We start from the raw sequence: 72089 nt of genomic DNA, 5'->3' as shown, positions 1-72089 counted from the left end.
TTGGAACAAAATATACAATACTGAAAAGGCTGGAAAATGTATGAGAGATTATTCACCCCTTGTGAAGAAGACGAATATAAAAAATGGTTTAAATCAGGTGTAGAGCCGGTAATTGGTCAAGAAGTTTTACATATCTACGAGATGGATTTTGCCGCAACGGGTAGAGCATATTACTGAAAATGCGTTGTCCAACACATCCACCCCGGTAATATCTTGTTTCTCCAGTTACCCTTCAACATGAGCTTCATCTTCATCGGCGCCTTCAAGGGGACCTTATATGGTTTCATCTTCATTGTCTGGGTCTGATTTGCCAGCATTGAGGTGGGAGCTAGACTCTTTTACTATTACCAGATAGCGTTGATACTTCCAACTGTCTCACAATGTCTAGACCATCCTAATTCGTATACAGGAACATCATCCAGTTGCAAACAATTGAATTAAATGTAGTTAAGAGACATGGAAACTAGGCGTCTCTACCAACAGGACATACACAGAATGAGAGAGAACATGAAATTAGGTCCTAATTTTTAATTCGTACTTGAAATCGAACATCCAAAGATATAGTGGCTGATTCACTAGCCAACATTATGCTAAGAGAAGACTATTGTCCAGTGAAACAATCTCCATATCGTCAAATCACTCAACAAAATCCTTAAGGTTATCAAGATTATATAAGATCATTAAACTTCGAAAGCTCTCCAGCTCAAGGATTAAATCAATAGTTTGGAAATCACATGAAGGATCTCAATGTGCATGAACTCAAGTTGGAGGATCATATGAAGAGTTTGGAAGTATGATGGAAGGCGCACGTATAACAGGAACTGAAATGGGACCGAGTAGTTATGCTTATGTAAACTTAATAATGTTTAATTAAATTTATAACTAATCTATTTACAAAGTAATCACATTAAATTAAAAATCCAACTAAAATTTATAACAACATATTGACCGAGTAATGTATGTACTTTTTAACATGAGATACGAGTGATCAAAAACTCCTCAAGGGTTGCGTAATGAGCTTCATAAGCAAAATTTATTCTTTTTCATGTTCACCGTTCCTCTCGAGCTCGCCATACAACTTCAACATTGGTTTCACCCCTAAGTCGATATCGGTTGACTACCCGAAATAAAATAATAAATTCTTCAACTTGTTTTCTTATAGTATGATATCGACAAAACAACCCGGCTGCATTACAGTTATCCGGAATACCAGTGTTAGTGCAGAAATTTTCATAAATTTTGCTCCTATAACTCACACTCACTTAATCATTTTTCGTCGTTCCGCACCCATAACCGGATAACATACAATAAAGTTTCTAAATAGAGATAAATTTTCATCTACGGTAAACTCTGCAGGATTAATGTACGTTTGAACCTTTCCTCGAAAATTATTGGTGTAAAAGGTAGAAAAGATGTGATTTTGTAATTAAAAATAGTTGAGTTTATAGAAGATGCTATCAGAGTCGTTGGATGAACTCATCGAAGGACGATTGACTTAACTTGAGATGATGGTCGTCTTAACCAGAGACGAGCCTCAACCTTTCCTTGGTCGATCGAATATGTTTGACTCAACTCACCTTGAGACGAGATGGGAAAACTCTCAGACTTGAACTTTGCCAATCCATTTTGCCCATTTTCCAGTTCCACTATGTGGAGGGAATGAAGTTAATTTTTCCATCCCAGTGGAGTTGCTCCCACTCTTGAATAATTAAAGTTTCCTGTATATTTTGTTATACTCTCCAACTAAGCTCTTTTAGTCTTATCACCCTATAATACACATGAAGATTTTAAAATTCACGGGTATTCATAAACTAACTAAACGACGTCAAGTTCAAGTTCAAGTAACTATCTATATAATTATAAACAATAAATTGGTTAAAAAGACCAAAATCAATAATTCTTGGGTGAAAAAGACTTGTACATTTTGATACTGTTTAAATGGACAAAAATTAAAAAGATACTGTTCAAATGGACAAAAATATAAAAATAGCCAGGATGTAACCAGTTTCATCCTACCCATTTTCAAATATTTTTTCTTATTTTTAATTTATATCAGGATACATCCAGTTTCATCCTTGCTATTTTTTAAGTTTAAGCCGCGATGAATCCAGTTTCATCCTTGTTATTTTTTTTTTTGTCCATTTCACCCATACTAATTTTTACTCGTCCATTTGAACCATGTTTTAAAATTTTTTGGACAAATGACCCATTTTCCGATAATTAAAACCAAGTTTAACTCTTCTAGGTCAACTCTAAACTATAATCCACATGAACCTGTATTAAATATCAAGTGATCATGTGACATCCATAGATTATCACAAAAACCTTCATTAGATTAGAGTATGGATGCCCATGAATTATCATATGATCAAGTGACATCCTGAGTTCTACTCATTTAGGTCAACTTCCATTCTGCACGAGATTATCATGTAATTCATGAGTACACATATATTCACCTAAAATCATTTAACCCATGGTACATGATATCATCCTATAATTTACGGGTACCTATAAACTAACTCGATGAAGTTAAGTTTAAGTATCTTCTAATAGCACATGGGTAATCAACTCTTATCCTACAATACCTTGATCATCATACAATTCATGGGATAAGCATATACTCAAAATCATTCACGTTATAGGGCATGTAATCGTCCTATAATTCACGTTACCTATAAACTAATTCAATGAAATTAAGTTTAACGGGTACCCAAATCTCAACCTCTGACACTCAAGATCAGCTGATAAGAAGAAATTCAACCATGACCAAAATATGTATCTGATTGATCAAGAGAGTTTAAAGTAGATAAAAATTTAGATTAACAAATGAAAGTTGATATGTGTCGTCAAATGTATGGATTAAATGAATAGAGAAACATAAACCATCGATTTGAAGTTTGGTTTTAGATCAGTCTATCACATTAACGATTTTTACAGACTTTCCATTAGCTTAACATGGATGGTTTTGCTCTTTATTTGGATACGAGTTTATTTGATTTATAACATAATCATTATCTTCTATTCATTCTTTTTTTTGAATCCTCGCCTTAAGACTTTAGGTAACATAATCTTTTAAGAGCTAGTGTATGTGTATTTGCTCATCCATACTCTTGGTTATCATAATAATTCTCATGATGTATATGTGATATTATGTTTAGATGAAACTTCAAAAATATATAATATATAGATGGGTTTAAGGGTGTAAAGGGATGTCCGAAAACTCCGAATTTCGTTTGACTTCATATTCGAACTGTCAAATATTATTCGATATGAACTTTCAGATTCGGATACCCGAATATTTTTTCCGAAAATATAACTAACCGGATATGAATTCGGATATGAAAGCATCCACTTTCGAAATATTCGTATCCAAAATTTTAAACATATATATATATATATATATATTTTAAACCTAAAAAGTTATATATCATATTTTAATTTTTTATTTACTTTTATTAAAAGATCATTTACAAATATCTTCATCATAATTAGTAATTGTTTACAAAAATATGAAAATTTATTATTTCTTTTCTTATGATTTCAGATCGGATTATTGTCTGATATCCGGATAAAAGTTCGGATGCGAATTCGAAGTGAAAAATCCTATAACCGTTCGGATTTTGGATCGAATTCGGATAATATGTATGTATATTTCGGATTCGAATATGGGTTATGCGCTTTTCACATTCGTATGCACCCGTTTACACCCTTAGATGGTGTTAGAGCATTGCTCGGTTGAACCTACAAGTTTTGCTATCTCAAACTTTTTATCAATGTTAGATGATCAAAATTATATCTTAATTTCTAGCATACTAAGTCAAGTCTCGGACCAGGTTAGAATTTGGTAGTTGAGTATCAGACATCACCCTCGAATACTGAAGATCGACGAAGACATTTGGAGAACTTCTGTATCAGGTATGTGAAGACTGAACCATTCTATTTTACTCATTATCTTATCATTCTATCTATTGAGACGATGTCTTATGACTTTTACTAGATTTACAAAGAAGAAGTTTCGGGTCAAGCTTGTCTTGTTAACAATCTAGAAATATGATTTTGGAAAAGATGTTCAACGGTCCTTAACAATATTAGTTCTAAGCAATTTATTGTTTAAATTAATTTATGGATCAATTTAAAATTTCCCATGCAAATGATTTTGTCACGTGGGAATGTTTCAAACATCAGAGAGAAATATTGAACTATCTGATATTTCTGCTCAGGATAGGTTGGCGAACCAGTTCGCAAACCATAGGTATCTGTTGTGGACTGATTTCTTGAAGTTGGGAACAGTTCAGGAACCTGGTTCACGAACTGTTGTCGACTGATTTCTTAAAGTTGGTATTATAGGTTAACAGTTGGTGAACCCGGTTCACGAGTCGTGGTCAACTGAGTTAGGTAGTCTTGTATGGTCGGCGAGCCCAGTTCACGAACCGTTGCACCCTGACTCGTGAACAAGCCTAACGGTTCACGAACCGTTATACCAATTGTCCCAGCAGATTTTAGCAGATGCTCAAACACTTATTGTTTTAAAATATGTTTAGCATTTCTAGAACTCTATCAAACACTTCTAAGACTTTATTGATCACTCAAACACTTATATGTGTGCATCATGATTAAATTCTTATGTGTTTAAATGAACATCAAATTGCTTTAGTTTTTTGGCATGCTTGTCAAACTGAACAATCATTATACACGGTTCCAGAACCGGTTCCTAGTGTATATTCTTCTATTGTATTTTCAAGACCTAAAAGTGTTTGTTTGATTCCCTAGTTATCTTAGCTTGAATTCTAAGCAACCCCTGGTCTTTGAAAACTATAAATAAAGATGCTCTTTCAACAGAGAAAATCAATCCCCGACACATTGTGTTCTAGTTGATTCTAGAGTTGTCCTCTGTATACCTAGGTTTCATCTGAGAAACATAATTAGGTCTACGACTAAAAGATTTCACTTTGGGGATTCATGAATCCAGGTCCGACAATCTTTACCTTGATAATTCGTGTATCCTGATCTCGCTTTTCTGTTATCAAGGTTTTCGTAATCTCTTTCAGGCAAGATAGATAGTGTTGATACATGAAATAACCAATCATAGATAGATGGCCCCTTAGCCCATAAAGGGTTCCCTTTATGTGAGGATGAACTAAGGGACTAGGCCTAACCCACTAAGGTGAGATAGTTCTAGTCCATTCAAGGTTGCATAAAGGTTGGTTGGGCTTTGGTCCAAGAAGAAATCCCTTTAGGGTTTAGTATTAACTTAAGGAAAGGGAAATAATAGTTTAATAATATGTTAATATTATGGGCATTTATCCATAAGAGGGTCATTATAAAAGGAAAAGAAGGCACACTTCTTGAGATCATCATTAATTCTCTATTACTTCCCATAAACCCTTCTTCTCCTTGGGAGTACTTTCTGTGATTATCGCTAGTTCCTCCTTCCCACGTTTTACCCATCAACATTGCGACCACAGTGGGAGGTTCTTAGCCTCTTTTCCAGCATGATACTCCCAGGTGCGAGTCAGGAAGTACCAGCAGGCGGAGCTCTTCCCCACCCGGACCACGTTTATGTACAAAACGTACAAGGGGAAAGTGATGATGAGATACGTTTTCAAGTGGTAGTCACAACACCCATTGTACAAGGAGCAGGAGCGTCCCAAGGTGCAGAAGAGCCCCATAAGAAAGGAGAAATACTCAAAGAGAATTCCATAGCTGAGACGAGCAAGCAAGAGATGTCTGAAATACAAGAAGAGCTGGATGCATCCATTAAGAAACAACAGGAGTTGCGCGGACGTCTGAAGCGAGCAAGAGAACAAAAGGTAACAACTACTAAAACAATTAACACAAAGAACACCATTCCGGGTATGACAGAAGACGCGATCGCAAAATACTTGGAGGCGAATTACCGAGTGACAAAGCACGATGCTTATGATTCGCTGGAACTATCGTATTCTGTAGAAGTCGCTGATTACTTATACCCCAAAGATCATACATCACCGAAATTCAAAACATATGGGGGAAAAGGAAACGCGCGAGAGCATGTGAGCCGCTTTATATCAGCAATGAATGCATACGCTCAGGATGAATGTCTTTGCATGCGAGAATTCCCAAAGTCACTCACGGACAACGCTTTCACCTGGTATGATTACTTGAAACCCGAAAGTATCATTTCATGGTCCGCCATGGTGCAACTTTTTCTGAAGAAATTCTATCCTGCACAAAGAAGAGTCACAACAATAGATTTAGGAAGATGCACCCAACGGGTAGGAGAAGAGATCGGGAAGTATATCATTCGCTTCTGAGATTTCATGCTAGAATGACATGAAGACATCCCAGAGGAGCGCTTGGTGGAGATTTGTATCTGAGGAATGGATGCCATTTTTCGACTAAACCTGAAGAATTTCAAATTCCAAACTTTTGTGGACATAAGCATTGTTGTGGAAACACATTTATGTATAAGTCATATTCCTTGAACCAAAGTTTTCGAACTTTGTTGATCAAGAGAACCGGAAGAATGGCAAGTGCCAAGTACGCGAACTGCCGAAGTTCTCAAACCCGAGAATTTCTGCTGGATTTGACAAACTACTTGCATGAGCTAAGTCTGCGAACCCAGTCCGCGAAGCGACGAAGTTCTCATCACGATATTGGTTATGAATAGACTCTTTAAATGTTTCCATCTAATTAGATTGGTTCCTCAACTCCTACAACCAAGATGTTTCCATCCACTTAGATAGGTTAGTGCTATCCTTAATTGTAGGATCAGAATCTCGCAACAATAATATTTCAGCGAAATTATCAATAACACAACACAACAGCGTTGCAGAATAATTTCAGAAATGATATAATAAACGACATTAGCTAAAATCATGAGAAAGATGTGATGATCCTGCGAAAATTAGAGAGTTTGCGAGATTAACATTTGTAAGGTTGCGAGAATGTCGCAAGCTATATCCGAAAATAAAGGACAAATTAGCTGTCATTCACTATGTATTTCCCTATAAATAGTCATTCAACTGAGAAGAAGAGGGAGATCTTTCTTTGAGGAAAAAACAAGTAAATAGGAAAGAGAAATTCTAAAGCAGAGGTTATTCTTGATTCCTTTATCTTTTCTTGTAATAATATTCAAAGATTCATCAATAAAATTAAGATTGTAAATCTAAAAATGAGTTGAGTATTAATGAAATCATATTAGGGGTGTAGTGTAGGATTTCCTGCAACTACATAATGGCGCTAGAAACAGGGACGTATTGAAGATTATTCTAGAAAAAATTGAAGATTAATATTGAGATTTGTGAAGATTTAGAGTGATTGATTAAGAATTTTACATAATTTCTTGCAATTTGTTAACATTGAAGAAATGGATAGAAGAAGAAATACATCTGAACAACCGACTACTGTTAGAAGAAGCAAGAGAATTGTTGGGAGAGAAAGAAGTGAAATGGGAGAATCTACTAGAATGAGAAGTAATAGAGAAAATCAGATTCAGCCAACAATTCAACAAACACTAGTACAAGGGAGGAACACAGATTATGATAGGGTGAGTATACACACTTGGCAATCAAATTCAGCAGAAGAAGTAGAAGAAGAGCAACAAACCAAAAACCATAGACAGTTAGAGAGAAATCAAGAAGAAGATGAAGGAATAATTCATGGAGATGAGGAAATTGGAGCGTTAGAAACGTTGAGACGAAGAATACATGAAGAAAGAAGAGCTGAGGCAGAAGAACATGCAAATCTAACAAGGCAAAATCACGAATTGAGGATGGAAAATAGAAGACTACAGAGTAGAAGATCGAGAAGTATTACAAAATCATATTCAAGATCGACTAGAAGAGAAATGAGGCGAAACTCACCCACAGTTAATGCTGGAAACAATATTCAAGAAAAATATCAAATCCTAATGAAGAATATCGCGAAAATAAAGAAAGAGCTGATGATCGTTACGTTCCACAAAATGAAACTTTTGATGATGGGCAAAATGGTGGAAATCAAGAGAACGGACAACGTCAGGGACGAAATGACCAAGATGGCGAAGGAAATCGAGAGGAAGGAAGAAGAATTTTACATGAAAGAGAAACTCAAAGAAATCAACAGAAGATTGAAGAAGAAATTGAAAAACATTATGCTGAACAAGCACGTTTAATTTGCGAACGTGAAAGATTGAGAGCGAAAATGGAAGAACAAGAGCTTCAGGAGACAATTCGCCAGAACAATCACGACAATCGAGAAATAAGGCATGCACAGAACCGGAATAACGGTAATATCAATGAAGAGTACGATAGAATAAAGAGGATGGCTGAAAGGCAGCGAATAGAATTAATAAGAAATGAACAAAATCATGAAGGGGAAAATGAGAGACATAATCATTTGAGAATTCAAGATAGAGATGAAGAAGAAACTCGCAGAAGAAGACAAGATGAGGATAATGAAGAAGAAATGCAAAATTTCGCGAGAGAAGAAAGACATGAACGCAAAAGAAGAGAGGCGAAATTAAAAAGACCAATGGATCAAAATTCAGGTGTAAATAAACAAATCTTGAAAGAATTAGAAGAAATGAGAGGAATGCTAAATAATAGAGGAGAAGTAGGCAGAAGACAATTGGATGAAGCTATAGAAGAAGCTGCAAAAACTCCATTTACAAGGGAAGTACCATTAGGAGGAATACCACCGAAATGCAATTTACCCGCATTAACCAGCATTTTTGATGGAACAACTTGTGCAATTCAACACATTAAATCCTACGTGAGGTGCATGTTGCAATGGGAAAATCATGATGCTGTATTATGCAAATATTTCGCATCCAGCTTAACAGGGGAGGCGTTAAAATGGTTCGAAGGTATACCAAAGAATATAATAACATCCTTCAATCATTTGCAGACTACAATCCTAGGGGCATATATAAGTAATAATTCTTCGCGTCCTGGTATAGAAGACGTGTTTGGATTAAAACAGGGGATTGGAGAAAGTTTGAAGCACCTGACTAAAAGATGGAGAACTATGTGTAGCGAAATGGCTGGCCGTGTAGATGAGAGATATCTTATATTATCATTTATCAATGCTATGTTTGCAACAAACCTATTGTATGTCCAAATTTTCAGAGTCAAGAATACGATCACAATGACTGAATTGCGAGAACTTCAAGAAGAATACATTGCTCTAGAGGAAAGGCAAAATGAAATGGAATCATATCCAGTTGCGAACACCAGCTCACAAACAGCGAATGCAAGCTTATTAACCAAGCTAATAAACACAGTAGCGAATACTTTGCAAGTACAACAAGAGAAGGTGACGGGTAACAATCAACAGAAACTAGTGGCTATGGGAAGCTGAGATCAAGAGGAGTATGAAAGAGAAAGAAATTTCTACAATCGTGGTGGAAATAACAAGATTCAAAGACTCGATCAACCACAAGAAACTTATGGAGGTCAAAGACAAAACTATAATAGAGGACAAGGAGGTCACAAGGTAGTATGGGAAGAAATCAAGATGCCACCTCTAAATGCAAGTGTGGAGAAAATATGGGAAGCTATAATTTTGATGAAGAATATACCAACACCATGGAACATGGGAACGGAACCACCTCCAAACCACAGAAGTCATGAGTTTTGTTCTTATCATCATTTTCATGGACATAAAACAAATGATTGCAGAAATGTAAAAAGAATTATTCTGAGAATGATAGATCAAGGAAAACTAAACCACTTTTTGGTAGGGCATCCAAAATCTCAACCATTGCCACCACCACCAGAGCATCACAAAGTAAACACGATGAAAAAGAAGGAAACATTCTTCATAGAAGTTGGTGCAAAAGCAAAGAATATATTCTGTCACTCTATCGTAATTCATATAAGACAATCAAAGATTTTCATGACAATGTTTTGAGTAGAGTTTTCGCAAGAGATAACGATGGAAGAGAAATTATGAATATTGCGAAAATCTCGCCACTAGAGGAATGGCAGAAACATATCATTTCTTTTAACGCAGAAGAAATTCCCAAAGGGGAAGAGGTGCATGATAATCCATTGGTAGTAAAATTAGAAATTAATCCAAAACCGAAAGAAGATGAGGATGATGAAGCTGAAGATTCATGGGCAATTAATAGAATTCTAATCGATACTGGAAGCTCTGTGAACATCTTATTTTATCATACTTATAAAACTATGGGAGGAAGAGATGATGATCTTATACCATCAACATATAAGATATATGATTTTAATGGTACTGCTAAGAAGCCTAAAGGGGAGGTTACTATGCGAATTCCATCGAAGGGAATATCTTCTGAAATCTTATTCTGTGTCATTGATGTATAATCACCCTACAATGCATTAATTGGTCGACCTTGGATACATGGGATTCTAGGTGTAGCTTCAACTTTCCACCAGTACATCAAATTCCCTCACCCCAGCGGTGTAGGAATCATAAAGGGAGATTGGGTTGAAGGAAAAAGGTGTTACGAAACTGAGATAGAATCTTGCGAAGGAAGAGCAAACAAGAAGGAAAATTGGCGACACAAAATCAAAGAGACACAAAAAAGTGAGAGGTTGATGGTGGATGCAATCGAAAGAAAATAAGAAGAAATGTTGTGAAACTAATGATAGCTCAGAATAAAAATGATGAACATACCACTACCAAGGAAGCAGTAGCAGAAAATAATAAAGAATCAGAGGATGGCAAAGGTAATAAAATAAGAAATGTATGAATGATTAAGTTGTTGCGACACTCTCACAATAATTAAAATTCTCAAGAATACATTTTATTGAATGACAAAATCGAGATTGTAGAATGCAAATACAATATGATGATATGCGAGACTCTCGCAGGGATAATGAATTTTACAGAAGACAATCAGAGAAAAATGAGAAAAAAGAAAGGGGCGAACCTTTATGGCGTACACCCTTGTTCGCGAATACAATTTCGCAAGAGGCAAATGTAAGACCTAAAGTACGTCATATAAGGGGGTACCTGTTGCATGACTCAAGGAAAGGCTACACCGCCACCAGAACCTGAGTCATGGAGATTTGGGGTCAATAAAGCCCATCCGGGAGAGGCACCTTGGATTCTCAGCTTAAGCGTATGACTTAGGTTGGGCGACTAAGGTAATAAGGACTCTCCCAAGGAGTGCAGATCTGATCAAGGCGCCGAGGTACACGGTTGAGTCAAGAGTGCCAGGGACGTTTGAAGCGTACTTTGCCATTCTTGACAAGTCTTGGCTTATACTGCACTCGGCTTGAAGAAAACCCCACTTAGGGTGCAGTCTCATAACCATAATCCCTATAGGTAAAAGGGATAAGAGGCTGCGAAAACAACTGGTTGTTGTTAAGACTGGATGGGAGGAGCTAACCTTGTATGGTAGAAGTACGCCTCCTTTAAGGGGCAACCAGGGGGGATAAGGGCAGCACCCTCCATTAGGGAGATGATAAGTGTCTTAAGACGCAAATGTCATGAGGATTTTTATTCGCAAGGGTATTAAGGCTTGTCATATTTGTGCAACAATCCTAAAGAGGCAATAATATAAAAGAAAAAGATAAGACAAGATCAATGGGTTTTCGCATGAAAGTGCGAAGACGTCCTGCGATTTCGTTGCAAGATGGCAATGTCATGGGGCTTTATTTTCGCAAGAATATTTAGGCCTGTCATATTGTCGCAACATTCCTGAAGAGGCCACAATACAAAAGAAAGAGTTAAGGCAAGATCAATGGGTTTTTGCATGAAAGTGCAAGGACGTCCTGCGATTTTGTCGCAATGACAAGAGGTGGCATAATAAGACCTTTAATTAGGAAGGCAAAATAAGACAACACAGGAACGAGATTTTGAAAAGAATCAAAATTCACTTCGCATAAGATTGCGAAATTATACATAATTAACTGCGAAATTGAGGCATAAAATAAGACAAATTTATAAAATCTCTCATTTGGATACAAATAACAGAGGCAAGTATGGGAATGAATGAAATTAGAAAATGTTATTTGGCTCCATATGATAGATTTACACAAAAATTCAAAAATTTATGATTATATTGATTAACTGTATTGCAAGGAAGAATTGTTTTGATGAATGCAGGTCAAAATGAAAGAAACACAAATGTACAGAAAGAAGGAATAAATGTACAAGTATTACAGAGAATCAAAGAAAGAAACAAAGACTACTTCTTAGGTGATCCTTCATTATCTTCATCAGACTTGTTCCCTTCTTCGTCTACGTCAGAATCTTCATCACCATCAGAACATTCATCATCAGCTTCGCTATCAGAAATAATCAGACTGGGAGTATTCTGTGGGATCTCTTCCAAGAGACAAGGATAATCAGAGTGAGGGATACTATGATCGTCACAAACCATTTGGATAGTTTGATTGTGAAAATGCATAACATCATTCTTAAAATTCGCAACAGTGATCTTGATTTGATTCTTTAATCTAGAATACTTGCCATTGCGAGAAGAAAGAGTCTTTGCGAGTTCCTCCTTTTCAGCTTCAAGTTCCTCAATCATTTCACGATATCTACTTTCAGAATCTGCGAGCAAAAGACAATCAATTCATAAGAAACAAAAGATTAGTAAAGAAGGGCAGTTAATAACCTTCTCTGTCAGAAATCATATCTCTAATCAAGGTTGTATGCTCAGCTTCGAGACTAACATTTACACCTAAATCTTTTCTGGCATTATCTAAGATTTTCGCAGCCCAAACAAATTCATCCTCATTACTTATAAGAAAACGAGAACGAATTTGGTTTTCCCTTTCGCAGAGCTCGATGTTCTTGCGGTTTGCCTCATCTCGTTCAAGTTGAACTTCAAGAAGAGTCTCTTGGAATTTCGCCAAAGCCTTAGCACCTTGATCAGAGATACGATCCTTATCATCTATAAGACCGCTAATTTTGGTTCTCAACTCATTGATTTTCTCTTTAGAATTAAGGAGGAGACGTTTAAATCGGTTGGCCAAGCCTAAACTAGATCTATGGTCAATTTCTAAGAGGCGAAATTTGGATCTAAGTTCATTCAGAGAAAGAGATGAAATTCTATCATTTGAGAAACTATTTAAAATTATTAAGACGCTCAAGAAGGGTATCATTATCCAAGGCATTAGGAAATGAACGAAGAAGGGTAGCTTCATCAGAAAGACCATAAATGTCTGCAAAAAGGATCATTTAAATAAGATAAAACAACAGGATGAATGAATGAAGGGAAAGGAGAAAAGTAACATACCATAAGCTGATTATTAGCTTGCTGAAGACTAGAGATTTTGTTTTATATAGAAGAAGAATCAATTTCTAGTTGTCTATTTTTCTCGCGAAGACATTTGACTTCAGCTTCCAATTCTTCATTCTTTGTGCGAAATTGAAGATTCTTCTTTTCAAGATTTTCGCGTCTCCTCTCTAGATCTGAGGCAACAGCGAAAGAAGCTTTTCCAGCCTGCGAGAAAATAAAAAAATATTATAGAAAGAATTTTGAGTTAACAATGAAGAAGTAAAAGGATGAAAGTATACCAGACTATTAAGAGAATGCAAGAAGTCGGGAGTCACTGATCTAGAAACTCCACGAAGAGAACTATCACCATCCAGTAAAGGGACATCGCAAATTGTAGCGAGAGCTTTGCAGGTATTAGCGAATTGGCTATCTCCCATTCCTTGCAAGAATCAGAAAAGAGGCCAGAGAGCTTAGCCATAGAAGATTCAGGTGGAAATCTTCACTTGCGGCAAGGTCATCATTATCCTCATCATCCTTGTCACTTTCGGAATTTTCATGAGAAGGAATATTTGAAGGAGAAGAAGAACGGACTTTCTTTTCTTTGAAGGAGGAGCAGTTGATTTTTCCCTGCGAAGAGCACCTTTGCCTTTATCACCAGTCTTCGCAACATCGGCAGGTTCTTCTATTTCAGCAATAATCTTCACACACAGATAGAAATAAGAAATGGAAGCAATAGTATGTTTAAAATCATAAGAGAAATTTCTTACCTCATCTGTGTATGAGCGAAGAGCTAACAAGGTACTACTCCCAGTCCTGTTATAACTATCTTTCAGTTTTTGGATCTGTAGAATATCGCAAGGTCAGCGAACAAAAGAATAAAGACAAATAAAGAAATATAAAGTGAGCAAACTGGAAGAAACATACCTCTTTCTCCTTCTCGGGCCAAGAGAATACCCAAGGTTGATAGGTAGCGAGATTCTCAGGAAGAACATTTGATCCAGCAATATAAGGTCCTTTAGCATCAAGGGAAAAACACACCATTTATCATCTTTGGATTGGCGAGGAGTTGTGTTCTTACCAGAATGCCAATCAATATCTTGCATAAGTATTTTCGCTTCATCAATGTTATTCCTTTTCAAACGAATACCCCAGCGAGTATTCTCTTTCTTCATGGAGATCAATTCATAATTTTCAAAGAACTCGCTACTGTTCAGCAATTATTTCTAAGTCTGCGAATTTAGGATCCCTAAGTTCTTTGGAGTACAGAGATCCTTTACCAGCACCACGGTTAGCGAACTCTAGCATCAGACGGATGCAATCCCCACTCAACTGGAAGATAGCTCGCGAAAATCCCGATGAGCGAGAATTTCATAGAACAGGGATATCTCGTAAAGAGGAATGGGGAGACCTGCGAGAATTTGACCTAGCGAAATTATGATTGATTGATCATCAATATTGATCAGAAAAAGTTTGATAGAAAGAATTGATTTGGCACTTTCACCAGGAATGGTAGAAAGTGTGAAACCTTTCTCAGCAAGATCTTTTTGGACGTCTTTTAAGTTTTCTCATGTTATGGCCACTTGGAGGCATATTTGAATATAGAGTATGGGAATGAATAAAAAGTAAGAAGATTGAAGAAGAAGAACAGTACGTAGGAACTTACGGAAGAACAATAGAGTTGCAGAGATGAGAGAATAAAAGAGAAGAGAAAGTAAAAAGAAAGTGAAAGAAGAGTAAGAAGATATATAAGGAAGATTTTTTACTCGAAGAAATAAACACCATTAAGACGAAAAGACATGAGCGGTTGAAAAGCAGCGGTTACAGAAGACGTGTCAAGAAACAGATGGAAGAAAGAATACGTGTGATAAATGCAGAATATGAAGAGATGAACACTGCGGCATTTCTCACATCATTCTCTACTTTGCAGAGAAGATATGAGAAGAGGCAAGATGTAGGATCAGAATCTCGCAGCAATAATTTCAGCGAAATTATCAAAACAAACACAACAGCGTCGCAGAACAATTTCAGAAATGATAATAAACGATCAGCTAAAATCATGAGAAAGATGTGATGATCCTGCGAAAATTAGAGAGTTTGCGAGATTAACATTTGTAAGGTTGCGAGAATGTCGCAAGCATATCCGAAAATAAAGGACAATTAGCTGTCATCCACTATGTATTTCCCTATAAATAGTCGTTCAACTGAGAAGAGAGGGAGATCTTTTTGAAGAAACAAGTAAATAGGAGAGAGAAAGTCTAGAGCAGAGGTTCTTGATTCCTTTATCTTTTCTTGTAAGAATATTCAAAGATTCATCAATAAAATTAAGATTGTAAATCTAAAAATGAGTTGAGTATTAATGAAATATATAGGGGTGTAGTGTAGGATTTCCTGCAACACATTAATAGGATTCTAGGCCTGCAACTACAAAGTTTCTCCCATACCCCAAACTTAAATCTAACATTGTCCTCAATGTTTCTAATGAAAGAGCATACCAAAAAGTAAAGTAACATGAGGATCAGTAAACAGAGAAGTCGGAAAGATAGTACCTGGGTGAAAAGAGAAATCAAAGACTAATATAAACATACAATCGCCTCGATGTCAATCAGGGTAAAAGGGTCTCCAGAGGGACCTCCTCACATCACCTGTAGGAAAGGGCTCTAAAAAGGGTTTCAATATCTAGCCGTTAACCTTCGAAGAACTACTACCATACGGTGTCTCAATTTCAACAGCTCCATGAGGAAAGACAGTGCGAAAAATAAAAGGACTCGTCCACCGAGAACGTAACTTCCCAGGGAAAAGATGCAAGCGGGTATCATACAGAAGAACTTTTTGATCTGGAGAAAACGACTTCCGTAAAATATTTCTATCATGCACAAGTTTCATTTTGTTCTTATACTCCTTCGCACTATCGTAAGCATCTATACGAATCTCGTCCAACTCATTGAGTTGGAGTTTCCTATGGGCTCCTGCCTTGTCAAGTGAAAAATTTAGCTGCTTAACAGCCCAATAAGCTCTATTTTCTAACTCAACAGGTAAATGACATGCCTTGCCATACACAAGCCGATAAGGCGACATTCCAATGGGGGTCTTAAACGCAGTACGGTAAGCCCATAAGGCATCAGTAAGCCTAGACGACCAGTCTTTCCGATTAGGATTAATTGTTTTCTCTAATATACGTTTTATATCCCTATTGGAAACCTCAACCTGACCACTAGTCTGAGGATGATACGAGGTATCTACCTTATGTGTAATACCATATTTCTTCATCAGAAGCCTAAAAGGCCCATTAAAAAAGTGCGACCCTCCATCACTAATTATAGCTCGCGGTGTACCAAAACGTGTAAGTATATTATTTTTCAAGAACTCAATCACAACCCTATGGTCGTTGGTTTTACACGCAACCGCCTCAATCCACTTAGAGACATAGTCTACAACGACAAGGATGTATAGGTTACCAAAATAATTAGGAAACGGACCCATAAAGTCAATACCCCACACATCAAAGACCTCAACAATTATAATCTGGTTCAAGGGCATCATGTTCCTACGAGAAATGGTTCCTAATTTCTGGCAACATTCACAAGTAACACAATAACTGTGGGAGTCTTTAAACAACGAAGGCCAATAGAATCCACACTGCAATATCTTAGCAGCAGTCTTCTTAGCACTAAAGTGACCCCCACAAGCATGATCATGACAAAAGGAAATAATACTGGACTGGTCACTCTCAGGTATACATATCCTAATAATCTGGTCTGGACAATACTTAAACAAATAAGGATTATCCCTAAAGAAGTGCTTAACCTCGGCTAAAAACCTAGAACGATCTTGTTTACCCCAATGTTGGGGCATTCGACCAGTAACAAGATAATTCACTATATTCGCATACCAAGGTGCTTGGGTAACAAAGAAAAGTTGTTCATCAGGAAAACTATCCCTTATAGGAAGGGAATCATCAGGGGAATCAACAACTAGCCTAGACAAGTGGTCTGCTACTACATTTTCTGCACCCTTTTTGTCTCTAATGTCTGGAGAAAACTCTTGCAACAGAAGTATCCATCTAATCAATCTAGGTTTTGTATCCTTCTTAGACAAAAGATATTTCAAAGCAGCATGATCAGTATATATTACGATCTTAGAACCTAAGAGATAGGGTCTAAACTTGTCTAAGGCGAACACAATGGCTAACAACTCCTTCTACGTAGTGGTATAGTTCAACTGGGCACCATTCAGAGTTTTGCTAGCATAGTAAATTACATGAAGTAACTTGTTTTCTCGCTGACCTATCACAACACCAATAGCATAATCTGAAGCATCGCACATGATCTCAAAGGGTAGGTTCCAGTTGGGTGCCTGGACTATTGGGGCGGTAGTGAGTAAAGTCTTAAGCTTCTCAAAAGCCTCTAACCAAGCATCATCAAAGACAAACTTAACATCTTTTGCAAGCAAATTGCAAAGAGGTCTAGAAATCAAGCTAAAATCCTTAATGAATCGACGATAAAAACCAGCATTCCCTAAGAATGACCTAATATCTTTTACGGTTTTTGGGACCGGTAAAGTTTTAATAAGGTCAACTTTGGCTCTAACTACCTCTATACCCTTCGAAGATACGATATGCCCTAGAACAATTCCTGAACGAACCATGAAGTGACATTTCTCCCAATTAAGCACTAAATTCTTTTCCTTACACCTAGTCAAAACTAATGACAAATGATGCAAGCACTCATCGAACGACGAACCAAACACTGAAAAATCATCCATAAAGACCTCTAAGAACCGTTCTACCATGTCAGAAAATATGTTCAACATACAACGCTGAAAGGTTTCAGGGGCATTACATAGCCCGAAAGACATGCGTCTATACGCAAAGGTACCAAAGGGACAGGTAAAAGTAGTTTTTTCTTGGTCTTCTGGGGCAATAACGATCTGATTGTAGCCTGAGTAGCCATCTAGAAAACAGTAATGACTATGTCCAACTAATCTCTCTAGCATTTGGTCGATAAAGGGAAGGGGAAAGTGGTCCTTCCTAGTGACCTTGTTCAATTTCCTATAGTCAATACAAACACGCCAACCCGTGGTCACTCGGGTCGGGATTAAGTCATTGTTATCATTCTGGACTACAGTAATACCGGATTTCTTGGGAACAACCTGAACGGGCTGACCCACTTACTGTCTGAAATGGGGTAGATAATGCCTGCATCTAACAGCTTAAGAACCTCGGTTCCTAGTGACCTTGTTCAATTTCCTATAGTCAATACAAACACGCCAACCCGTGGTCACTCGGGTCGGGATTAAGTCATTGTTATCATTCTGGACTACAGTAATACCGGATTTCTTGGGAACAACCTGAACGGGCTGACCCACTTACTGTCTGAAATGGGGTAGATAATGCCTGTATCTAACAGCTTAAGAACCTCGGTTCGAACTAATTCTTTCATATTAGGGTTTAGTCTTCGTTGCATCTCTCTGGAAGGTTTGGTATCTTCCTCTAAATAGATCTGATGCATACAAACAGTAGGACTTATACCCTTCATGTCTGCTATGGTCCACCCTAAAGCTTCCTTATTGTTTTGAAGGACGATCACTAGCCTATTTTCCTGATCACTATCCAAGTCGGAAGCAACAATCACAGGTAAAGTCTCAGACAGGCCTAAAAACACATACTTCAGGGTATCTGGCAATGGTTTTAGGTCCAACTTAGGAGGCTCTTCTAACGAAGGAACTAGGGTAGACTTAGAAACTGGTACTGGTTCGAACTTAGGTTTCCATCCGTTACTAGTGTCTAACAAAGGGGTTGAATCTAACAAAGCATTCATCTCATTGATCACATTATCATCATCGAAATCAATCCCAAAGTGATCTAGGCATTTCTCTAATGGATCTTCTAACAAAGTGTTTGGTAATGACTCCTCGACTAATGTTCCTATCATGTTTACCTCTTCTATGCTCGAGTCATCTAGTTCAGAGGGTAGCTTACTAATATGAAAGACGTTCAGCTCAATAGTCATATTACCAAAAGACAAATTCATAATACCAGTTCGACAATTAATGATCGCATTGGATGTTGCTAAAAATGGGCGACCTAAAATCATTGGTATCTGGTTCTCTGGGTCAGGGACAGGTTGGGTATCTAGGATAACAAAATCCACTGGATAAATAAACTTGTCGACCTCAATAAGAACATCCTCGATCACACCACGAGAAATTTTAACGGACCTATCAGCTAACTAAAGTGTCATCTGGGTAGGTTTCATATCACCAAATCCTAGCTTGAGGTACACATGGTATGGAAGTAAATTCACACTGGCTCCTAAGTCAATCAAAGCTTTCTCAACACGGTATTTACCTATTGTGCAAGAAATGGTAGGGGACCCTGGGTCTTTATACTTAGGAGTAGTGGTATTTTGAATAATGGAACTCACGTTGCTAGATAGGAAGGCTTTGTTTTGGACACTAAGATTACGCTTTCATGTACACAAGTCCTTAAGAAACTTGGCATAAGCGGGAATCTGCTTAATCGCATCCAACAATGGTAGGTTGATAGTTACCTCCTTAAAAACCTCCAATATATCATTAAAGTTTGACTCCCTCTTAGTTGGAACTAGAAGCTGGGGGAACGGGTCTCTGAGAACAAAGCCAGGCTCAACAGGACCCTCATTGGTCTCTTTAGAGACTCTATCAGTCTCCTCATTTTCTGGCTCAGAAGGGTGAACTACAGCATGTTCACTTTCAGGCATGGTGACCTTATTGTCAACTTTCTTCCCACTCCTAAGGGTTGTAACATAATTCACATGATTGTACGACTTCTGTCCTTTTGGATTAGGATCAGTATGACTATGGAACCTTCCATCTTCTCTCTCAGTGAGAAACTTAGCTATTTGGCCAACTTGAAGTTCTAATTTAGCAAGAGACTGGGAAATTTTAACGGACCTATCAGCTAACTAAAGTGTCATCTGGGTAGGTTTCATATCACCAAATCCTAGCTTGAGGTACACATGGTATGGAAGTAAATTCACACTGGCTCCTAAGTCAATCAAAGCTTTCTCAACACGGTATTTATCTATTGTGCAAGAAATGGTAGGGGACCCTGGGTCTTTATACTTAGGAGTAGTGGTATTTTGAATAATGGAACTCACGTTGCTAGATAGGAAGGCTTTGTTTTGGACACTAAGATTACGCTTTCATGTACACAAGTCCTTAAGAAACTTGGCATAAGCGGGAATCTGCTTAATCGCATCCAACAATGGTAGGTTGATAGTTACCTCCTTAAAAACCTCCAATATATCATTAAAGTTGGACTCCCTCTTAGTTGGAACTAGAAGCTGGGGGAACGGGTCTCTGAGAACAAAGCCAGGCTCAACAGGACCCTCATTGGTCTCTTTAGAGACTCTATCAGTCTCCTCATTTTCTGGCTCAGAAGGGTGAACTACAGCATGTTCACTTTCAGGCATGGTGACCTTATTGTCAACTTTCTTCCCACTCCTAAGGGTTGTAACATAATTCACATGATTGTACGACTTCTGTCCTTTTGGATTAGGATCAGTATGACTATGGAACCTTCCATCTTCTCTCTCAGTGAGAAACTTAGCTATTTGGCCAACTTGAAGTTCTAATTTAGCAAGAGACTGGGAATTATTCTTAAAATTCTGCTTGGTTTCCTCTTGAAAACTAACCTGGCTCTTTATTAACATTTCTTGGCTTTGTGATAGCATATCCTGGCTCTTTTTTAATATACTAAGAGATTCATCTAAGCTAGTCATTTTATTCTCAGAAGGGTTCTGGAACTGGGCTTGACCTGAAGAGTTCTTAGCATAACCAAAACCTGGGGGAGGCTGAGAATTACTAGACTGACCTTTATTCTGGCCCTTAGACCAAGAAAAATTAGGATGGTTTCTCCAACCAGGATTGTAGGTCTCTGAGTATGGGTCAAACTTCTGACGGTTCTCAAACCTAGCATTGTTATAGACAACATGGGCTTGCTCTTCACTGACCTGACCTTCCCAAAATGAGTTATCGGGCTCTATTCCACAACTAGAGACTTGAGAGGCTTTATTGGGTTCAACAAGAGACCTATGTTTAGGCTGATTTAATTCCAAATATTCTAACCTTCTAGACAAAGCAGCAAACTTAGCATCTGACCCGATGCTTGTATCTACTACATTGGTGCTACTTTTATTGACCAAGAGTCTTTTAGGAGGTTCAACACAAGACTCCCACTATTGGGAATTTTCAGCAATAGCTCCTAAGAAGGTAAAAGCATCATCATCATTTTTACTGGTGAACTCACCAGCGCACAAAGACTCGACCATGGATTTGGTCGAATAGTCTAAACCATTATAAGTAATCTCAACAAGTTTCATCTTATCAAATCCATGGTGAGGACACTGGGATAGGAGATCGTTGAATATCTCTAAAAACCTATAAAGAAACTCTCCCTCTTGTTGCACACTAGCACTAATTTTATCTCGAAATTAGCCGTATTGGCTGGAAATTTAATGCACGAAGCTCGGTTGGTCCTAGTTGGGAACATGTAATCTTTCAAAGTTGTCATTGCTGGCACAGCTGAAGTACTAGGGGTACCTTCCTCACGAAGAGACAGATTTTCAAAACTGAAGTTTCCAAAAACGGGGCTCTCAAAAGAAGAGTCTTCGAGCTCCCCGCCTTCACAAGAAGAACTACTAGGTTTATCACTAATCAAACGACCTAGAGTGTTTCTTTTCCAAGCCCGCTCTCTAATAACTTCGGGCATACACTATACAAACAAAAGAAAAAGAAAAGTCCTAAAATGAAGGGAAGTTCTATGCAAACACAAACAAGGCTGACTTCACCACAACAAACCTACTGATTTCTACCAAATAAAAAGCATGATGGCTCCACTTAGATTGTTTCTAGAACAGCTTCTAATCCTTCGAAAGGGAATTCGTTACAATTTAAGCAAACCCCTCTGAAATCAATCCGAGTCAAAGTAAGTTGAATAGAGGCGAGGGAAGCTGCGTGGAGCTTTGATACCCAAGGCCTCACTGCATTACAAGGCGGTGCAGTCACGCATTCAACTCACATAAACCATTATGAACTTCGAAGTATGCTTAAAAGAGTAACCAATATTTTTCGAACGACTTTCCTATTAAGCTCGTTACCCTGTAGGTCTCGTTCTAGTCAGTATTTTAAGCTTAGGTTCGCGTTTGGTATCGTTTTCCTAAGGCGGGCAAGAAGAGAACGGTGATGAAATATGAACCCTTATCTTGTATGGCCAGTCCTTGCCCTTTACTAGGAAATTAAAGCAGCCGTTTTCAGTTCCTCGACATATATTCAGACGAAGGAAGACATTAACTCGCTGACAGGGGATTCGCGAGTGTTTCGACAAACTTACCTCCCGTTCCAGACGGGGGATGAACCGTTGTAGTCGACTCGGGCCACGACTCCTATGTCATGTACGAACCCGAGGGGCCGAGGTGATATAGTAATCACCGTCCTTCTCTGCAAACAGTTTAATATTTAAACTACCCTTCCGTAGGGTTTAAAAATAATGTCCCAAAGTTTAAAGTCCAAAGTCCAAAAATAAAGTGCAAATGAAAAGGAAGTCTAAAAAAAATAAAAATGTCTCTCTTTTTTTTCTCTCTCTTTTTTTTTATAAATTAAAATAAAAAAAAAATCTTCTTCTTTCGCTCCTTTCGCTTTGCCTTTTACTCCAAGTCTTTAAGTATTCACCAAAAGCTTTGGAAATTTTTTCTTTCGCTCCAAATTCTAAATTCTGTAAGGAAAAGACAAAAACCTAAAGAAGAACAAAAAAAATAAAAAAATAAAAACAAATAAAAACCTAAAAAAGAAAAAAAATCTAAAAACTCTAGCCTAAAGACAAGCTCGCGTCGGTGGCGCCAAAAATTGGTGTGTTTTTCAATTGAGTTGTAGTAATAGGTTCGTTGAGGCTTATGAAAGAAAAAGATTGTAGACTTAATAAAACTTAAAATAAAGAAAACTTAACTCAAAATTTGATTTCAAGATATGAGAAAATAACCAAGACACTTATTCCACTATTACACATGAATGAATGATGGTAAATAACCCAAAACTCTAATTAGCTTCAAGTCCCTTATTTTCTTAACTCGCAAATAATCAGGAAAATTCTCAAAAATTAATTGTATCCCCTAAGCATAGATTATCTAATCAAAGGATAACATATCTAATTGAATCACAACTAATGAAGAAAATTATGCAAACAATTAAAAACTCTGCAAAAGCAGTGATTGAGTGAATTATAATTAAATATTAGAGAAAATATAATAGTTACCAAATTATTCATGCGTAAATAGCTTCCTCATTGCCTTGGTTGTGAGAGAATTAGCACATCATCATGTTGGAAACACGCTCGAAATTCATTATTATTGCTCAAAAATGGTTTACAAATAATGAAAAGGGAGAAATATAATGAAACCGGGTTTGTAACATTTATATGTGTTACAAACCAGAACGATACACAGTATGTGTCACTTATACTGTAGCAAATAAGTCTGCCTCTGATGTACGACCCTCGGCTGTGAGTCGTTATCACTGTAGAAAAACGACTGTCTTTGTTGGTCCGTTCTTCGTGTTCTTCAGCTATGCAGCAGCAGAAATGGTGACTCTCTGCAACTTTCAATTTCTCGCCTCTGAGATGTTCTAAATCCTACCAATTCTCTCCCCCCCCCCCTTCAGTGATACCCTAATAGGCTATTTATACTCAACAGGGACAAGAATCTTCGCTCATTACTCCGGAAAATCCTTCCAATATTCGGCAGTAAGAGAAAATATTTTGGAGATATTTTCTTTCCTTTCTTTCACAATCATGCATCTGCAGCTGTCCGACCTTCCTTGTTAATCTCAGTCATGCTCCAAACACGCTTAGAATGAGTCCCTGGTGAAGTAAAACTCATGCAAGAACATTATCTTCACGTTATTTCCCGTGAATGTCTTCTCGGCCAAACAAACCTCCCTGTTTTCTTCTAACTCGAGTTCTAGCCAAAATCCATCGAACCAAAGACCCAAAAAAATCCTGTTCGGCTCAAAGGAAGATACCCAAACTGTTCCAGCTCTTTAGTCTCACTGAAACAAGCTCAAATTCGCAGCCCTAGTTCTGACATTGAAACCAAAAATTTACCGCCAAAACATAATTTTTGAAATGAAGAAGATGGTTATCCCTTATCCAACGTCCTGGGTGCCGAATAACAAATGGGTGTTGTGGACAAATGGGCTACACATAGTCGTGGGTGACGCATAGCAAAAGTGGGGGTCCGTATAGCAAGTGTCCTCCGGGGGTGCTCCGAGCAACTTTTCGAGCCGAATTTTCCAACAATGTTTATTTCCAAAAAATACCTACAAATACACAAAACACCATAATAAGGACGAAAATGAGTATTAACAATACGAAACATTGAGGAAAAATTAGACACATAAATGCGTCTATCAACAGATAGTATACATAAAGTTTTGTTCGTCTCAGACTTTGTGATTTCTCAAGATAGATATTTGAAAATTGATCTTAAGTGATCTTCTGAAGATTGTCTTGATTGGTAGTTAAGAATCTAGGTTGCTCTTAGGAAGTCGTAAGCTTCAGATTTGTGAGGTTTGCTATCTTTGTCTATTGTAAACAAATTTTCTCACCTTGATTTTTAATCTAAATGGAAATAAAACAGGATTATCTGTTAGAGGAAGATTGGTCTCAAAAGTCTTCACTTCGGCTAAAACAACTCTTAGGTTGTAAATGAGTCAGCTACGGGAATCAATTGCGTAGAGCCTTGCGAGGTTCAAGAGACGCAAGGAGGGCGACTGTAACTGAATCGGTTGGAGGGTGGATTCAGTCTCAACTACATTCTAATCCGAAGTCTGATAGTAGGCTAGTGTCTGTAGCGGCTTAATACAGTTTGATGTTAAAATCTGGACGAGGTCAAGGGTTTTTCTGCAGTTGCGGTTTCTTCGTTAACGAAACTTCTGGTGTCTTGTGTTTTCCCTTTTCCGCATTATGATTTTTTTATCTTTATAATTAGATTTACGCAAGTTGTACGTATTCAATCTTATTAGATACATCCATGTAATTGTGATCGATTACGAGACTTATTTCTTGTAGAATTCGTATCTTGAAAGATAGATAACAAGTTTAATTACTTGGCAGAATTCCGATTGGATTATTTGGATATGACTAGATTGATCTTGGATATTGATTTTTGAGATCGTCCAAGTACTCTTCTTTACAATCAGGTTCACAGACTCTTGTCTATATACATACTGGTTGAGAAGAGGTTAGAGATATAAAGTCTATATACATATTGTCAAGGATCATTCAGTTGGTTTACTTGCAATTGTATTAGGTTTTGTCCATAAAGATTGCCGAACGAAAAAGTTGGTGGTGTACTTGGTACCCCTGTGTTTTCAGATGAGTTACTGGAACATACTAATTGGCCATAGTATCGAATCACAATCTTCAGAAATTTTAGAGGATTTGTGGTTCTAAAACACATTATTTCCAAAAATTATTTTTGTAACTTTAGCATTTTGGCTCAAACACAGGACAGTGAGTGTAACAATTCTCATCGGACCCGATACGTAGCAGAGGACAATTATAGTAACATTACAAGTTAATTTTGGACGAAATAATAATTTCTTAATATGAGAATGTGCCACTTATAAATTTTACTACCTTTATCACTTTATATGTACCAGTATAACACTCCCTCTGTCTCACATACTGTATAAAGGTGGAGTTTTGAAATTTTCTTGTCCCATTATATAGGAAGAAATCTGATTCCAGAAAGGTCTTTTCCATAAGCTTTGGTAATACAATAAAGGGTAAAACAAGAAAAACAATAGATTTTATGATTTAAGAAAAATTTCTTATTTAAGAGATTTTACCTATTCTGCTTATATAAGTGGGAGGAAGAGGGTATAAAATTATAAATGAGAAATGGTCTTAGAAAGCACCCAGGCCAGATGGCTTTCCATCAGGGTTCTTTAAGACCCATTGGGATATCGTAGGAAATGAAGTGGTAGAATGGTCAAACAATTTTTCAGAACTGGTTACATTCTCAAGAGCTTAAACACTACCAATGTTTCTCTAATCCCAAAAACAAAAAACAAGCAATTTCCTTCTGATTTGAGACCCATTGCACTCTCCAACACTTCATACAAAATAATGTAGGATCATAATCTCGCAAGAATTATGTCTCAGCGAAATTATCAATGGTACAACACAATAGCGTCGCAGAATAATTTCAGAAACGACGTCAGCAAGGAACATGAGAAAGATGTGATAGTCTTTCGAAAATTATAGAGCTTGCGAAGTTAACATTTGTAAGGTTGCGAGAATGTGGCAAACCATATCCGAAAATAAAGGACAGATTAGTTGTCATCCACTATGTATTTCCTTATAAATGGTCATTCGAGTTGTAAAGAGAGAGAGAGAGATCTTTTTGAGTAAGAAACAAGTAAATAGGAGAGAGAAAGTTCAGAGCAGAGATCATTCTTGACTTCTTTATCTTTCTTGTAAGAATATTCAAAAATTAATCAATAAAATTAAGAGTGTAAACCTAAAAATGAGTTGATCAACAATGAAATCATATGAGGGGTGTAGTGTAGGATTTCCTGCAACTACATAATGGCGCTAGAAACAGGGAGATTGAAGATCGAAAGTTGAAGATTGTTGATTGAGAATATTGAAATCAAGAAAGTGATTAAATAAATCAGTGAATTAGTTAAAAGAAAGATGAGTAGAATTAATGAAAATGGCAAAAGATTGGAGTGTAATATGATAACAAAAATCTTGATCAATGAATTTCGTGAAAACGTCAAAGTAAGAATACATAAACGAAATTTTAAAGGAAAGAAAGTTATAGCGGTAGAAAAAATATCACCCTTGAAAGAGTGGGAAAAGCAAAAAATTGCTTTCATGGCGGAAGAAATACCAAAAGAAAATTTGAACCATACATCTCCGTTGGTCATCACAGTGCCTATTACACGAAAAGAGAAGGATACAACAATAAAATCCACAGGAGAATGGATGTTGAATAGAACTTTAATCGATACAGTAAGTTCAGTTGATATAATATTTTATCATGCATTCCAGGGAATGGGATTTAAAGATGAAGAAATGTCCAGTTCAGCATATTTTGTTCACGGCTTTGGAAGATCCACAACAAAACCTAAAGGAGAAATAGTGGTGCGAATTCCACTTGGAGAAATCGAAACATATGTTGTGCGTGGTGGATATGGAATCTCCATATAATATGTTACTAGGAAGATCATGGATACATGCGATAAAAGTTGTGGTATCAACGTTGCATCAATGTATTAAATTCCCCACTCCAAATGGAATAGGTGAAATTAGAGGAGATGTTGACAATGCGAAATTATGTCATCAAATTGAAGTAAAACATTATGAAGAACAAGCAAAAACCTAAACCCAGTTACACTGCCGCAGAACCAACAAAAGAAATAAATGTTGGGACTGTAGAGGAGCCTCTAATGTTAAGAATTGGAACCAAAATGGATATAGAAGAAGAAGAAGAAAGAACTGTCAACTTGTTGCGAGAATATAAAGATATTTTCGCTGGAAACATGGATGAGATACCAGGAATAGATCCATCAATTTCTTGCCACAAATTGGAGATTAACAAAAATGTGAGACCATTTAAACAGAGAATAAGAAAAATTGCAACAACTTACCATTCCCAAATAGAAGAAGAATTACAGAAAATGCTTGAGGCAGGAATTATAAGAGAAGCTAAATACCCATAATGGATAGCGAATATGGTCATTGTCCCAAAGAAAAACAAGGGAATCAGGATTTGTATAGATTTCACTGATTTGAACAAAGCTTGCCCCAAAGATAGTTTTCCGTTACCCGATATTCCTCAAATGGTGGAATCTGCAGCGGGAAATGATAGGGTATCATCTTTAGATGGGTACAAAGGGTATAACCAAATTCCTCTCGCTAAAGAAGATCAAGAACATACTGCTTTCTTTGCCCCTAGAGGTTTATATTGTTACACGAAAATGCCATTTGGTTTGCGAAATGCGGGAGCGACATATCAAAGAATGGTAGAGAAGGTGTTCGCAAAATGGATACATAAAACATTAGAAATATACGTGGACGACATGTTAGTAATGAGTAAAGAAGCTAAAGACCATGTACAAGACTTGAGGGAGATTTTTGAACAAATGCGACAGTATAACATTAAATTGAATCCTGAGAAGTGTACTATTGGATTTGCATCGGGAAAATTTTTAGGCTACATTGTATCAAAGGAAGGAATACAGGTTGATCCATAAAAAGTGCAAGCAGTTCGTGACATGCAAACACCAGCAACAATAAAAGATGTACAGAAGTTGAATGGGCTTCTAGCTTCTCTGGGGAGATTCATTTCGCGATCATCAGACAAATGCAAATATTTTTTCGATATACTCAAGAAGGGTGCAAAATTTAAATGGAGTGATGAATGTGAAAAGGCTTTTCAAGGAATCAAAGAACATCTTATGAATACAACTATTTTGCAAAAGGCAGAACCAAGAGAAGAATTATTGATTTACCTTGCGACAACGTCGCATGCATTAAGTGCTGTGTTATTACGGGTAGACGCAGGAGTGGAGAAACCCATTTATTACATTAGCAAAACTTTCAATACTGCTGAGAAGAATTACTCAAAGATTGAAAAGTTAATCTTAGCATTGGTCTATGCATCATTTAAGCTCCGCATATACTTTCAAGCACACAAGATAAAGGTATTAACAAAAGTACCAATTGAATCAGTGATGAAGAATTCTAAAAGATCAGGAAGGGTAAAGAGATGGAATGCACAAGTAGGCCACTTTGATATTAAATATGAAATTTTGTCTTCACCAAAATCACAAGTTGTTGCGGATTTCTTGGCAGAATTTCCTTTAGAAGAAGATGAAGCAGTAGAAGAAATGATGGATGTAGAAGAAGAACATGGAGATCCAAAAGATTTATTAACAAAACCAAATAGATGGGAAATATTGGTAGATGGATCATCAAATGGAGAAGGAAATGGAGTTGAAATTGTTTTAATTTCGCCAGAAGGAATAAAGATGGCTTTTTCATTCAGATTGGAATTTGCATCCACTAATAATGAAACAGAATATGAAGCTGTGATACATGCTTTAAAATTCGCAATAGAAATGAAACTAGAAAATGCCAGGATCACTAGTGATTCACAGCTAGTTATTCGCCAAATGAAATGAGAGTATACTACAAATGAACCATCCTTGAAGAAATACAAGAAGCTGGTTGAAGAATTATCAGCGAAAATCCCAAAGATAAAATGGAGGCACATTTCAAGAAAGGATAATAGACTCGCAGACGCTTTTGCTTTTATCTCAAGCATGATGACAGATCCAACTGCGAGATGCATAAAAATACAAACACTTCTGTCACCATCAATAAATAAAGAAGAGGAAGATGTGGATGTGATGATGATAGATAATGAAAAAGAAGAGCAAATGAACAATGTCGCAGACTGGAGAATGGAACTTCACGCATATTTGGCGAAAGGAGAAACACCAAGAAATAGATTGGAAACACATAAGTTAAAAAGCCGAGCAACGAATTATGAATTAAGAGATGGGTTGCTATACCGAAAATCCTTTAGTGGACCATCACTCAGATGTATGACACGAGAGGAAGGAGAAAAGGTGCTGAAAATGTTACATAGTGGAGATGCTGGAAATCATAGTGGAGGAAGATCTTTAGCACATAGAGAAAAAAATGCAAGGTTATTATTGGCCATACATGCATGAAGATGCAAAACAAATATCAAGACGTTGCGAAGATTGTCAGCGACATGAAAAGAAAATACATGCACCAGGAGCACCATTGTCATCTTCAACCAGTGTATGGCCCTTTGGAAAATGGGGCTTAGACATTGTGGGGCCATTTTTATCAGGAACTGGACAAAGAAGATACTTAATAGTCGCAACATTATTTCACAAAATGGACAGAAGTAAGGATACAACATATTCGCGACAAAGATATCTTTACATTCATATTCAAAATATCATTTGCAGATTTGGAATTCCTGCACAGTTGGTATCTGATAATGGGAAACAGTTTGAGGGCAGAATATAGAAATGTTACTTAATGCATTCAAGATAAAATGTGGAAAGTCCACTCCTTTGTATCCACAAGCTAATGGGCAAGTAGAAGCAACAAATAAAACAATTGCAGATATATAAAGAAGAAATTGGAAGGACATCACAGATCATGGTGCGAACAAGTACATAATGCAGTATGGGCTTATAATACAACTAGAAGAGAAGCTACTGGAATGTCACCTTTTTGTTTAACATACGGAGTTGAAGCGGTGTTACCAACAGAAGTTGTTATTCCGACAAAAAGAGAAGCTTGGGAGAAAAATCTTAGTGCGGGTTTAATTTTAAACAAACTTGAGAATTAGAAGAAAAAGAGAAAAAGCTTTACAACATATGGAGAATTATCAGCGAAGATTAGCTCGAGAATATAATAAACGTTCAAAATACGTGAATTTCAACCAGGAGATTTAGTTCTGCGAGAAACACCAATATCAGCGAGAAAATGGTGGAAAATTAGCGAAAAAATGGGATGGACCTTACATCATTAAGGAGATAGTTGGAACAGGAGCTTATAGATTAATGGATCCAGAAGGGAGAGATGTTGGTCATAGATTAGACAGACCATGGAACAGGTTGTATTTGAAAAGATATTATCAGTAAGAAGCTTTGAGAAGTTATGAATTCTGAGAAAACTAATTGCAGAATTACTCATATCAAAAGAAGATCATGATGTGCGAAATTGTCGCAGAGATAACCACAGAACAATGACATAAAAGAAAGGGGCGAACCTTTATGGTGTACACCCTAGTTCGCGAATAAAATTTCGCAAGAGGCAAATGTAAGACCTAAAGTACGTCATATTAGGGGGTACCTGTTACATGGCTCAGGGAAAGGCTACACCGCCACCGGAACCTGAGTCATGGAGATTTGGGGTCAATAAAGCCCATCTGGGAGAGGCACATTGGATTCTCAACTTAACATATGACTTAGGTTGGGCGACTAAGGTAATAAGGACTCTCCCAAGGAGTGAAGAATCTGATCAAGGCGCCGAGGTACACGACTGAGTCAAGGGTGCCGGGGGCGTTTGAAGCGTCTTTGCCATTCTTGACAAGTCTTGGCTTATACTGCACTCGGCCTGAAGAAAACCCCACTTAGGGTGCAGTCTCGTAACCGTAAGCCCTATAGGCAAAAGGGATAAGAGGCTGCGAAAATAACTGGTTGTTGTTAAGACCGGATGGGAGGAGCTAACCTTGTATGGTAGAAGTACGCCTCCTTGAAGGGGCAACCAGGGGGGGAGATAAGGGCGGCACCCTCCAATAGGGAGCTGATAAGTGTCTTAAGACGCAAATGTCATGAGGCTTTTTATTCGCAAGGATATTAAGGCTTGTCATATTTGTGCAACAATCCTGAAGAGGCAATAATACAAAAGAAAAAGATAAGACGGGATCAATAGGTTTTCGCATGAAAGTGCGAAGACGTCCTGCGATTTCGTCGCAAGACGACAATGTCATGGGGATTTATTTTCGCAAGAATATTTAGGCCTGTCATATTGTCGCGACATTCCTGAAGAGGCCATAATACAAAAGAAAAGGTTAAGACAAGATCAATGGGTTTTTGTATGAAAGTGCAAGGACGTCCTGCGATTTTGTCGTAATGACAAGAGATGGCATAATAAGACCTTTAATTAGGAAGGAAAAATAAGACCATATGATAAAAAAAATTAATGATAAGCATTCATAACATATTATTTTTTGCAAGAAAGATAATGAGAGGCAAGTATGGGAATCGATACACAAGAAGCATTATCTTTCTTATCAACAAAATATTAAAAGGAAAAGTTGACTTCAAAGTTATTGAAAAATGTAACTCTCAAAAGTGATAAAAATAAGACAGTTCAAGAAAACAAAGCTAGATAAGAAGCTCAAGCTTCAATATTAATATCAGTAGCAGGAGATGACAGAAATTCTCGCCAACATTCTCGCAAGCTTATCTTTCATTTCGTCTTTGATCTTCGCCATGACTAGCATTTTGATTATCGCCAGCAATTACTTCTTCAGGAGAAATTTCTTTCTCATTCTGATTAACACCAGCAGATACTTCTTTTGAAGGAACCTCTTCTTCATCTTCCAGGAAATTATCCTCCGCACCACTTTCGTAATCACTATCAGCAGGACGAGGAACTTCATCATCATCTACTTCTAGAGGATCAATTGATATAGGAGGAAGAGAGTTGGACAGTAAGATGTCATTTACAAGGACTTCAGCCCGGAGATGAACTTGGCGAAGAAGTGCTCTTTGATGATTCCTATCTTGAATATCTTTAAAATAAGCAAGATAATCAAGTCTTCTTTCTGCTCGATCGCGAGAACCAGTAAGAGTAGAGACGAGCAAGGCATTCTCTTTGCGAATTTTAGCATATTTAGCCTCCAAATCGGAAATAGAAGAATGAAGATTCTTCTCAGACTCTGCGAAAAACAGAATTTTGTTAAGATAAGGAATTCAGAGAGATATGACAAAGAAAAGATAATTAAGGCAGTCAAACTATTATGACTACCTTCCTTTTGCGAAATAAGGTGTTGAATCAAGGATAAACAACTATTCTCCCAATGGTCCATTGCATCATCAAATTTATCTCCAACTAAACCTTTAAGTCGAGACTGAATATTTTTCTCTTTAGAAACAAGGAAGGCATTTTTCTTCGCAAGAGAAGAATAAGATTCTTCTAATTTGGAATATTGTTCTTTAAGCTGATTTGCCTTCACACTTAAAGCTATTCTACTTGAATGAGTGTATCTCTTTCAGCGATAGATGATTCTGTTACTTCTTTAAGTTCATTTCTCAAAGAGCGAAGAGATTTCTCTTGGTCAGCACATACTTTTTGGAGAATACTAAGTTGTTGCGAAGATATTGTCATCTTGTTTAAATAAGTTCGCTTCTCTTGAGATAAGGTTTTATTCTCATCTGATAAAGTTTCCATCCCTAAATTAGCTTTGGTTAAAGAATAAGAAAGACGAGATACTTCATTACTTAATAGATCTTGTCTTTGAACTAATTGGGTATTTTCATTGGTAAGATTATTTATTTGATCAAGATAATATGAATAGAGGTTATCTAATTGGTTATATTGATCCATCAAGATTTCTTTATCAACACGGGCTTCTTCAACAACAGATTCAAATTGATATCTCTCCATTATTCGTTTCTGATTTAATGCTTAACATGCGAAAGAGGGATTTAAAGGATAATTAAACATGAGAAGGATAAAACCATCGAAAAGGCAAATTAAAGACATAGATAAGGAGATCATACCTCTTAATTCATCATTCTTCTTGCGAAGATTGTCACGATACAGCAAAACATTCTGAAGTTTCTGATTTTCAAGACGAAGAGCATTACATTCTTTTTGTAAAGCTGTCTGCGAAGCAGCTTTGTTAGAACCCAAATGCTTGCTCAGAATTTCGCAAACATTAGACTTGAAGGGATCAGTAGAAGACTTCTTGCCATCGTCCAGAATCTCATATAAAACCTTGAAAGCAATATCTAACCCTTCCACGGTTTCTTTCGACAGAGGAAGAGACTTGGGTAGAGAACTAGTATAAATAGAACATTGAGAAACATTCTCAATGGAAAGAGAAGAGGTTTCATTCGCAGAAGGATCCACAAGGGGAATTTCAATCATAGAAAGATCAACTGGAGAAATGAAATCAGAGGCAGCATTTTCACGAATTGGAGATAAAGGTTTATCTTGCGAAGATGTCGCAGGAGATTTGGAAGAAATGAAATCAGAGACAACATTTTCACGAATTGGAGATAAAGGTTTATCTTGCGAAGATGTCGCAGGAGATTTGGAAGAAATGAGTAGGTGGAAGGGAACAGAAGTTGGAACAGTCTTGAGGTGGCAAGATTTCTTGTGAGGCTTATGAAGATCTTTATCACCCTGCGAATTACAATCTAGATAAGAAACAGAGGCAACAATATTGTTATTAGAAAAAGATAGTGTTTCTAACTACCTTCTCATTCACAGACTTTCTTTTATGTGCGACAACCTTATGCTGTGATTTGGGATTGTTAGGGTTCTGAACTGTAAATTTAGTGTTGGAGCCGCTTTTGCTGAAATGACAAGAGTATGGGAATCACATAAACAACATCAAATAAGGCAATAAACAAGATTAATGTCAAATATATCAATTTCAGCAAAACTCATAAGGAAGAAAAGAGAAGACTAACCTTGATGAATCCATGAAAAATGATAGCAGGGAGATTGACTCAAAGAAGATCACGAACTATGAAGATCTAATTTGAAGATGAAGAAGAACTTAAAAAGATTGAAGAGGAAAGAAGAAAAGTTGCAATAATGGAATTTGCAGAAGAACGGTGAAGTTGCAGAGAGAATAAAAGGAAAGAAGAAGAGAGTGAAAAGAAATATATATAGAGGGAATTTTTCTTCGAGAAAATAAACACGGTTAATATGGAAAGATTTAAGCGGTTAAAAAGTAACGATTACAAAAGACGTGTCGAGAAATAAATGGAAGAAAAAATACGTGTAATAAATGCAGAATATGAGAAGAAGCAGTTGCGGCATTTCTCACATCATTCTCTACTTTGCAGAGAAGATATGAGAAGAGGCAAGATGTAGGATCATAATCTCGCAACAATTATGTATCAGCGAAATTATCAATGGTACAACACAATAGCGTCGCAGAATAATTTCAGAAACGACGTCAGCAAGGAACATGAGAAAGATGTGATAGTCTTGCGAAAATTAGAGAGCTTGAGAAGTTAACATTTATAAGGTTGCGAGAATGTCGCAAACCATATCCGAAAATAAAGGACAGATTAGATGTCATCCACTATGTATTTCCTTATAAATAGTCATTCGAGTTGTAAAGAGAGAGAGAGATCTTTTTGAGTAAGAAACAAGTAAATAGGAGAGAGAAAGTTCAGAGCAGAGATCATTCTTGACTTCTTTATCTTTCTTGTAAGAACATTCAAAAATTAATCAATAAAATTAAGAGTGTAAACCTAAAAATGAGTTGATCAACAATGAAATCATATGAGGGGTGTAGTGTAGGATTTCCTGCAACTACAAATAATCTCTAAGATTATGCCCTTAAGAATGAAAAAGTTCATGGGGAAAATAATACTCCTCTACAGGCAGCTTATGTACCTGGAAGGCAGATTTCAGATAATATACATCTTTCCCAAGAAATTTTCCATACAATGAAGAATAAAAAGGAGTTGTCAAAATATCTAGATTTAAAGCAAGATATGTCGAAGGCATTTGATAGGCTTGAATGGCCTTTTCTCATGGATATTATGGCTCAAATGAGTTTTTGTCCAGAGTGGTGTAATCTTATCAAGCAATGTATCAGCACAACAAAGGTTTTTCTGATTTTGAATGGTGCTCATTGTGATTCTTATCACCCAACAAGAGGAGTGCGACAAGGTGACCCCATGTCACCTTACCTTTTCATAATAGTAATGGAAGCTTTCTCTCGTATTTTGATTCAATTTGAGCAAAACAAGAAGATATATGGTATCAAAATTGCAGCAGGTGCCCCCTCAATTTATCATTTATTCTTCGACGATGATTGTTTACTATTCATAAATGTTGATCTCTACAATGTCAATAATCTGCTTAAAATCATTAAAGATTTTGGTGTTGCCAGTGGACAAATGGTAAACTTTAATAAGTCGAGTGTATACTTCAATACACATGTTCCACATAGGTTCCAAAGGATACTCACTAGAAGACTGAAAGTACCCAAGATGAACTCAAAAGAAAGATATTTGGGCATTCCTTTTCTAATTGGTAAGAACAAAATTGAATGTTTTACTCCTATAGTGGATAGAGTTAAACACAAATTATAAAATTGGAATGGTAAAACTATGACCCAGTGCAGCAAGTCTCTAATGATCCGGAATGTAACTAGTACCATACCAGCCTACTCAATGAGATGTCTTCAAATTCCAGTAGATACAGTTAACAAGATTGATAGTTTACAAAGGAAATTTATTGGGGGTTTGAGGAAAAAAAGGGTACATACACAGCATCATGGAAGCGTCTTAGTGTACACAAAAACTTGGGTGGCCAAGGGTTCCGCGATCTGAAGATTCTTAATAAGGCTCTACTAGTTAGAGCAGCTTGGAGAATTTGCACGAATCCAAAAGAACAGTGGGTCAAAGCTATGCAGTCCAAATACTTTCCGGGTACCTGTTTACTTCATGCTGGTAACAATAAAAACTGTTCTTGGGTTTGGAATGGGGTGCAGAAGCAGATTCCTTTCATTGAACAAAACAACATATGGAGATTGGGGAAAGGTGATAAGATTCAAATTTGGTTGGATGTTTGGATTGCAAGAATGGATGAACCACTAGTCCTAAGACAAGGAGTCACTGACAGCGAAAACTACATTTGGGTCAATGAGCTTTTTACACAGGACAGAAGGCAATGGAACATGGAACTGATTAGATATCTTTTTGATTTTGAAACAGCAGACTTAATCATGAGCATGCGAATTTCTGTTGCAGCTGAAGATAAACTGATTTGTAGCTTAAAACAAAATGAAATTTTCTCATTAAAATCAGCTTATAACAAGTTGCATGAGATCAGTTTGGGCACCATGCAGTTTTCAACTAATATCCGAAACTCTACTATTAGTTGGAAGCAATTCTGGAGCATTCAAACTTGGCCGAGGGTTAAGCATTTTTTATATAAATGCTTATCATCTATTTTGCCGACAAAGGAAAGACTTTCCAGAGTCTGCAGCTACATCAATGAGACTTGTGCTTTATGTTCTCAATCAGTTGAGAGTACGATGCATATCCTATTCTATTGTTCTTTATCAAGAGCAGTTTGGCGATATTGCAGAGGTGTTTGAAAATTGGATTCTACAAGATAAGCAACAGACTTCTCAGACAGGCTGGTTAAGTACTGCTACGATCGTTTCTCGGAAAATATGGAATGAAAGATGCGAAGCTCATTTTCAGAATAAAAAATTGAACCCGACAGCTACAGCTAGGAAGGCATTAAGCTTTGCCAGATACATTGAATGCCTTAGTATTAAACATGGAATGTTAGTAACAAAACTGCAGGATAGTGCATCAACACCACACTGGAAACCCCCTATCTATCCTTTTGTTATTATAAACTGTGATACTTCTTTTGATCCTAACACTGGACTAACAGGAGTTGCTCTTGTTTTACGTGATCATGCAGGAAAGTGGTGGGGATGTCAGTCAAAGTGCTATGCAAGAATAATGAATTCTGAACATGCGGAATGCTTAACTTTTCTTGACGCGGTAAACTGGAGTAAAGAGTTGCAGTACAACCATATTGTCTTTGAAACATATCTCAAGGGAATAGAAGGCTACGCCAATTAAATGTTTGCAGTTATTGCGTGGGAGAATGAATACATTCTGCTTGATGCTATGAATAACCTAAAAAAATACCATATTGGGAGTGTAATTCATTCATAGGATTTGCAATAAATCAGCTGACAAACTTGCTAAATTCAGCAGAAGATTTGGTATTACCAGAGTTTGGTCTGATAATCCTCCTAGCATTATCGAGAGCCAACTTTTATCAGACAATGTGCCAGTTTCAAGTTAATAAAGTTTTCAATATTTAGCATAAAAAAAAATTATAAATGAGAATTCTTTTTTCTTCAAAATTATTATTATATATTTCCTTAAAAATTATGCTGAAAATATCACCTTTTTTTTGCTTGACGAAAGGAGTGTAATTTATCGTTTTATCTCCCATTTTGCACACTATAAGATTTATTAGGGGTGAAGCTAGCCCAGTGCAGGAGTGTACACTTGCACCCCAGGCCAACTGACTCCAAAGCCTAATTTAGGCCCGATAACAGATTAAAGTCTATTCACAAGTCTAATTTTACGTTTGCTAATAAGCTTAAAACCGTGATGCCTAAATTGGAGTCTGGATTGGAGATTAAATTGTTCTTTTTTGTCTTTAATCCCTAAAAAAGAAGATTCTTTTGCTCCAAAGGATTTTAGACCTTTAAGTTTGTTAGGCAGTGCTTATAAGATCCTTTCTAAAGTACTTGCTAATAGGCTTAAAACTGTGATGCCTAAATTGGTTTCTGACTTTGAAGGAGATTTCATTAAGAACGGACAAATATTGGATGGGGTGTTGATTGCAAATGAATGTATAGATAGCAGATTGAAGCAGAAGAAGCCTGGAGTCTTGTGCAAAGTTGATATGGAGAAGGCTTTTGATCACATTAAGTGGAAAACTTTAATTGCATTCTGGAAAAGCATGGGTTTGGCATGAGATGGATTTCATGGATTAAATGGTGCATTTTTTCATCTAATATATCTATTTTAGTTAATGGGAGTTCAACTGAGAAATTTTAACCCTCAAAAGGATTGAGTCAAGGTGATTCTTTATCACCTTTCTTATTTTTGTTAGTGGTGGAAGTTTTATCCAAGTTAGTGAATGAGGTTGTTAATAGAGGACAAATACATGGGTTTCAAGTAATGGAGGAAGATTTGGTGATTTATCACTTACAATTTACAGATGATACTCTGCTATTTATTAATGCAGATGTGGAGGAGATGAGGAAGCTTCTTATTATCCTGAATACTTTTGAAATGCTTACAGGGTTGAAATTGAATTTGGAGAAGAGTTCTTTGATTATTGTTGGTGCTGATGAGATAATTCAAGAGATGGCAATAGAGTTAGGATGTATAGTGGAACAAATTCCTATAAAATACTTGGGATTACCATTAGGAGCTACTTCTAGAAATGTCTCAATTTAGGAGGAGGTGGTTCAGAGAATGCAGGAGAAATTGGCAACTTAAAAGAAGAAATATTTAAACAAAGTAGGGAGGCTGATGTTGATAAGGAGTTGTCTTGCTAGTCTGCCCATTTACTTTTTATCTCTTATACATATGCCAACAAGTATAGAACTGAAGCTTACTCAATTAATGAGGAATTTTCTTTGGGATGCAAAAGAGGACAAGAGGAAAATGTGTTTGGTTGGCTGTCCAAAGATTTGTAAGTCAAGAAAGTTGGGAGGCTTGGGTGTTAAAAGTTTAAGATTAACTAGTAAGCTTTGAAGGCAAAATGGGTGTGGAGATATGCTAAGGAGAAAAAAGCTCTTTGGAGAAGGATAGTGCAGCAAAAGTTCAAGAATAATTGTGAAAGTTTGATGCCAAGTGATGATGTAAAACCTCAAGGTAGGGGGTTATGGAAGAATATCTTGAAATCTGCTGTTTTTCTAAATGATGCTTTATCTTTCAAGCTAGAGCTGCACAAGACCCGCCCAACTTACCCGAACCCGTCCGTACCCACTAAACCCGTGGGTTTTTAATCCGAACCCGCCCGTTGTAGGTGCGGAGTTGGTTATGAAAATAAAAACACGTTATAGTTGGGTTGGTAGTTGGTATTAGCTAAAACCCGTCCGAACCCGCCCGAAAAAAACCCGCTAAATATACACCATTGATAAAACTAATCCTAGCCGTCCGTTATTGAAACCCTAGTGGTACTAGTAGATAAAATAACCCTAGGCGTCCATTGATTTTCTAATTGAGTATGTACCAGATGATTCCTCTAGCATTGAAGAAGGTAATCTTCGAAATATTCTTCTTCTTTGTTTTCTCTTTTCTGTATTTGTCAGTAAAGATGTTAAAGGAATGTAACATAAATTTCAATTTGGTTGCAGAGTTATTTAAAACGTCGGGATCAGAAGTCCTTGATCCTCGAGGATGCTAGGAGGAGAGACTTGAAGATGATAGAAGAGACATGAGTCACTTACTGTCGGTCTGCAAACTTTTATTGTTTAAGTTTTAATCTTAACTTTGAAGTAGTAGTATTGTACTACTGTTTAAACTTGTTTTTATTGGAAGTACTAGTGTACATAGTACACTAGTACTTGTTTAAGCTTAACAATGAAGACTTATGTTTATGGTTTGACTTTTTAAGTAATTAAGAACTTAAGTAAGAAGTATGTTTAAACTTTAAAACATGTGTGTGTTAATGATCATTGAATATAAAGCAGGTACAGATATAAACACTACAGGTGAAAAACTTGCAGAAAATATTGAACTACAATCTGAAGCGGGTTTAAGCGGGTTCAAACCCGAACCCGAACGATCCATAGCGTGCGGGTCAAAAACCCGCCCGATATTTGTGGGTGCGGGGTTGGTTATGAAAATAAAAATCCGTTATAGTTGGGTTGGTAGTTGGTATTAGCTAAAACCCAACCCGCCCGACCCATGTGCAGCTCTATTTCAAACTGGAAAATGGAAGGTCTATTAGATTTTGGATGGAAAAATGGACTTCAAATGGTCCATTAAAAGACAGATTTCCAGTCATTTATAAGGCTAGCTGTTTGTAACAAGAATGCTACTATTGCTGAAATGGTGATTAATGGGAGATTACAGTGTTTCTCTAGAAGAAAACTGAGTACCCAAGAGCAGCTGCAGTGGGATAGCCTATGCAATGAGCTAGGACCTGTTCCAGATTTCTCAGAAGAAGCAGATGAGCTGTTAATGGAAGGTGATTTTTCAGTGCATGAATGTTACAATATGCAGTTGGAGGATAGATCTGAGTGCAGCTTTGAGATATTTCTTTGGAATAAGAACATTCCTTCTAAAGTGAGCTTCATGTTGTGGACTAACTTTCACAATTCTCTTCCAACATTAACAATGTTGAGTCATAGAGGTGTGAATGTGCAGAGCAAGTTATGTGTATACTGTCAACAAGTGGATGAAACTGCAGACCATATTTTTCTGCACTGTCCTTATGCTGCAGAGGTCTGGAGTTTCTTTGTGAAGGCTTTTAAGGTGTCTTGGACATTCCCTACAACTGTGTTGGATCATTTTGAGTCTTGGAGATTGAATAACTTACAAGGTAAATGTAGGAAGCTTTGGTGGATGGTGAACTATGCTATTTTATGGCATTTGTGGAAGGAAAGAAGCTCAAGAGTGTTTGGTGGTAGACACAAATTGGTTGATGAGACAATTCTGCTCATTATGAACACTATCATTTTGTGGTGTTTTGAGAATGAGGTGTTTAGAGGATTTAGTGTGAATCAAATTCTATTTCATTCAGACACTGTTATTCACATGTAATGTATGTGATTAACTTTGTTCTGATTTTGTAAATATTTTTCCCCTTTAATATAATTTTCTTTCTTCAAAAAAAAAAAAAAAAAAGTCTAATTTTACGTTTTTTCCACCCCTACTTTTTAATTAAGTAAATTTTACACCCAATCTAGAAACCCTGGCTCCCCTAATTTATATTATATTAAATGTTCAGTATTTAATTACATCATCAAAATATTAATCTTTACACAAGTATGATTTTATATGATGATAACACAAAGAGCATAATTTACTACCAACTGTTCCTATCGATTGGAGTATTCTATCTAGAGATAGAGACACAAACGTCTTTGTCAAAGATCCATGGATGTACAAAACAACGGTGGTGGTATATGCTGTTGTGTTACCGGTGGAAATGGCTATATAGGATCTTGGCTTGTGAAATCTCTACTTGAAAAAGGCTACTTGGTCCACACCACTGCTAGAGATCCAGGTTCTTATTCTTATTTCAACATCCATGTACTTTTCGAGTCTTATAATTAATTTCTTGTATTAGATTGAATTAGCTTCAAGCATGAATATGATTTAAGCGAAAGAAATTTTAGTTTATGGTGACACCTTTTCCTTCAAATCCCTGTTGAATAGACTGATTTCATCCCCTTAAAAGATGCGAATCTTGGGGCAAATATTTTAGACCACTGTTTTATTTGTATTTGACTGAATGAATCAACCTGATGAGATAACTAGTTTTGATTAAACCTTTAGTTAAGTGATAGCTAATTTAGAATTAAACTTAATTGACTATGTAATGAATAATCTTAGAAAACATTTCACGCCTCGCACCATTTTGGAGCGGCAAGGAGAGGTTAAAAATATTTAGGGCTGATTTGCAAGACGAAGGGAGCTTCGATGAAGCTGTAAAAGGTTGTCATGGTGTATTTCATGTGGCAGCTTCTATGGAGTTTAATGTCCCATCAACCAAAGATAATGGTTTGTACAAATCTGACTTGCATTGGTATTTAAACTAGTGTAGGAGTTCAAACTGCCAACCTGGTTCAAAGTTACTAATTTCCGTACTCATTTAATATTTGGTTTTGTGTTTATGTTTTGATTTTGAAGATAGTTATATTAGATCAAATGTTATTGAACCTGCCACCAACAGAACCCTAAACCTACTGAAAGCATGCTCAAATTCTGGTTCTGTAAAAAGGGTAGAGTTTACATCATCCATTAGTACTATGACATCTAAGCATAATGACGGGAGATGGAGGGCAACTGTGGACGAATCATGCCAAACTCCAATTCCGCATGTCCTGGACAATAAGGCAAGCGGATGGGTATGCACGAAGAATTCATTTTCTGTTTGCTTTTTTTATTTAAAATTGTTGTTTGAAGAATTCATCGCTACCATGATTTTTTACCTTAGTTTCTTAGGGTATTTTCTTAATCTTAATATTTGCAGCCTTGGTTCCACTTTCGTTAATGGGTTCTTAATAACAGGATTACGTTCTTTCGAAGCTTATATCAGAGGAAACTGCTTTCCAATATGCAAATGAGCAAGGTATCGATCTTGTCTCGGTAATACCTACTACTGTGGCCGGTCCATTTCTCACTCCTACAGTTCCCGCCAGTGTTCGAGTTCTTTTGTCTCCAATCACAGGTCATAATCATAATCCTACAATCCACAACTTGTCGACTGTATTCTAGTAGTGAAGGAAACATGATTGTCAATTTTAGGGAATACAGGTGACCCTGAATTATACCCAATATTATCAGCTGTGCATACAAGAATGGGTTCAATCGCGGTAGTCCATATTGAGGACATATGCAATGCACACATATTCTTAATGGAAGAAGCCAAGGCGAAAGGTCGATATATTTGTTCATCTCAGAGCTGTACCATGTCTCAGTTGGAAGCGTATCTTACTCTAGAATATCCTCCTTATACAGCAAAAAGGTATATTAATCCTCTCTGTCAAACCTACTTGGTTAGAAGGATTTTCTTCTTTTGGGAAGCTATACGTCATTGTTCTGAATAATATCTAGTTTTTGTTTTGCTAGGTATAGTGAGGAACAAAACAGCTCAATCCCTTCTGAGATATTTTCAAAGAAATTAACTGATCTGGGTTTTGTATATAAGTATGGTTTGGTTGATATCATCAAGCAGAGTGTTGGTTCTTGTCTGCAGCATGGGTTCCTTGAACATGTTGCATTGGCTCGACAACAACACGACAGTGATTGTCGCTGATCCCATATTTGATAAACTTTGAGAAGGAAAGGAAACAATCAAGTCTTAAGACTAGAAACAGAAGCTCAAGTTAATAATCGGTAACACAACTTCGTGTAGTTATCTTAATTGTGGTTTCTCATTTTCGAAACCATTAGTCTTGAAGCTGAAAAATGAAAAATGTTTCAAGTTTTTGAAAAAAAGATTGAACACTTCGAGACAGGATAAAAATGGACCAGACGGACAAAGATTGCATTGAATCCAACGTGATCTTGCCCGTGTTAATTTGGACTACCTATTGTCTAAGAACTCAAATTCGAAAATATATGGACTTGTCCCTTTCATGCTACTCACGGTGCAAGTGGTCCATCAATCCTGATTTGAGGGTAAATGCAAGACAGGTAAGGGACGAATTTACCAAAAAAATGTAGGCAATTTTTTTCAAGATTTACAAGTTACCACAAAGCAAGGAAGAAGAGCTTTAGGATTCAGCAAATAGAGCTCCTCAATATTTGAATAAACACCCATTTTTCCTGCTAGTGAATCGAATCCCGTCTGACCAACAAGTTCCTGGAAGTTCTCCAATGGTTTATGGACCCTCCCAGCAATCACTCTGCAAACTATCAGGGCCTTCTTCAAATGTGCATTTTCTTTATCGGCTTCAATAGTTTCGAAAGCTGTTTCACTTGTTGATGTTGTGAAAATGCCTATACTAACTTTAGGCTCACTTTTGGTTGAGAATCCATGTCTTAAAATCTGACAGATGCTGCATTTCTCTGATACACAGAGAATGGAAGAACCACTTATGCCAAGAGAGCATTCCACAGTTGTGCCATAGAATCTCAATAGCTCATTACCATCGGCGAGACATCGTGGGTGCTTCTTGGACAGCTTGCTAGCTTTCATTTTCACCATCTCCCTATATTCTTCAAACCTAGCGACGGTTTTCTGCATGTTATGGACCTTCAAAACTCTTTCAATCCGCCCACAATTGTTCTCGGATTTCATCCAACTAGTTCGGCAAATTATCTCTACGATTTTGCGAGACGAGTCCCCTTCAACGAGCTCAGTCACTGTGGTATGTAGAAGAGCTAGGAGAAATGAGTTAATTGTGTATCATGAAAATTCAGATTAAACTATCAACTTCGGAAGAACAGAAAGACCCTTGACATTTCTAGACAACTCAATTTCCAAAAAAGGGAAAAAAAAAAAGATGCTTTAGCAAACAAAATATACAAAAAACAATTTCTCACCGGCATGTTTGGATAGATGATGGGTTTCTGCAGCTTCCAACTTCCCATACTGAACTCCACATTTAAGACAAGTTACAGAAGAAGACCCATTAGAAGAATTAAAATCATATGAAGCCCTATGGTTTGAATTATTACCACCACCACCCAAATTGACTGGAGAATTACCAAATCCAGCAGAACCTTCTCTATCAAGAAGAAATCCATGAGATTTTCTAGGAGGAGTAATTGAGCTTCTAAATGAAGGGGTTTGATAATGCATGGTGAAATCAACTCCTCCAGGACCAGGAGTTCCAGGACTTAAGGTACCTACAAAAGTTGAACTACCAGCACCACCACTTTCATGGTGACCACCATTAAAACTTGTAATTTTAAGTTCACACTTGGAGTTACTTAAAATGACTTCATGTGTAATTGGGTTCATAAACTCATTGCTTCCAATGGATCTTGGACTACAACTTGGAGGCCTATCTAAATGTGTTTTGCTTCCATGGATAACATCTTTGAGATTTGCTATAGACCTTGAGCAACCAGACCTACCACAAATTCTTCTTGTCGAGATAGTTTTCAAATGATTCGTGACCTTTGGATCATGAACATCAGATGGATTTGATTTGCAATGTAGGGATCTCTTTAGAGCAAACCAAACTGTTGGCATTTTCAAGCTCAAATGGTACCTACATATAAATTCTAAACAAAATGAAAAGTTCCTAGCCTTTTTATGTTCACTCCATGACTCCAACCATTTGTCAGAACTAAATTTCTTTTTTTGGCACCAAAATTTTATGGAATGCATAACACCAAAATTTTGTTTTTTTGGCAACATTTGCCAGGAAAATTAGAGACAGGTATACTGAGAAAAGGAGAGAATGAGGTAAAAACAAAAGAATGAGGTAAAAGCCAAAGGAATTAGACATTCAAGGCAAAAATAATGGGAAATATTAAGTATTATAGCCTTTTGTACGGAAAAAATAAAACAAACACGCCAAAATTTGTTGAATGGTCATTAATGAAGGATAAGATACAAGACACAAAGACAGCACAGTTTTGATCTCTTACTTACCAGTTTTCTTTTAGGACGGGAGAGAGTGACCAATCGAGCTCTAGATGACTGCAAAATCAGAAAAGTCTTAATAAAAAAAATCACCTTGGACAATGGCACACCTTGCGTTATAATTAATGTCCGGATGTCCACCAAAAACCTACAAGCTTGCCGCATCTAGGCCACTATCAGATACGTAATAAGCTCTAAAAAAAACTTAGGTGATACTCTTTGAGTTACCAATACACCAGCCATATTATTTGGCCTCCATAGGAATCATATTTAATAAAAACGGAACAAAAACCCCATTTTCATTTAAAATCAGTAAATTTAGTTTTTATTAAATTCTATAATTTTAGTCTTACCCTTCCCTATGTGTATATACGATTTTTAGAATGAAAATTTAGGCGGAACAGATACGGAAATTGTAGAGATCAGATTTACACAGAGAATTCGAGATCTTCTCCACAGAAATCTTCATGTATTTGGATTTTATGGTTCAAATAATTCTGATTCTTCCTATTTCATCAACATTTTCAATTCATAAACAATTTATAACTTCAATATCGATTTGATCATCTCATAAATTATTTTTGAGATCTCGTTTTTGTTTCAGTTTAGTTGAAGTAGCGAAGAAATCATAGACTTGAATGCTTCGAATTGTATCTGAAGATTGATTTTCAGTGTTTAAGAAATTGAAGAACTTCTGTTTTTCAGATCTGGAATTATTTTCATTTTAATTTGAGAAAAGAAGAGAAGGTACAGTTTAATCATTCGAATTATTAAGTCGATCATCTTCAGATTGATCTAATTGTAGTAGTCGAATCTCCATCAAACACGATTGCAGCTTATGAAAACGATGTGTGATCTTCATGAAGATTCTCCGACATTGTTAAATTGATGTTTTACGCTTTATTATGTTTTGAGAATTCATTTTATTTTCTATATTTTTTTTACAATTAATTGTGTAATTTTCTGTTAGTGTTTTATTTTGTTTTTATTAAGATTATGTTTTTCCTTTTGGTTTCAGCTGCAATTTGTTAGAACCCATTTTGGTTTCATCATTTTTACTGCTATGTTTGGAACAAAAATATGTTGGTATCTTTTTTGGTTTCATCATTTTAACTTTTATGTTAAAATAAAAAATCACTTGAAGATACTGCCTGTTGTCACCTAAACTATATAGATACGATTTCTGAGTAAACCTATATGAATTATGGATGGAGAAAAATAACATTATTACTTTTCTAATTGTATCACTAATGTTAAAATGACTAGATATTATTTGAGATTTTTTGTTAGACTATTGTAGTAGGTTAGCGACAATATATCAAATTATGCTTGGTGTGTCTTATGTTGTAGTTTTATGCCTGGGTGTAATAACACAAGTGCCTTAGAACATGAACATACTCCATGCCTATAAATATATCATAATTTTGTCTTTAAATATCAAGATCCCCAGTTCCTGTATATGTGTGTTCGAAGGCCACAGACAAACCCTGTATTACCGGCCATATTATTGTTCTCTGCAGCTGGTCTAAGTTAATAATACAGGCTACGATTAAGACTTTAAATCAGGATCAGGACCTGCAATATGTTGGAACCCTTTTTGGTTTCATCATATTTACTGTTATAATGGAACCAAAATATGCTGGAACCTTTTTTGGTTTCATCATAAAACAATTATAAACATATAACATTTCGCTGCATGTCCAGTATATCAATGTGGTTTCGGTTAAGTTGCAGGTAGTTCCAATAAACATAAATGTGATAATCATAATTGAAACCATTCATAAACCATTTAAATCTTTTGCTATTATAAGCATTTTTAAAGAAAACAGATAATGTTGCAAAACGCTATTACAAGTATTACAACGAGCTGATATTACACCAATTTTTGTGTGTGCAATGACAGTAGTCTTTTCTTTTCTAATTTTTTGGTGGTTTGTCCACCAGTATCATGTAGGAAAGATTCGCTCTCATGTTTTCCACCTTTTCTGATATATTCACCTCATGATACTTCATGATTTCCCTTCAAGAGGCTCTTCATGTAATAACAAACATGAAGTCCACAATCTTCCCTGAAATTATAAAATAAATGTCTCAATGTTTAGACCTGCAAAAGAAAATTGTCTGTATGATATTAAAAAATTATTTCATCGAAAAAACAAGAACAAACTAAAACCACCAACAGTTTTGGTGGAACCAAATATAACAAAAGGAAACTGATGAAACCAAAAATGGTTTCACCAAAAAGACCAAGATAGAATAACACCACCAACAGTTCTGGTGAAACCAGATCTAACAATGGGAAAATAATGGAACCAAAAATGGTTTCATCAGAATGACTAAAATTAATCAACACAGTTCTTGTGGTTTCATCAGATAGACTAGAATTAATCTCAACATCAGAATGATTTAATCCAAAACAAGAATAAACTAACACTGCCAAACCAATATTGGTTTCATCAAAATGACAAGAATTAACCAACACCACCAAATCAGTATTGATGGAACCAAATTCGACAAGAGAAAAACGATGAAACCATTAAACAACACGCCAACAGTCCAGGTGGAACCATGTTCGACAAGGCAAAATGATGAAACCAAAAATAGTTTCATCAAAACTACCAGAATTAATTGACACACCAACAGTCCAGGTGGAACCATATTCGACAAGGAAAAATGATGAAACCAAAAATGGTTTCATCAAAACTACCAGAATTAATTGACACACCAACAGTTCAGGTGGAACCAAGTTTGACAAGGGAAAAATGATGAAACCAAAAATGATTTCATCAAAACTACCAGAATTAATCAACACACCAACAGTTCAGGTGGAACCAAATTCGACAAGGGGAAAATGATGAAACCAAAAATGGTTTCATCAAAACTACCAGAATTAATGCCTACGTGATTTCATCAAAAAAGACCAAAAAAATTAACACCATCACCACAGAGTTTACACGATTCTTACCTTTTGGAGTTTATTTCACTGTTTTATTTGACTTTTCATCTCTCCTTTTCTCTTATTTAGTTTTATTCTTCACCATTTTGTTGTTTCAGAGGATTTAGGTCAGAAAATAGAGACGATTTAGGTCAGAGTTGGTTTCATTGGTTGAAGTAAGTAATCATTAAAGAAGAGAAGAAAGGAAAATCGAAAATCGTATGATGATTTTCGCTACGGATGAAGACAGAAAGAATTCGTAAATCTGATTTAGGTCAGAATTGGTTTCATTGGTTGAAGTAAGTAACCATTGAAGAAGAGAAGAAGGAAAAATCAAAAACCGGAAGATGATTTCGCGACGGATGAAGTGGATCTGATTTTTTCTTATGTTTTAGAGACTAGGAAAGAAAACTAGAAGAAGGTAATGACGGTATCAAAAAAATGAGTAGGGTTTATTTGCTCTGTTAGCTTTGAGCCGAATAAAAGTAAAGGGTATTTCAGACAGTTTAGGAATTTTGGGGTTTTTTTACATCATTTGTTTTGTTGGAGTTTTCTTATATGAATGTTGACAGGCCTGGGGCTCTAACGCGCGCGTTAGATCAGATATTGCATAATGGCGGCCACCATCAGATATTGGCATAATGCCGGAGAATCGGAAGTAAGAGTACGTCCAGCGACGACTTGGTAAAGTAATATAATATTTGATATAGCGATAAAAACCAAGGAGGAGAAGAAATCATAGATTTCGATGTAACTTATGACCTTATGATAGCTAACACATTTTTTAGAAAGAGACAATCTCATTTTTATAGGGGTTACTCAATAAATACTTTTATTGATTTCCAAGGAGTTTAATGGATTTGTAAAATATTGTGTTATTGGTTGTCTACTTTTAAAATCTCTTTCAAAGTTTATGTTGTTGGTTGTAGATTGTCAAAAGATCTCCTAAAGTTTGTGTTACTCGTTGTAAACTTTAAAATTCAAAACTTTGCATACTTATCTATTTTCAAGACTTTGAGTGACTTTTGTGTATATCTTTGCTTTGATAAAAGTCTTGCAAAATATGTAAGATTTTGTAAGACTTCCAAATTTTCATAAAAATAATTTTTATTCTCTCTTATTTTAGTATTTCATGAATATAAAATCTATAAAACCCTTATTAAAAATCAGTATAAATTATATGATATATAATTAAACATTTTATTATATTAATAAATTATAAATTATATAAAATAATTAAACATTTGGGGCCCAGCTTGTTGCCAGGCTACCAACTACAGCTTTGTACGATTCCATTCACGAATAATATTATTTATTTATATTAATTATTATGTAAAAATGTGCAATAATAATTATTTTAATTTATTATTACATATATTGTATTTTATTGAACAAAAGAAAGAAGTTATGTATATAAAATAATAATTATTTATTTTAATTTAGTTGATATTAGTATAATAAATAACTACAATAAATTTTGTATTTATGTCTATATGCATATCTAAGATACAAAATAAAGCTTGGCTAAGTTTGCCTATATAAGTGGTGGTCCAGATTTGTCTAGAGAGAAGATAAATCTATGGTCATGGTTTGTTCAACTTAAATATTAATTAGTATAAGTAGTGTTTTATTAATTGGTGTCTCATTAATTTCTCATGATAATTGATTTATTAATTTTACATCATAAATGTCTCTTAATTAATATTAATACATATCTCCATCAATAAATAATTTTGACAAAAATTATTTCAATAGATATTAGTGGTGGATGTGGTAGTAGAAGAAGAAGTAGGTGGTGGAAGCGGTGGAAGGTGTTACTAAGTGGTGGAGGCGGTAACATTAGTTTTGGTGGAAGAAATAGTGGTGTTGGATGGTTTTAACGGTGGTGCTATTGGTTTTTTCTTTTTGAATCAAAAATAATTATTTTTCTTTTTGCATGACAGGTAACATTGTATTGTGAAAAATATAGTTGGTTGTTTTTGGCACGATCAATAAAGGCGGATAACAAATATTTTTGGGACGATACCAAGTCATATAAGACAAAATGGTTGTTTTTGGTACCACTGATATCTTTGGTAACCGTTTGTACGCATGATTTTCAGTATTAACAAAAAACATATAGTTGAATAAATTAATTGACGACCTAAGTTTGTTAAACCTAAACTTTATACATGACATCTGGGATTAAAAGTTATAAGTGTGCCCAATATTCTACGAGGGATGAGCCATGGTGGTGGTGGAGAAAGAAGTGATATCTGGTGGTTTTGTGATGATGGCGGGTATTGATGAGTAGTAATTGACTATGTTAATTATGTGCCGCTACAAAAGGGTAACACTATAAAGTAGAAATGTGGTTTATCGTCTTAATGCTAATATAAACTCGGTTAAAATACATGAAAATTAAGAAGAAAAAAATAAATTTGGATGTCACTTTATATAATAAATAATATTAAAAACTACATATTTAGTATCAAGGTTTCTCCCTCCAATAGATAAATCTAAGGTTGTATTGAGATCACGTAAGAAGAGCGCGAGTTGGTCTTGGATTTCTGAATGATAATGAATATAATGAAATGCTCCCTCTCGGTTGCTCCAATGAAAACCGAAACCTTCTAAAAAAAAATCAATCGAACAACACTTAGATGGGGCGCATCACCACCAGTGTAAACTTCTCTGATTGCTACATATCCAGTGAAATTTCTACAAATTGATCTGGTGATTTCGTCCTACCGTAATTTTTATCGCGATATGCAATTAAATATCTAATAGTGATTTTAAAGGTATTTAATAATTACGAAATTCTTTTATAAGTTTTGTTTATGGAAGTATTGATTTAACTTGGGTTCTTTTATATTTTTGTGTTAAGTTGATGACTTTTTAATTTGAATACATGTTTGGTTAACAAAATTTGATACATATAGGGTATTTTATTTGTAAAACTGATGTTAGTCTCTCATTTTTCCTGTTAGCACTTTGTTTCGATCCCGTATTTGTAGACATTATTTGACTAATGTTGGGGTATTTGTTTAATCTCAAGGACGATTAAACCCAGTGTGTATTCTACACATTGAAGGTGACAGAAGTTTGTGACGGATCTACTTTGAAACTAATAATTTTTCTTCAGAAGGTTAGTTGAATTTATGTAGATACAAATATCAGTATGACTATGCTCTTTATTGCTCCAAATTACTTGAGTAACACTAGATATGAGAGCGGCATTCATGCACTACTTAGCATAGTTGGTATGAAATTTTTTTATACACGAATTTCTTCAATTTTATGTTATCAATATGATTGAGAAAGAATCTTACGCATGTTTTGATTTATTTTTATAAGTTTATTTTTTCATCTCACATGTGTATATCTTAGCCTTCCAATAGCCAAGGGTTCTTCATTTTTATAACTCTCACATTTGCAAAAAATAAATAAAATAGATTTGTCTATAGTAGGAAAAATATTATGGGTTTTTGCTTCACTCCTTAGAGCCTTAATTATCAATAATTTCGGAACCAATTGTGGTCATAAACATCATGGAGTTGGATTGCCAGTTTAGGTATATGTACTGTTAGATGAAATATTCTTTTTGAAATTTAAAATTATGATGTGATGGAACAATAAGTGAAAATATTTATTTACTGTATTTTTTATTTTTTTCATGTTGGCACAACATTATTACTCCTTCCAGATAATAAATTGAAATAACATGCTTAAGTAAAAAATAAAAAGATCAAGTAACCCATTATTTTTCTGCCTAAAACCTATTTGAATATCAAAATAATTACTCACGAAAATTATGAAGCAAGAGGAATGTGAACAATATCGTATTAGAGACAAAGCATCTTGTGCCGTTACGACACGGGTTAAGATCTAGTTTCCATATAAAGTTTGTTTTCACAACTCTTCAAGACTCCACAAATTTCTGCAAGACATTAGACAACTCTGCATAACTCCGCAAAACTTTGCTCAATTCTATATAATTCTCGGGAAGTTGTCAATTTTCGTGTCTCTTTTCAAATCTCTAGAAATCTACAAATGTACTTATTGAGTAAACCCTAGTTATTTACATTTGTGGCCAACACTTTACACAAATCGATTATATTCTTATTAGGAGAGAGGACAAGCGAGACTGCTTAAATGGCAAGGCTAAACCTGGAGAATGTTTTTTCATACATCATAAACTCCAATTATCCGATTTGACAAACGAGAGTGCTTAGATTGCAAGAATATACCTGGAGAATGTTTTTTCAATACATCATAAACTCCAAGTATCCGATTTTTATCTCAAAACATGTATACAACGAGATAAAGGCGCTAAAATTAAAAGGACGAAGTGCTGGAATCTTAAAAAGACGTCGCACGGGTGTTTAGATATATGGAGTTGGCAAAAGGGGTATTAAGTGTCAAAAAAGAGGTGAACATTATACGAGAAGAGATGGAAACTTGCATCAATCCGAATGTTGGATGCATAGGTGTGTGGAGTGATGAAAGGAAGTGGACGCGAACTTAAAGATACTTGGTAGTGGAACGAGAACGTACAATAGAAGATTAAAAAGAAAACAAAATGCTACAAATATGTGCGTCACCATAGCAGCAAGGAGACCATAAAAAAGTACAAAGCCGCAAAAAAAAAACGTAAAGTGAATGGTGTGTGCGACAAGGGGTCGTGCTTATGAAGGAATGTATCGGAAGCTAAACACCAAGGAGGGCAAAAAGAAGGTCTACAGAATATCTAGACTTCGTGAGGGGAAAACGAGATTCTGAAACCAAGTTAAATGCATCAAAGACGAGAATAATCGAATTTTGTTGAAGGAATCCGAGATTAAGAACGAGTAGAGAGATACTTTAATAAGCATTGCAACAGAGAGGGTGATAACACCGTGACCAAGCTAGATAACTCTTCTGAGTGCACCAACAGAAGACTTGTTCAGGGTATTCAAGAGTGCGAGGTAAATGAGGCGCTAAAAAAGTCGAAATTGTTGGTTAAACTTCAACATAGAAGTCACTAACAAGGTGGTTAGGACAAGATAAGGAAATTGATGTAATCCTAAGGGAATTAGAAGTCATCTAGTTCTAAGAAAAGGAAAGACATGTAATAAGGTAATATGACTAGGAAAAGGAATTCATAGTTCTATATATATATGATCACCAAAGTTGTGGTTGATCATATGAGCAAGATTAGAGCTTGTGTTTAGTTTTGAGAGATTTTCTAAACATCAATAAAGAAAGTTGTCTTTATATAATCTAAGTTTCATCTTGCAGTTTCCATTAATTGGTATCAGAGCTTGTTTCTGAGCCATGGAAAACGAAACCACCATTGTGGGTGCAAAACAGTTCACGCCACCATCAATACAAGTTCCAATCCTCAACGCCACAAACTACACAGTATGGGCCATGAGAATGAAGGTACTGATGAAAATCTACAAGGTGTGGGATACAATTGAACCAGGAACAGATGATGCAGATAAGAACAACATCGCTATATGTTTACTCTTTCAAGCAATACCAGAATGTCTTGTTCTACAAGTTGGTGAACAGGAAACTTCAAAGAAAATTTGGGATGCAATAAAGGCACGTAATCTCGGAGCTGATCGAGTTAAAGAAGCCCGTCTGCAAACCTTAATGTCTGAATTTGAAAGAGTGAATATGAAAGACACTGATACTATTGATAGCTTTGCAGGAAAGCTATCAGAGATAGCCTCAAAAGCTGCGTCACTTGGACAATCCATTGATGAAGATAAACTGGTAAAGAAGTTTCTCAATAGTTTACCAAGATCCAAGTATATTCATATCATAGCTTCTCTCGAACAAGTCTTAGATTTAAAGAAGACTAGTTATGAAGATATAATTGGAAGATTGAAAGCATATGAAGAGAGAATCCTTGATGAAGAAAACAATGGAGAAACTCAAGGAAAACTCTTGTACACAAACTCTTACCAACAAAACTCTGCGACAAGAGGAAGAGGTCGTGGAAGAGGTGGTAGAGGAAACAGAGGCCGAGGAAGGGGAGGAAGGTTTAACTCACAAGATAGAACAACAAGTCAGAATGATCAAAACCAAGGGAAAGAAAAGAAGGATAGATCAAACATTATTTGTTACAGATGTGATAAACCAGGACACTTCTCCTCTGTATGCCCTGAAAGAATACAAAAGATGGAAGAAGCAAACAAGAATGAAACAAGGGAAGCAGATATAGCTCTTTTCATGCACGAAGTTTTATTCTTAAACGAAGGGAAACTAATACCAAAGAACTACGAATCAAAGTATGGAGAAGAAGGAATCTGGTATTTAGATAATGGAGCCAGCAATCACATGACTGGTAAGAGACACTACTTTTCTGAACTCAATGAGAAAATCAAAGGACAAGTGAAGTTTGGGGATGGATCTTCTGTAGAAATTGAAGGGAAAGGATCAATTCTATTTCAGAGCAAGACCGGAGAACAGAAGCTTGTCACAAACATCTACTTCATCCCAAACTTACAAAGCAACATTCTAAGTTTAGGACAAGCTACATAAGTTGTATGTGATGTTAGAATGCGACAAGATTATCTAACAGTTCATGACCCAAGTGGAAGACTTTTAGTTAGAGTCTCACGCTCACAGAATAGACTCTACAAGATAAGTCTCATGATTGGAAGGCCATTGTGTCTGAATATGAGACTGGAAGATCAGACATGGAAGTGGCACGCAAGGTTAGGACACATAAGTTTCAGAACCTTAAAGGCAATGTCTCAGAACAAGATGGTTCGAGGACTACCACAGATAAATGATGAAGCAAAAATCTGTGAATCATGTTTAGTTGGGAAACAAACTCGTCAAGGTTTCCCAAAAGCAACAACATTCAGAGCCTCAAAGCCATTAGAGCTTCTTCATGCTGATTTATGTGGTCCTATTACACCACAAACCCTTGCAAATAAAAAATACATATTTGTTATTATAGATGACTTCTCAAAATATATGTGGTCTATTCTTATGAAAGAAAAGAGTGAAGCATTTGACAGATTCAAAGCTTTCAGAAATCTGATAGAAAAAGAGTTAAAAGAGGAGGTCATAATGCTTAGAACTGATAGAGGAGGAAATTTCACTTCCTTAGAGTTCAACAAGTTCTGTGAGTCAAATGGAATCAAAAGGCAACTCACAGCACCATATACACCACAACAAAACGGAATGGTGGAGAGGAGAAACATGACTCTAATGGAGATGACAAGAAGTTCTTTAAAGGCTATGCAGGTACCTAATTATCTATAGGGAGAAGCCGTACGACACTCCACATACCTAATAAACATGATACCTACGAAAGCTCTGGAAGACATGACTCCATATGAAAGCTTGCGAAAGAGAAAACCAAACATAGATCATTTAAGAGTGTTTGGTTGCAAAGCATACGCAAAAGTTGATTCTGCAACTCTTAAGAAACTGGATGATCGATCTCAGACTCTTGTGAATCTAGGAATTGAGCCTGGATCCAAAGCTTACAGATTATTCAATCCGACAACGAAAAGAGTGATAATGAGTCGAGATGTGGTATTCGATGAAAAAGCAAACTGGAACTGGAAAGAAACTAATGATGGACCAATTAGGCATCCAGGAATGTTTCACATGAGATGGGGTCAAGTAATTGATGAAGGCGAAGGACCCATAATCATCAATACCAATGGAAACAATGATGTTAATGAAGAAGAAGAAGAGAATAATGAAAACACTGAGAATAATGAAGAAGTAGTAGTAGAAGAAGAAGAAGAAGAAGAGGAGGAGATCGATGAAATAACTCAACCCATTCCACTACGAAAATCAACAAGACAGATACAAAAGCCACATTTTTAGGAGGATTATGTTCTTCAAGCTGCAGAAGAATGTGAGATTATGCTACTTTCTGTTAATGATGAACCAAGGAATTTTCAGGAAGCAAAAGTCTCGACTAAATGGACACAAGCATGTAGAGAAGAAATTATTTCAATCAACAGAAACAAGACTTGGTTTCTAGTTGATAAGCCAGGTGGGGTAAAAGTGATTGGTCTTAAGTGGATCTTCAAAATAAAACGGAATGCTGATGGTACTGTCAACAAATATAAGGCAAGACTTGTAGCTAAGGGATACGTTCAAGAATCATGCATAGACTTTGATGAAGTTTTCGCACCAGTTGCTAGACTAGAGAAAATTTGTCTCTTAATAGCAGAAGCAGCATCAAACTCATGGGAAATTCACCACTTAGACGTTAAGACAACATTCTTACATGGTGAATTGCGAGAAGATGTGTATGTTGAACAACCAGAAGGTTTTGAAGTAAAAGGACAAGAGCATAAGGTTTATAAGTTATCAAAAGCTCTATATGGTCTAAGACAAGCTCCTCGAGCCTGGAATACAAAGTTAGATCAAATATTAAGAGAAATCAGATTTGTTAAGTACTCTAAAGAAACATCAGTATACAGAAGAGAAGAAAAGGGAACTCTTCTTGTGATTGCAGTCTATGTAGATGATCTATTTTTGACTGGCAACTCCCTTAAGGTGATCAATGAGTTCAAGAGAGAAGTGTCATCAAAGTTTGAGATGTCAGACCTCGGAAAACTCACTTATTACCTTGGCATAGAAGTCCATCAAGGAGTAGATGGGATTCAGATTAAACAAGAAGCTTATGCAAGGAGAATTCTGAAAGAAGCAGGACTTGAAACTTGTAATCCAACTAAGATACCAATGGAGTTTGGACTTAAAATTTCAAAGACACAAGAAGAAGCTGAGATTGATCCAACGAGTTATAGAAGAAATGTTGGATGCCTTAGATACTTGTTACACACAAGACCAGACTTGGCTTTCTCTGTGGGAGTAGCAAGCCGTTATATGCAGAGTCCACGCAAGTCTCATGGTGATGTAATAAAGCATATATTGAGATATCTAAGAGGAACAATCAGCTATGGATTGAAGTATGGTCGAGGAGGATCAAAAGGAATTGTTTGGTATAGTGACAGCAGTCATAATATTGACCAAGATGATGGAAAAAGTACAATTGGTCATATATTTTATCTAGGAGAAGCACCTATTACATGGTGTTCACAGAAGCAAGACACTGAAGCCCTCTCATCCTGTGAAGCTGAGTTTATGGCTGCAATAGAAGCAGCTAAACAATCAATATGGCTTCAAGAACTGTTGGGTGAAATCAAAGGAAGAGAACCTGAAAAAGTTCTCATCAAGATTGATGATAAGTCTGCAATTGCACTCACTAAAAATCCAGTGTTTCATGGGAAGACGAAACACATTCACAAAAGGTATCATTTCATACGAGAATGTATCGAGAAGGAGATCATCAACGTTGAACACATACCAGGAACTGAGCAGAAAGCAGATATATTTACAAAGGCATTAGCTCGGATCAAGTTTGAAGAAATGAGACAATTGATTGGAGTACAAGATATGTCACGGGTAAGGTTGAAGCTTAACGGGGAGAATGTTGGTTAAACTTCAACATAGAAGTCACTAACAAGCTGGTTAGGACAAGATTAGGAAATTGATGTAATCCTAAGGGAATTAGAAGTCATCTAGTTCTAAGAAAAGGAAATACATGTAATAAGGTAATAGGACTAGGAAAAGGAATTCATAGTTCTATATATATATGATCACTGTGGTTGATCATATGAGCAAGATTAGAGCTTGTGTTTAGTTTTGAGAGATTTTATAAACATCAATAAAGAGAGTTGTCTTTATATAAGCTAAGTTTCATCTTGCAGTTTCCATTAGAAATGGGGGTAGCGCTGGGGCAAGATAACATCCTGGTTGAGGTATGGAAAGGCCTTGGAGATATGGGGATAACATAACTAACCAAGTTATTAAATAGCACTTTCTGGTCAAACAAGAATCCACTTGAATATAGGAGAAACATAATAGCACCAACTATCAAGAATAAATGAGATATTTAAAGTGGTACAAATTATAGAGGAATCAATCTTATGAGCCATACGATGAAGCTTTGGGAGAGATCTAGAGCATCGTATACGGGAGAAAAAACGTTACAAAAAAACAATTTGGATTTATATCTGGGAGATCGACCAAAGAGACGATATTCCTCGTAAGACAACTCATGGAGAGGTCCTGGAAAAAGCATATGACAAAGTGTCGCGTGAAGTAATATGGTGGGCTCTCGAAAAGAAGAAAGGATCCACAAGTATGTCACCCTAATAAAAAATATGTATGATGACATTGTTACCAGTGTCAGAACATGCGACGGTGTAATTATTGACTTCCCTATCAAGATTCGATTACATCAAGGGTCAGCTTTGAGCTCTTATATTGTTATTCTAGTGATGGATCAAGTTACAAGAGACATACAAGAAGCGTTTCCTTGGTGCATGCTCTTTGCTGATAATGTGGTGCTAATTGATGAGAGCAAGACCAAGGTTTATAGGAAACTGGAATTATGGAGAAGGTCTCTGAATTTGAAGGGATTTAGGCCCTATAGGATTAAAATTGAGTATACGAAATTTGAATTCAACGATGTTAGGTCAGAAGACGCGGATCTATTTGACCGGGAAATTATTTCATAAGAAAGAATTTTTTTGATATTTGGGATCAAACTTCAAGGTGATGGTGGAACTAACGAGGATGTTATATATAGGATTCGGGTGGGGTAAGCGAAAGGTTGACAAATAACTGGCATCTTGTGTGACAGCCCCGCAAAATCTCAACACGTCCGGGAGACACGTGCAACAAATATCCATAAGATGCGGTGGACTTGTGGGCATATGAGACGAGACCGAATTATGAATGATAATATACGCAATAAGCTTGGGGTTACACTGATCGAGGATAAACTTATTCAACAAATCATTTGAGATGGTATAGACATATACGACGAAGGACTTCCGAAGAACCAGTACGCACATGAATCATAAAGCGTGTAGTAGGTAAAAAGAGAGGTAGAGGTCGGCCAAAATTTACTTGAGAGGAACTAATAAAATGGATCTTGAAGGGTCAAAATGTATCTGATTGGCTGGCGCTGGACAAGCGCCCATGGAAGTCAACGATCCACGTAGCAGAATCATGACATATATATACAACTTGGTTTATATGGTGGGTTTCATTTCTAGCCTACACCAACTTGTTTGGGACTGAAGGCTTAGTTTTGGTTTTGGTTTCTGGTTGAGAAGATCGACCATGGTTGGGTCAGTTATCCCAGGTTGAGCCGATGCTCAATTCAACTTGAGCCTTTCATGGGTTAAACTAGGGCAGAGCGTCCTTGATTGGTCGACAACGATTATATTTTTAACCGTTATCCAATGGCCATTCACCCTCTTACCTATATAAATCTCCTCTCATCCATCAATTAACACACACAAATTCTATCTATTTTCTATTTTCAAAAAGTTCATTCAATATATTACTTGTTTTCAGTCGTTTCAATCAAGTTTTTTCTTTTGTGATCCTAATTTGGAATATTAGGAACCGCGGATAGATGCGCTAATATTTATTCAACAACAAAAAGCGTTTACGCAACAGTTGGATCAAGCGGATGAAGATTCATACGATGAGAGAACGATGACCAACACCATGATATAATCATATACGCGGAGCAAATACTGCCAGTTTTAGAACCAACAACAGTATTGGCAAAAATATATACGTGAATATTTCGAGAGGAAGGACATCAAAAACTTTTGCGTGATTATTCTAAGAAAGGATGTGTGTACTCTGATGAATATTTTCGACGTCGTTTCCGTATGCCTCAACACTTGGTTATTAGGCTTATTGGAGTGCTTTGTCATGTAAACCTTGAAATATATTATCAATTTGATGCACGGAAGCTACGAGGACATAGTCTTTAACAAAAGTAAGTACAACCCTGTGGATTCTAGGTTATATTGTGCCAATAGTTGTATGTGATGATTACATTTGTATGACAAAAACAACATCATATGAAAATATCAGTATGTGTTGTGAAACTGTAGTCAACCTTTTTGGTCCACGTTTTTTATGACAACCAACGCAAGATGATGTCATACGACTACTAGTTGAAAATACGGAAGATGGGGCTTTCCTGGAATACTAAGTAGCCTTGATTGTATGCATTAGGTATGGCATGCATGTTTTTATTCTTGGCAAGGTTAGTATAAGAGCCACTACTCAAAACCAACTATTGTTCTAGAAGCGTGCTTCTTATGATTGTTGGATATTTCATGTTTCTTTTGGCCTCTTGGATTAAAATAACGACATTTTAATATTTTTGCATAAATCGCTATTTGTTTGAAGAACTGAAGTACGGAATTACTAAAACTTCAAATTTCACCGTCAATGGCGATAACTATAACATGGGGTGTTTTCTGGCGGACGAAATTTATCCAGAGTGGTCTACTTTAATTCGAGCTTACATTGATATACCCGAACACGAGAAGAACAATGATAGAAAGTATTTTAACAAAAGTATATGGAGTGTAGGAAGTGAAAAAGCGAGGGTACAACAACCACACCCAATATTTCGCTTAGCAATCTGTATGGACAAACTCCAATATACTTTCAAGAGAATCAATAAGACTCAATCTTAATAAAGTATATCAAAGAGTTATATCTCTCTTTCTCGATTTAATTCTTACTCAAGCAAATAGAAATATGCGAGTCTAATTGTATACAAGAGAAATCACTTGAACGGTACCAAAGACCAATGTTCAAGGATCAATCAATTTCAATCAACAACCAAAGGTCGGATTTCCAATTGATTAATTCAAACGCACAACCTGTGATATTTCAATTATACAACAAAATATAATGCGGAATAGAAATAACACAGACACCAGAATTTTGTTAACGAGGAAACCGCAAATGCAGAAAAACCCCGGGACCTAGTCCAGATTGAACACCATATTGTATTAAGACGCTACAGACACTATCCTACTACAAACTAACTTCGGTATGGACTGTAGTTGAACCCCAATCAATCTCACACTGATTCAAGGTATAGTTGCGCTCCTTACGTCTCTGATCCCAGCAGGATACTACCCACTTGATTCCCTTAGATGATCTCACCCACAACTAAGAGTTACTACGACCCAAAGTCGAAGACTTTAATAAACAAATCTGCATCACACAGAAAAGTGTACAGAATAGATAAATCTGTCTCCCACAGATAAACCTACAAGTTTTTGTTCCGTCTTTTGATAAATCAAGGTGAACATGAACTAATTGATAACCCAGACTTATATTCCCGAAGAACAGCCTAGTATTATCAATCACCTCACAATAATCTTAATCGACGCAGCGAAAGAAGATATTGTGGAATCACAAACGATGAGACGAAGATGTTTGTGACTACTTTTCTATCTTGCCTATCGGAGATAAAAATCTCAAGTCAATCGTTACGATTGTACTCAACACGATAGAATCAGCAAGATCAGATCACACAACTACGAGAAAGGAGAATCGACTCTAGCTAATACAACTAGTATCACACGGAAGGTGTGGGGATTAGGTTTCCCAGTTGCTAGAGTTCTCCCTTATATAGTCTTTCAAATCAGGGTTTGTAATCGATGTTAGCTTGGTAACAAAGTATTCAATATTCACCGTTAGATGAAAACCTGATTAGATTCAAGCTAATATATTTCAACCATTAGATCGAAAACTTAGCTTGTTACGCACAAATGAAATATACTATTTTGGATTTATGTAACCGTACCCAAACATGAACATTTGTTGGTTCAACAGTAGTTAACCAAATGGTTAGCCATATGAGCACTTTCATATCAACCATGTTCTTCTTCACCATAACTAGTTCAAATGACTCAAATGAACTAGTTAGAGAGTTGTTCAATTGCAAGGAAATCTTATGTAACTACACAAGACACAATCGAAGCAAAAAAGATTTGATTCACTCGAATCAGTTCATGAACTATATAGCCACGGTTTGCATTTAGCATTCCTTAGTTAATATGAATAAGTTCACAAACAATCGTTTTTAGATATAACCAGCTCAAGTTCTCAAACTTAGTTCGCGGACTTAAGTTCCTGGAAGGAGTTCACAAACTCCAGCAGATATTCTCGGGTCGAGAACTTCCACCAGTTCGCGGACTTAGCTCACACCACTATTCCGGTTCTCTTGATCAACAAAGTTCGCAAACTTCGGTCAAGGAAAATGGACTTATACATATATGTGTGTTGATGGTGGTTTTTGGCTTAGGGTTAAAATTGTAAAACCTTGCATCTGATGTGACGTCACACTGTAAGGAAACAGATCCATGAGTGTTAACCTCTCCACTGTCATATTTATTGAGTCGTTCAATATATTTACATGAAATTTATCCAGACTGGCGCATGTAGCAACCATCCGTAAATTTCGGCGCCCTGCCTATATTACTTATTAATATAAGATTCACTGAGTAGTTTTCCTGTGCTATGTTCACTGGCAGAACCCTTAATATCGGTATGGCATGACGGATTTGTGTTCACTCGCAGCAGAGTAGCACGGATTTCCAAGTACCAAAGTTAAGGCCAATGCACAAAACGCTCAGACAGAAAGCACACTGCACTTTGTAAATAAGAAATTTTGTGGCAGCACACAAAATCCAATTAATTTTGTGATAACTCACAAAAAACTCATGAACCTGACTAATTTGCAAAATTAGAGTTTTGCGCCCTGTGCGGTATATTAGACCCCGTTGGTCGAAATTACGATTAAGCAACTAAGCAATTGATCCACCACGGATTAATAGGTGCAGAGTCCTGCCCAAAATCAGAAAACAAATAGTAGCAGAGCCGCAGAGAAGGAGCAACAACGAGAGGAAGCGTGGCCACACCACAGGCCAGCCGGCACCACTTGGCCACACCCCATGTTACCTAACCGAACCTACTCCTTTATCGGCCAATTAGGTAGCCTTAAACGTGCCACACTCCCACGAGTTGTGGTTAGGCCCATACTTGCCGGCCCTATTCTCCATCGACCAATCAGGTCGCATTAAACCTGCCACGCGCACCAAAAGGGTAGCCACTCCTATGCTTGGAAAGCTCCCTACTTTCATTGACCAATCAAGTTACTCTAAACCTGTCAGAACCTTAAAAGAAGTGGAAATTGTGTCAAGAGGTCGCCATACTAAGTTGGTTTCCCAAAACCATGCCAACTTACTAACGGCATGCCAAACATGCCAAAAACAAACATGTCAGGCGCACATGCCAAATGGAATGCCAAACATGCCAATCGCACATGCCAAACATGCATGCCAAGTGCACATGCCAAACGCGCCACTTACCGCAATATCATGCCAAAACTTGCCAACCCACTCTTCGTGCGTGACCAGCTTCACAACGGGATTCAATCTGGCTAGCGTGAACCCTAGGCGCGGCCATGCTCTAATGGCGGTGGATGAAACCCTAATTTCTAATCGTGGCCCAAAACTATGTCACCTCGGGCCCGCAACATGCCGCAACCCGTACAGATTTAGGAAACCTTAAAAAAAGCGCCACACCATGGCCACTCATGGGAATATTTTTTCTTGTGGCCGTTTTGACATGGTGGCCTGCCTATGGCTCCTCCGGCATGACACTGGCATCGTTTGAATAAAATCCCATGCCGCGACCACCTACCGCATGCTACATGTCATATATGCTAATTAGGGTTTCGACATGCCAAACGCTAATTTAGGCAAAGTTTCCACGTCAACCGAGCCAAACAATGTTCCACAGAATATGGGGATCAATGTGGCCATTAAAACTGATGTTGCCACACCACGTTTGAGTCTAACACCAACGTGCCAAAATTTCAGTGGCCATGGCTACGTCAGGCGCCACTTACACCATCGTTTCGCTGGCATGCACAAACTATGCCAGCCACTCCACCACGCCACTGGCATGCACGAACTATTCCAGCCATGCCGCAATGCCACTGACGTGCGCTAAAGGCGCTACTATACCACTATCAGGCGCCAACAGAAGGTAGCCATAATCGACGGATACCCTTCCTCATGAGATGCAATCTCATCCATCCAAGTCCGCCACCGAGCTGACAGGATTGTGGCAAGTTTTAGGCGACCAGCCGCCTAAATCTAGTGGCCATGGCTACATCAGGCGCCACTTGCACCACCGTGCCACTTGCATTCACGAGCCATGCCATCCATGCCACATTGCCACTGGCGTACACCAAAACGCCACTGCACCATTATCAGGCGCCAACACAAGGTAGCCATAATCAACGGCTACTCTTCCTCATGAGATGCGATCTTAGACATCGAAGTTCGCCACCGAACTAACAGACTTGTAGCAAGTTTTAGGCGACCAGCCAAGACGAGCCTAATAGCATCACATGCTATTTTCCTGCGGCAAGCCTCTTGATTTTAACTTTCCACGTGTAGAAAAATGCTACATGTTTTCCACGAAAACACTCGAGACATCAAATATGTCACAAACTGGGGGATGCTCATCAGGGTATTGGTCTGACGGTTTACAACGTGCAGTACGCCCATTACAAGAAAGTGTCATAAAGCGGGGTTGTTAGTAATGGCAAGAAGTAATGGTGTAAACGGATCCACCTCATTCATTGTGGAAACATAATTCCTTACGTTACACATTACTCTTCCACCACTCAATCGTTTCCACTTCCTACGAGACCAGGATACGTTTTATTACGACTTGTATAAATAGGTTTCACCTATTTCCACCAGACACAAATTTTTGGTCGGCAACAACACAGTATCCAAAAATCACATGCTAGATTTCCATTCTGATAGCCAGTTCTACTTTCTGATACAAGTCGTAAACAACCACACCTTCAGAATCAACGATTCTGGTCTCAACACTTTCTTGTCTTCCCTCCCTAATTCCAACCCTTCTCCTTCTCTTTGTGACCGAAACAAGTCTGGAATGGACATTTCTTGGTTTAGGCCAGGATTATACAGATTGATCTCTCAAATCAAAAGTACTCCCGTGCAGTACATTGTTTAGGGTTTAGATTCGTTTCTCATCCACACACCCAAAATTATCAAAATCAGCAGAAACAGTTTTCACCCACAATAAATTGGCAACCACGGTGGGAGGTTAATCTCTCGGTTGCAAATTCAACTCTCAATTCCATCATCCTACCAGTGAATGCAATGCTTTGAATCGCATCGTCCAAGAAAAGATGGATTCAGGAGAATTACATCTGGGGACTAGAGATTCTCCGCCTTACCACGGATCGACATAAAGATGTTCCACGGACAATAAAGAATGACTGGGGACTTCTCGCGGCAAGGAGGGCGTCACATAAAGACTCGGATTTACTCCTTGAAGATTCAGTTTTAGTGAAAGACCCTAAAGTGAGTAAGTTTTGTCAGACAATGTTTACACGATCCATTGTTTGGGTTTTCACATTTACAATAGAAGCCGATAACCCAATCATCCCAAGATTTCATATATTTCCTTTTCTCATGCAACATTCACGGTTTCATAATTTTCCCGAATGATTTTGCTACTTACATTCGCGATTCAGATTTTGACATATTGATTGATCAAAGGGCCATTATTCCAAAATAATCCAAAAAACTCTTATAAGAAACAATCATCTACCAATCCAAAAACCAGAAAACCAAACCATAAACTAGGAGTTTCTTTTTCCTTTCAGGAAAAAAAAAACCTAAGAAAAGGAAGTTCAGAAAATAAAAACATTCAAGGAAAATTGCCTAACAACGACTCGTTCTTCTTGGAGAAAATGTCCTTCATGCTTTGAAGATCCGCCTGTTTCAGCTTCAACTCCTGGGACAACTTATAGACTTCTGCCTCCTGTTAATTAATCAAATCCGCGGAAGGACCATCAACCGCTTCATCCTGTAGCTTTTGGATCTCGGAAAATCCCTCACTGAACCAGGAAGCGTTAAACTCAAAGTTTACACACATATCCTGGTGGAACTTCCAGCTTGAGATTATATCTCCAGAAACAGTGTGACTAGTCACGTTGCACATATCATGAATTGAAGATAATGTTTCTTCCACCCGCTTAACCAACGCAAACCGGCTGGTGATCTTTTTGGTTGTTGCGATATGACTATACCTTTCCCATATTCTGGTATACAAATCTGCATACTCAGCTGGTACACTGAAGCCTCCGATCAACACATGATCTTCATGAGGAGTCAAAAATGGAGGGTCGAAAGTGACGCCTGCAACTGATTCCGCGACCAGCAGGGATTCCTTGGCAACAATTGCACCTGCAGCCATGGGAGCGTTTTCCGTCATCTGAAACATAGCAACATCTTCACGGAGATCAATCTCCATCTACGGGTTGCTAGCAGGTACGACTTCCATGATTGGAGACAAAACCGCATCTTCATCACCACAAATCTCCATCTCAGGGTTATCTTCGATGGCCTCTTCCTGTGATAACAACGATTGAATATTTATTCCGAATAAATAAATGGCCTACAAAAATGAGTGGAAGACTCACCGACTAATTTGTGGACCCACTGGAGGAAGATTCAACGCTGCTTTCAGAAGAGCTATTCTCATCATCACTGGATTTCGAACTTTCCTTCTCTTCGGATTCTTCTTCACCATGGGGAGACTCAATGTTGCCACCCACTTTTTCGAGAGACGCCATCTTATAGTTATGCGCGAGTTGGGCAAAGGTGTTCGTGCCGTCAATACCCTGAGTTTCAAAAAAAAAGAAAAAAGAGAAGAGATGATCAACAACAAAACAGAAGATTTGTGTAATCCAATCAAGTTAATAAGGAGTTCATGCATACCCGTGTGCTGGAAGAACTGAAGGTCACAAGAGATGCCGAACACGATTGGAAGCCACCTGCACGATTTTTCGACCTTCGCTCCCTTTTCTGGGGAATGCTCATATCTAGACTAAGAGATTTCCGTTTAACTGTGGGAAACTCCCTCAACAATGAATGTTTCGCCAAAATCACAGGGGAAGGCTTGCCACGGGAATCTTTCACCACGTCATTCACGAACCCGTGGATGGCAAGAAACTCATCCTGCCAAAATGTGTTATATCTAGAGGTAGTCGCTGGATTCCATTCTGAAAGCATAAAAGGGAGGCTTTTACCCGGCGCAAGGACACTGGCATCAAGAGCAGATGACAACAATTCTTCTGGAGCCGCCGACTGACGAAGAAATGGGATTCCTTGGTCAAAGCCCATATGTTGAGCATCCCTGTCAATGTTATAAGGAACTGCCTCATAAGATCCTCAGAAAAAAGATAGAACGTGTCCGGGTATACATCTTCGCATGAATACGATTTCTCCTACGCTTATATTATTTTCAGCAGAAAGCAAAGTCGTGTTCGGGGCAGAGGAAAAAGTGTTCGCCTGAACTATGGATGCATGGACCGGAGCCCAGGGACGAAAGTTAACTGCGTACGCGTTGTCGGGGAAGTCAATGAGATTTGATCCAGGTCTTGGACGCTTATTCAACCAGCGAAGTATCTTGGAACCACCATAGGATTTAGGGAATGAAGCCAGCGGTTTGGGAGCATAATTTTTGAAATGCTCCCATAGCCACGGTTGGAGAAAGGTGACGTGGACGTATGAGTCTACTTTCATATAACTATTAAAGCATACATGTCTGCAGCCAGGTGATCCAGACGGGTGTACAAAGATCCAAGAAACAAGCCACCAATGGGGAGAACAACACCTTTCGCCAATTTGATAGACAATTTGATGAGCTCCTGTCTTATCTCCTTCTTGCCAGAGCCATCATCAAAAATATCTCTGGATATCCACAGAGCCAAAAACGTCGCAACATGGAGCGTACTATTCACCCGATCCGGCTCCGATTCATCCGGGAACCATTCAGACACCCACCAGTTATAGAAGCATCTCGTCTCGTAATCCTTCCGAACGAATCCTGCTGACTTTGCGACAAGAATGGCATGCATTTTCCCCTCTTCATCAGACAAGGTAATGTTAAGGTTCCCTGTTATTGGAAGGTTCAGCAGGATGGCTACACTCTCCAAAGAAATGGTCATTTCACCCCACCTACATATAGCTGTGTGAGTTTCCGGGCACCATCTGGAAATGAAAGTGATCAAGCCTGCGACGTCTTTCCTGATTTGCAGTGTTGCAGAAGCCATGACGGCGTCTATGATTTGCGCCCCTGTCAGATTGGCCCTTACACAGTTTTGGCTTATCATGAATTTCATCCATTTATCAAAAGAGCGCAACAGAGTCTGACAGATCTTGAAGTCAATGGGAGAAGCGGGGTACTCTTTCTTCTGGAGGCAAAACCGCATTACACGCCCTGGCCGAACAGATTGGACATCTCGTTCATTCCCCAAACCGGTCAGAAGGATTGCCACATATTTGGGATGGGTTTTCTTAAATGTGGAATACTTGGTAAAAAAACTCATCATCCATGTTTGATTTGGAATCGCTAACGTTTTTCGACGCGGCGGCAGGACTGCTTTCAGGCGACATCTTAACAAAGTTTCTTTATGCTGCATTTACTTTCGAAGTAACTACAAACGGAGCAAAACGGAGAAAAGTTACTATTTTGAAGAAAAACCGTGCGTGAATATTTTGTCAAAATCAAGTGCAACGATCAGGAATCACGACAAGTTTTCTATGGGAGATTTTATTTTAGCCACAAGTCATAGCGCGCACAGCCAAAGGGAGCACGCATAGCCAAAGGAGTAGGGACTGATGCTCGCTTCAACAAGCCATATTTTCCGCAAGAAACATACCCCTGGCCAAAACTGTGTCTCAGCGCGGGAAGTATGATCTCGGCCAAAAGAAAGAATGTGTTCCACGGAAATTAAGCTCACGACCACAAAAGGAAAAAGAAACCCTAAAGCTAGGTTTTCATGGAAAAGGTCAATGGCGGCCACTCGCCCGTGCATGTCTACTTTGCATAATAATTGGCTTCATTTCTATTGATGTGGTGGCCAATATTACTACAATACTACTAGTAAAGAGGAATCATTCATATTAAAGTATTCCTACGAGTTTATGGAAGGTATGCCTATATCTAGGGTTTACACCAACAGGAGAGCAAACAAAAAAAAAAAGGAGGAAAGTTGGAAGATATACCTGGAATATGCTAGCACCAAGATGTGGAAACAAAGCCAATAACACGAGGTAAAGAGGATAGGTGATGCCTTTTATAGGCATAGCACCTTTTGGAGTTCGAATGGAGGAAGGTTTCTTGTTTTGGGCTATACACGGAAAGAGGCAACCGTACCCGCGTTGGCAAAGCTCCATGGCGCCAACAGGTCGCGGCCAAGTTAGCGCCAAGAATCCGCGTCCCAGCCAGCGCCACACCCGAACCCGCGCCATCAGTCCGCGGCCAAGCCAGCGCCAACAGTCCACGCCCTAACCATCAGCGCCATCCACCTTTCCGTAGCCAGCAACGCCATTGACCTAGACAGCCAAAGCAGCGCCCATCTACCTTTCCTGGCCAGCCAGCGCCCGTTCCGCGGACCAAGTTGCAGTGCCACCTCTGCCGATCAATAGCCAAAGTTGCAGCGCTGATGCCAACACCCCATGGCCAAGCCTAATTTATGAAAAGCCGCCAATGCAAGAATCACGGATTTTTCATGCCTCCTGACAAAGGTTATCCAACTCTTCCTGACAATCTCTTCATGACTTGTCGTTTCGATTTTATCCTTGTCTGTCACCATCTCATGCTTAGCCCGCAACAATGCCATTGTTCCGAGCTAAGCAGGAGACTTAATGTTAATCGTGGTTTTTAGCTTAGGGTTAAAATTGTAAAACCTTGTATATGATGTGATGTCACCCTGTAAGGAAACGGAGCCATGAGTGTTAACCTCTCCACTGGCATATTTATTGAGTCGTTCAATATATTTACATGAAATTTATTCAGACTGGCGCATGTAGCAACCATCCCATATGTTCTGTAAATTTTGGCGCCCTGCCTATATTACTTATTAATATAAGATTCACTGAGTACTTTTCATGTGCTATGTTCCCCGTCAAAACCCTTAATATCGGTATGGCATGACGGATTTGTGTTCACTCGCAGCAGAGTAGCACGGATTTCCAAGTACCAAAGTTAAGGCCATTGCACAAAACGCTCAGACAGAAAGCACACTTCACTCAGTAAATAAGGAATTTTGTGGCAGCACACAAAATCCAATTAATTTTGTGATAACTCACAAAAAACTCATGAACCTGACTAATTTGCAAAATTAGGCTTTTACCCCCTGCGCAGTATATTAGACCCCGTTGGTCGAAATTACGAGTAAGAAACTAAGCAATTGATCCACCGTGGATTAATAGGTACACAGTCCTGCCCAAAATCAGAAAACAAAGAGCAGCAGAGCCGCGGAGAATGAGCAACAATGAGAGGAAGCGTGGCCACACAACAGGCCAGCCGGCGCCACTTGGCCACACCCCATGTTACCTAACCGGACCTACTCCTTTGTCGGCCAATCAGGTCGCCTTAAACCTGCCACACTCCCACGAGTTGTGGCTGGGCCCATACTTGCCGGCCCTGTTCCCCATCGACCAATCAGGTTGCATTAAACCTACCACGCGCACCAAAAGGGTATCCACGCCTATGCTTGGACGGTTCCCTACTTTCATTGACCAATCAGGTTGCTCTAAACCTTTCATAGCCTTAAAAGAGATGGAAATTGTGTCAAGAGGTCGCCATACTAAGTTGGTTTCCCAAAACCATGCCAACATACTAACGAAATGCCAAACATGCCAAAAACAAACATGTCAGGCGCACATGCCAATCGCACACGCCAAACAGGCATGCCAAGTGCACATGCCAAACGCGCCACTTACCGCAATAGCATGCCAAAACTTGCCAACCCACTCTCCGTGCGTGACCAGATTCACAACGGGCTTCAATTTGGCTAGCCTGAACCCTAGACGCGACCATGCTCTAGTGGCGGTGGATGAGACTCTAATTTCTAATCGTGGCCCAAAACTATGTCACCTCGGGCCCGCAACATGCCGCAAGTCGTATAGATTTAAGAAACCCTAAAAAAGGTGCCACACCATGGCCACTCGTGCAAATATTTGTCTATGTGGTTGTTTCTACATGGTGGCCTACCTATGGCTCCTCTGGCATGACTCTGGCATCGTTAGTATAAAATGCCATGCCGCGACCACCTACCGCATGCTACATTCCATATATGCTAATTAGGCTTTCGACATGCCAAACCCTAATTTAGGCAAAGTTGCCACGTCAACCGAGACAAACAATGTTCCACAGAACATGGGGATCAATGTGGCCATTAAAACTGATGTTGCCACACCATGTTTGAGTCTAACACCAACGTGCCAAAATTTCAGTGGTCATGGGTACGCCAGGCGCCACTTACACCATCGTGCCGCTGGCATGCACAAACTATGCCAGCCACTCCACCACGCCACTGGCATGCACGAACTATGCCA

General features: G+C 37.5%; 3 protein-coding genes across 5 annotated transcripts; 2 read left to right on the top strand and 1 right to left on the bottom strand.

Moving 5' to 3' along the window:
• The first annotated feature begins 40630 nt into the window (after nucleotides 1–40630).
• LOC113352106 lies at nucleotides 40631–41344 on the top strand. The gene has a single exon (XM_026595976.1). The coding sequence runs from the start codon at nucleotides 40631–40633 to the stop codon at nucleotides 41342–41344; it is 714 nt and encodes a 237-aa protein (XP_026451761.1).
• Nucleotides 41345–41587: 243 nt separating this feature from the next.
• Nucleotides 41588–43764, top strand: LOC113304220 (putative anthocyanidin reductase). Of its 3 annotated transcripts, none has more exons than XM_026553282.1 (6): nucleotides 41588–41810; nucleotides 42140–42307; nucleotides 42437–42654; nucleotides 42818–42977; nucleotides 43055–43274; nucleotides 43379–43764. In XM_026553282.1, the coding sequence occupies exons 1-6, from the start codon at nucleotides 41681–41683 to the stop codon at nucleotides 43563–43565; spliced, it is 1083 nt and encodes a 360-aa protein (XP_026409067.1). In that variant the 5' UTR covers nucleotides 41588–41680; the 3' UTR covers nucleotides 43566–43764. The 3 variants fall into 3 exon arrangements, with proteins under 3 accessions (XP_026409067.1, XP_026409075.1, XP_026409084.1); XM_026553290.1 differs by having other exon boundaries at nucleotides 43064–43274; nucleotides 43379–43763; XM_026553299.1 differs by lacking the exon at nucleotides 42140–42307.
• A 15-nt stretch (nucleotides 43765–43779) lies between these two features.
• LOC113304212 lies at nucleotides 43780–45453 on the bottom strand. The gene is made up of 2 exons (XM_026553271.1): nucleotides 44798–45453; nucleotides 43780–44617 (listed from the first exon to the last, which is right to left on the bottom strand). Exons 1-2 carry the CDS (start codon nucleotides 45450–45452, stop codon nucleotides 43986–43988), a joined length of 1287 nt encoding a protein of 428 aa, XP_026409056.1. The 5' UTR covers nucleotide 45453; the 3' UTR covers nucleotides 43780–43985.
• Nucleotides 45454–72089: the final 26636 nt, after the last annotated feature.

This window comes from Papaver somniferum, chromosome 1, assembly GCF_003573695.1.
Source record: "Papaver somniferum cultivar HN1 chromosome 1, ASM357369v1, whole genome shotgun sequence".
Taxonomy (NCBI): domain Eukaryota; kingdom Viridiplantae; phylum Streptophyta; class Magnoliopsida; order Ranunculales; family Papaveraceae; genus Papaver; species Papaver somniferum.
This window is presented reverse-complemented; position numbering and strand designations above follow the sequence as displayed.

Excerpts from the sequence above, each read along its gene's own strand:
- LOC113304212 (XM_026553271.1), bottom strand. The coding sequence starts at position 45,452 with ATGCCAACAGTTTGGTTTGCTCTAAAGAGATCCCTACATTGCAAATCA. Across the intron at positions 44,618-44,797 it reads TCATCTATCCAAACATGCCG|TGACTGAGCTCGTTGAAGGG; the intron begins GTGAGAAATTGT and ends TACATACCACAG.
- LOC113352106 (XM_026595976.1), top strand. The coding sequence starts at position 40,631 with ATGGTGATTAATGGGAGATTACAGTGTTTCTCTAGAAGAAAACTGAGT.
- LOC113304220 (XM_026553282.1), top strand. The coding sequence starts at position 41,681 with ATGGATGTACAAAACAACGGTGGTGGTATATGCTGTTGTGTTACCGGT. Across the intron at positions 41,811-42,139 it reads CACCACTGCTAGAGATCCAG|AAAACATTTCACGCCTCGCA; the intron begins GTTCTTATTCTT and ends GAATAATCTTAG. Across the intron at positions 42,655-42,817 it reads ACAATAAGGCAAGCGGATGG|GATTACGTTCTTTCGAAGCT; the intron begins GTATGCACGAAG and ends TCTTAATAACAG.